The sequence below is a fragment of the Lathyrus oleraceus genome, chromosome 5 (genome assembly GCF_024323335.1).
Source record: "Lathyrus oleraceus cultivar Zhongwan6 chromosome 5, CAAS_Psat_ZW6_1.0, whole genome shotgun sequence".
NCBI classification, from domain to species: Eukaryota; Viridiplantae; Streptophyta; class Magnoliopsida; order Fabales; family Fabaceae; genus Lathyrus; species Lathyrus oleraceus.
The window spans coordinates 433,369,085-433,441,173 of NC_066583.1; the positions used below are offsets into that span (position 1 = coordinate 433,369,085).

General features: G+C 36.6%; 1 protein-coding gene across 1 annotated transcript; it reads right to left on the reverse strand.

Moving 5' to 3' along the window:
• Window positions 1–18,052: 18,052 nt before the first annotated feature.
• Window positions 18,053–25,156, reverse strand: LOC127081201 (uncharacterized). Its single transcript, XM_051021486.1, has 2 exons — window positions 24,654–25,156; window positions 18,053–18,197 (listed from the first exon to the last, which is right to left on the reverse strand). The coding sequence occupies exons 1-2, from the start codon at window positions 25,154–25,156 to the stop codon at window positions 18,053–18,055; spliced, it is 648 nt and encodes a 215-aa protein (XP_050877443.1).
• Between the last annotated feature and the right edge of the window lie 46,933 nt (window positions 25,157–72,089).

Genomic DNA, 72,089 nt, shown 5'->3' on the forward strand with positions numbered 1-72,089 from the left:
TAAAGGGAAGAAAACTGAAGCTGAATCATCGAGGCCTCGGAAACGAACCATTTGTCATCTGAATTCGCACGATATAATCTTCGATAACCCGGAGCACGAATGAAGGTACTCTTCTCATGTTAAACATAAGATAACACCGACAAGGTACCTATGCTCAGATACTTTATTTCAATTGGGTCTGCCGAAAGAATTAGATAGGATGTTCTATGTCCTCGGCATGCTTGAATTCATGCATTGTGAAGCGCCTACCTATGAGCGCATCACTTTAGAATTCTTGAGCACCATTGAGTTCAAGTTAAAAAAAAGGATGGATAGGTACAACGATGTACTTTGGGGGAATGATGAATTTCAGGTTATACAATGTCGACCACGAGTTGACAGTGGAGCAGCTGGATGGGATTCCCTGCCTACCCCTAGATGGCCCCGGAGTCGTACCCGATAGGTTTGATGCTAAGACTTTCTGGTTGGTCATCATAAGACGATCAGATTATGTTGCTAAAGAGGTGAAAGCATCTGGCATTCAGAACCCTTGTTTCAGGTATGCTCAAAAGGTGTTGGCTTTCACGCTTTTCGGTAGGGGTGATAGCACAAGTGTGGCTACCCAGATGGAGATCTTCTTTCTGTTTTCCGTGGCAAACCGAGTTGTTGTGAGCGTTGCAGCATTTGCAGCGGATTACCTGGGTCAAGTGGGGAGAGCAGCCCAATGCGATGATGCAATGGCTGATGTTGCAATTTCCTCCACCACAGTGAGCCTGTGTGAGTCCCTCACTATCTTGGATTAAACATTGTGGACAATGTTTGGTTCAAGTGTGTGTGTGTGGGGGGGGGGGGTATTATTTGTTATTTTTGTTCTTAGTATTTTCAACATTTTATTATGTTTGTTTAAAGTAATTAGTTATGTGGTATTATGTGTGTTACAGATAGAGGACATTTGTGTCGGATGAATAATGAGGCTTGGAGCGATTGGATGAAAGACACACTCCTCTACTTGATCTTCTGGAAACCCCCAAAAGTTGATGATGCTGATATGAATAATCGGACGCGACTCTCTGTTATTGGACTACTCAGGAATACTCTGTAACCGAAGCGAAGACGAAGCTACATCACACTGAGAGGTATCTTGGAAACCTGCAAGCTATACCAAACATGGTGAGAACTACAAAAAGGTCAAACACTTTTGTCATCATGAGAGCTTTTCAGGTATGTCTCTGTCTCTCTGGGTTTGCATAAGAGATGCGGGAATTTCATAACACACTTGTACACACTGAGGCATATTTTTTATTTTAACCCTGAGCCTTTCCAGCCAACCCACCATTATTACCCTTCGTTCACCCAATTCGAGCCATATTTCCTTTTGTTTGTTGTTTAACCACTGTAAATAACCGTAAGCCGAAACACTACCATACCTTTCTTAGATAACTGTTGTTTACCCCGAATTTGTGGAAAATCCTAAGTTTGGGGTTTCATCAAATTTTTGGGACACAGGTGAAAAATAGATAAGTGCAACAAAATTGATAAAAGTACGAAACTTCAAAAGAAAAAAAGAGAATTGAAAAATTATGAGAAGTATCATGAAGCACTTATCTAGAAGGATTAAGGTTGGCAAAAAGCATGCTCAAAAGAGTAATAAAAAAGAGAAAAATAAGAGCAAATGAATCCCAACAAGAACGGTGCCCAAAAGAAAAATCTCCTAATTAAAAGATTGAACACAATTATGAGGGTAGCAACACGGACTCTGAGCCTGAACCTCTAGTTTTTCCCTTTTTGTTTTGCTAAGTTTCCTCAACTTGCACCGTAGCCCCACTACAACCCAAAAAGCCCTCGAATAGTGTGTGTTGTGTATTTTTGTTATGAAGGTATCTGTGATTCAAACCTAAGAGTTGACTTTGCATGCTCTGTTTTTTTTAGTGCAAACACTTTGATCCCGAGAGATTTGGTGAGAGTGTGAAAAGCTACAGGCCAAAAGATGCGTCAACGTGAAAGTGTAGCGGAAGTCAGAAGTCGGGACAGAGTAAAATAGTGAATGAAAAGTGAACAGGGAATCGCAAAAGATCACAGTAGCATTGTGGATGCAGAATATGGGGGTGACCGTCCTGATGTCTCGAGCATCACTTGAGGACAAGCAATGAGATAAATTTGGGGCTGTGATTAGTCTCAAATTCTACTTATTTTCTGACACTCATTCGGCACAGTTTCACAAAGTCGATAACACATTAGTCTACATGTTTTGTCGTTCTGTTTAGTAAATTAGATGTTTTGCATTATTCTTTCAATTTGTTGATTATATTTGGTTTGCATCATTATACTCCAGTTTAGGTCTCTTTGTGGTAGTTTTACTGGTTTCATGTGTAATCAAGAATACCGGAGGGATCGCCAAGGGAATCGGACGTTTCGGGCCCGTCGGAAGAGGAAATTGGACAACACAATAGCCCTGACACGGCCACCTGTGTTGCCCAACACAGACCGTATCAGGAGAGGAGAGCCAGGGCACTAAAATAGGGAGCTGACATGGGTGCCCGTGTCAACTAACATGGCCCGTGTCAGCCTCCCTGGAAGGGGCGTGTCAAGCCATAGTTGCCAGACAGCCAACACGACCTGTCGTGTTGCCTGACACGACCAGTGTTGGCTTGAACACCTCATTTTCCAGTTTTTGATGTATTTTGTCATGGCTGATCCCGAAGGGAATTTTGAATTTTTGCTACATCAAATTAGTGATCAGAAACTATTTAGGGGATTTTTGAATACGGAGAAGAGGACTTTTTGACGATTACAGATTGGAGACGATAAAGATTGAAGCGGTCAAAAGCAGCGAAGAACGGAAATCCTTCAAGAGCGGATGCGATTGAAGATCAACAGAATTCCCATACTTTTGTAATGTCTCATTTTTATTTTGTATCTTATTTGAATAATATGAGAGGCTAAACCCCCCAATGTTAGGGGGTGTCCCTGAATTGATTGTCTAATGACTCTGAACTGATAATTTCCTTAATATTTGATGTTTGTTGTTAATTTCACTGTGCAATGTACGTAATGCTTTCTTTATCAGAAAAATTAAGATTCTTATGTGGTTAACATTTAGCAGGATTGCAGTTGTTAAGGTTTTTGTATAATGAAACTATAGTAGATATCACCTAGGACTAGGGATATCCTATGGTTACCGGTTTATTCTTGTAAAATTGTAATTGCTTGGTTTCATCATAATCGCCTAAGGACTTAGAGATTAAATTGAATGACCAAAGGTTTCCCTCTAAGGTATTAGGGGGAAACAATTGTAAGATCTGGTAATTGAAACATTTTGCATTATTAAGGAGATATACACTCAAGGGTCATTACATGAGATATTCATACACCACCCTTGGCATGTTATTATAAATTGTGAAAAGATTCATTCTATTTTATTTTCTCTTACAATGACTTTTTACAAAACCCCAACTATTTATTTTTTTCAATTGAGTACTAATTTACACTTATATTGTTGTGCAATCCTCGAGATTAATCTTTGGGGAACATCCCTATTATTACTACATCGGCGAAATAGTACACTTGCTATTTTCCCGATCAGTATTCATCAATCCAATCGATCATAATAATTAAAAATTCTTTCATCATCATTAACCATCACATAATATTACACCTTAAGGAAAATAATTTTTTCACGCCTTTAAATTCACATTTAATCTTTAGGTCATTACCATGAGATAATGCTACACGTTAGCTTTCCAACCGTTAAAACCGCGCCCTAAACAAATTCATAATACTCAAGTTATGATAAAAACCGTATTTGCACAACATATGCCTGGTCGTGGCGGGTGGAACGTCACAAAGATGACGACCGCCAGCTTGTTGGATGCAGTGACGGGAAGATCGTCACAAGGGTGATGGTCGTCACTGATGCAGAATGCAGAACCATTGCAGAATGTATAATTCTTCATTTTTTCACCATTGAAGGCCTTCTGAACTTTCGATTTTGATTCCATAAAAAGTCAAATGCTTAGAATTCGACACACAATAATTATATAACAATTATACAACAAACGACACAAATTATACAGACCCAACATCAAATAATCATCAATCAATAAATGAATTTTAGGTTATGTTCATAACATCCAAATACATCAATGGTAACAACCAATTTTAGAATTAATACCAACAATTTATGTATAATATTCATCATGTAACATACAATGGTGAATAAAAACACAAAAATGGTGAATAAAACCTAGATGAGAGTGATGACCCCTGTCTACCCTTCATATAATACACATATATTAGAGTAGTCTCCCTTACCTGAATTTCCATCAATCTTAAAGCTCTAGCTATGGTGATTTTCTCCTCCCTTAAACCATTTTTCTTCTCTTCTCACTTTGCCTTTTTCCCCACTTTTCCAACTTTTATGTATCAGTAAAATTGGCTCACCTCTCCCTTTACTATTTATTTTGACCTAACTTATAAGTAACTCACTTTCACACTATTACCCCTCAACTCACCTCTACTTCCACCATTTTCCTTTATTTTTCTAATATTCTACTTTTACTCCAATATCATTATTCCTCTTACTTTTCTATTTATTTAATCAATATTGTATTATTTTAATTCAATAAACCAACTAATAATAATCCAAAAACACAACATAATGCATATTATCACCAATTAAATGATTAAAAACATTTTAAATCACTTGAATAATTAAATATAAGCGACAAAAATTCAATTAAGTAAATTAATTGAATTTCGGGTGTTATCATTGCCGCCCATTGAGGAAACTAACCATTTTGGATCCCCAAGATGGGATCTTGGCCGCCCATTAAGGCGATTAATCGTGTTGTTTCCCCAATATGAGACCCTTTCCTCACATGAAGGTGATTACATATGTTGGATGCCCAATATGGAATCCTTTCCCCATTAAGGCGATTAACCATGCTAGATCCCCTAGATGAGACCCTTCCCTCCCACAGAGGCGATTAAGTACACTAGGTCTCCTAGATGGGATCCTTGATGCCCATACATGTGATTAACTATGTGTAAGACCTAATTTTGACCCTAAGATCCCTCATGGCATCATAACATTGCATTTGCATTGCCTCAAGGATCATATGCATTTTGGCTCCTTACCCTTTGGGGTGGGATCTCTTGTGAGTTGGTTTGAGATCACCAAGCATGCTTGAATTGTATATTATTGCTTTTCTCATTTGATTTACTAACCAAAAGCACAAAAGTATGTCACTAACATCTCTTGTTTGTAGCTTGAGCAGTCACAAGGTCTAAAGCTTCTAGGAGATCCTATGTGCATTGATATGGCCAATTGAAGATGAAGGCAAGCATGGCAATGGTTCCCAAAGCTCTCATCCATCAAATATGCCTCCCAAGTATCTCAATTCATCATTTTGATCAAAGCAAATCAAAGGTTTCGAGGCTTGTTTCCCAAGGAAACCCTAATTCATCTGTGCCTTGCTCATGAAGCAACCTCAACCCATGGTCAAATACATTCAAGGGAAGTTCTTTAATTCATCATTTCATGCATATTTGAACTTATTTAAGTGTCCTCAATCATCAATTCATCAAGATATGAGGTTTGGACTTGAGAAGTTGATCAGTCAATTCATCTGACTATTTTGAAATACACCGAGACCTAATGTCTTATGTGTTTGTCAAATGGAGATGACCCTAAGAGAAACAATGTTCTTAAGGACAATATGAACAACTTTCATGTTCATCAAAAATTGATTTGAATCATGGAAGGTCATCACCCATTCCAAGACATTATAGGTCATTTTGACTGAAACCCTAATTTTGGGTCAACTTCCCAAGGACATAACTCCTTCATTTTTCATGATTTTGAGGCGAGATCAAATGAATTGGAAAGCTTAAGGTGTCTACTTAAAATGTTATGTTTAGTAAAATTTCAAAATCTCAAAATAAATACATGTGATAATGCAAAACATTATAGGTCACTTTGGACCAAATGCATTGAAATGTGAAAAAGTCCAACTTCAAGTGCCCATAACTTCTTCATCAAAAATCCAAATGATGCAAATTTTGAGTCCAAATTGATTTTCTTGAAAATATCTACAACGTTTATGTTGAAGATGTTGTCATTTGGAGCTTGTATCATTGAGACAGAAGGGCTTGAACTTTGGCCAATTTTGAAAATCTCACATATGCATGTTTTGCACCCTACACTTCAAGTTCAATTTTCATTTATTTCCAAGGCCCAAATGGAGTTTTCATCAACATAACATTTTTTCCTTATGCAGTAAGCTTTCCAACCATTACTCATGAGGTGGTGCTCCTATTTTAAACATGGCATTTTCGAAGACTTGAATGTTATAGTGCATTTTTGGAAAATCATTTCAATTGCCATGCATGAGCTAATACAGTCCAATCTGCACGTCCATTCTAATTCCTTTTGGCATAAGCTTGAAATTCCAAGTGGAATTGGGCCCTCCATGCGCCTGTATAGGCCCATGCATGGAGGCCCTTTCCATCCATGCACATGATTTGTTCATGCAACTCAGCCTTGCTCAGCTATAAATACATTGCTCATGCTCTTCATTTTGGCAACCTTAAGGCGCCCCAATTTCTTCTCAACTGAAATCCTAGCCATCACTAAAGGAACTAATCCATTTTTCTCCAAATTTTTCAGATCTGAATTTTGATTTCATTGATCAATCTTCAGATCTCAAAGTTCCTAAACCTTCTCTCATTGATCCATAGTGTCTACTGTAAGCAAAAGCATCCAAAGATCGTGACTCAAAGCCTTGCAATTCAAAGGTTTACTTCAACTGTTATTTGCTTCGAACCAGCTTGTATAGTGCTCTAGTTGCTTTGTTATTGTGTGATCTGAAGTCCTCTGCATAGAGGCAACATTGCTATGCTTTCAATTTTTGAAAATCATGAAGTTCATATTAACACCACAAAATTTCCACTTCTGATTTCTCTCAACATAGAAATCTAGAATGGAATTGAGTGGTATAGGGGTGATGTACATCACCCCAGCTCTCGAATGATTCCTGGATCGTGCATTTTGGTTGCCATTTTAATTACTGCAATTTTTGATGTGGCCGGAGAAGACGGTGCGCTGGCCACCGTCTGGTCTCCAGAATCAATCAAATCCGTCCATTTGTTTTCCCAGATGCAATCCCACGCGTCCAATGTTATGACTCTTTTAATGGCTGGGTGTGTTTCAGTTGACCAAGGTGTATGGTGAACACGCGCTTCTAGGGCGTGTGATGATCCACGTCAATTAATGAATCTCCATCCAATGGCTCACGCTTTTTCCTTATTTCTATTTTCTGATTTTATTTTCATTTTATTATTTTAATTCCATTTCATTTTAAAAATTCATATCTCTCTCATTATTGGTCCAAAAATTATGGGACCAATTTCATTCTTATCCTTTTAATTTCTACTTTCTAAAAATGATTTTTAATATTTTTTATTTTGTCATTTGATATTTTTTAGTAATTTTCTCTTTTCTGGTTATTTTTAATTCATTTAAAATAGTTTTTGATATCCAAAAAATACAAAAATATTTTTCCAACCTCTTTGAATGATGATAGATCTATTAAAAATTTTCTCATCAATTTATTAATTGATTTGAGATTTATTTGAGATTTTAGTTCAATTAGGTTATTTTTATGCATTTTTAATTGATTTAAAATAGTTTCTGACTTTTAAAAATGCTGAAATGTTTTGTCAAACTTTGTTTGACCTTGTTGAACTTGGGATAATTCACTTGGACTTTTCAAAGTTTATTTGAAGTGAGTTTGAAGTTTGACCTTTCTTTATTATTTTATTTCAAGTTTTATTTTAATATTAAAAAATGCCAAAAATATTTTATTTGTTTCTTGACTTCTAATCTTCATCTTGCTTCTGTTTTCTATTGTTTGACCTTGATCTTCTCTATCTTTGGTCAATTCTTGTTGATTATCTCATTCCATTTCTATTAATGCACTTTAATTCTTCATGTTCTTATTCTTCTTCTTCTTCTTCTTCTTCTTCTTTTCTTTTTGATCAATGAGTTAAGGATTGGTGGTTAGCATTGATACATGGAGGTTTAATCTTCCTTGATTCAAATCTAATTCATCTTGATCATGGATCAAGTGAATGGCTTTGCCTTAAGGATAGGTTGCTTCCTAAATCATGCAAAGAACCTAAATCAATACAAGATCATTTCTCATCTTCTTTTTGGCATGACAATTTGTTGGAGTTTGATTCACTAATCAAGACCTCTAACTTGTGTTGTTGCCTACATTATTATTGACTGGCCTCAGATAGTTGTGACTTCTACATAAGTCCAATTACGATTGCTTAACATAGCGCTAAATTTGCCTTATGGCTCACTAACTATTAACATTAACTATTAACCATTAACATTTACTTCTTGCTCTTTACATTTATGCAATTTACTATTCTTGCACATATTATTCATTTGCCTTTCCCCCTTTGCTCATTTGAGCACATGTTTATGTTAATGCAATTTGCCTTTTGCTCACTTGAGCACATAATTCTGTATATACTATTGTGCTTGTGTTTTGTTTTGATTGTTGTGGACCAAATGAAAAGAAATGGACAAATGGACTTAGTTTCTAGGATATTCCCTATGCAAAATTGGAGTAAAAGGACCTTAATGTTGAAGATGGATTAGAAGAACCAAATCTCTAAACCCGCTATTGTCCATTCTTGATTTACTTCATAGAACTTTTGATGTGTGTGCTTTTGTGCTAGGGCATCCTATGTGAGCTCAAATTGAAGAACCATTGCCATGTTCATCCAAAGTGAAAGATACAAGAGACATTGGGAATCTTCTAAGAGCTTGTTGACTATGTTGATTGCTTGAGCTTACACTTATTTTGCTTGCATATTGCAAAGGATGCGAGCTACTAGGATCATCAATATGATCTCTAGAGATGAACTCCATTTGTGGTCTTGCTTCTTATCCCTCATCTCTTGTATGATTAGGACTTTAGCCATTCTTCTTCTTCCCTCCACTCTAACCCAAGCCAAAACTTTTTGTGCAAACATTTAACACTTCTTTTCAAACATTAGAAACCTAAGCCTTATGCTTTTGATTTTCAAACTTTCTTTTCATAATACTCATGTTGAATTGAACTTCTAAATCAACTTTGACCATATTTTGTAAATACTTTTCATTGGTAAATACCACTCATTCAAATACCTTTTTGTGGTTTCAATGGCCACTCTCTTAATCAAAACTTTTTCATAACCTTTAGCTATTAGGTTTGACTTATCCTTGAGGTAGATGTAATACTCACCTATATCCTTAGTGATGGACAATGAGCCTTCCATGCTTATTATAGGGTTAACCCCTCACTAGCATGTTGAAGTTATCCTCACATGGTGGATTTGTGGTTTTAGGTTGAGTTTTCTCCTTTGGATAACAAAAGACCTTAAGGTTTTAGGACCAATCAATTCACCAACTCATTTTTGAAATTTTTACCCCGAACTACGAGGTTTTGATCCTAATCTTCTTTTTAAGATGGTACGTAGGCAATGGGTTTATCCATCCAAACACAAAATGTAAATAAACTTGTATATTCTCTTCTCATCTCTTCAATCATGTTTGCACAAACAAATTTTCACAAAATACCAACCTTACAACAAATGTGAAAAGGGCTCCCTAGGAGTACCTAAGATGTTTTGGGTGCTTAAAACCTTCCCATTGCACAACCAACCCCCTTACCCCGATCTCTGACATTTTTACTAGTTTATGATTCGATAAAACTTTTAGGTTTTTGTTCGCTTTCAAACCATTCGTTTGGATAAATCGAAGTGCGATGGCAACTCGACTTGTATGGTTTACCTTAGATTTAGTCAATATCTCTAATGGTAACGAATACCCCGCTACAATTGTGTCTCTCTAGTTTGTTCCTAGATTGACTATTCTTGAGGTTTCCCCTGCACTTCCCTGTAGTTTAGATGAATGATTGCTCAGTAACGAGTAATTGTCCATCTTTTCCCCGGCGGAGTCTGTGGCCTTCTACCCTCATACCGGTAGTTGTAAACCCCATTTTTATCCCTCTGTAGAGTTAACCTTATTTCGTTCATCCTAACCGATGGCAGTTACTCTTCTGTGGTTTTCTACCCAGTATCCGGTAGATATAATCCCCTCCTTGACGGTTATCTTTATCCAATATTCGGTATTGATATTCCTTCACCTTTTTGAGTATGTCTTCCGGTAACTGGTGGTATATCTCCCGGATCATTGCCTTTGTCAATGTATCCCCAGTGAGTTATCTTTCATTTTCCTTTTGTCGGCAATGATCGTTTCTCCCTTTGATTGGTCATCTTTTTATACCTAATATTTGGTATCCCGATGCCCTTTTCTTTCGGTCGATTTATCCTTTATTAACTTAGTAACCGATTGTGGATAATCTTCCATACGAGTATGTTATCTATGTTCTGACGGTAATAGATAATATATCTCATGCGCTCTTTGGTCGAAGTCATTTGTTCTTCCCTAGTCGAGTAAGATTCGTATCCCTTTTGCGGAGTCGAATGCCCATCTTGTAATCGAGTCTGCTTTTTCAGCCCTCTTTTCAGATGATGAGTGTCTTGGAAATATTCCCCAATTCACGCTTGGTCGGTCACCTATTATATGCCCAGTAACCGGTATCCCTGGTGTTCCTTCCCTTCAGCTCCCTATTATGACTTTCGTCCCCTGTGGAGTCAGATTTCCCTGAGTTGAAATATACCTTTTAGGTCTTCCTCAGATGTTTTTGGATGTTTGATATCTCTCACCCTCATACTGGTCTTAGATATTCATTCTCCCTTAATATGTTTTTCTCTCACCCTTATACCGGTGTTGCGATCACATGTCTCCTTGAGCTTATTACCTAGTAACCGGTAATACCTCATCCCGTTGGTTCCTCAGATGAGTCCTGTTTGGATGTTCCCTAGTGAAGTCCCCTAGTGGATGTTCCTCATTTGAGTCCGGAGTTTCATCCGAAGTGTCCTTTGTGGATAGTTGTTGTTGTATTGGCATATTCCCCAATACATGCGCCTTTGAGTCAGCTCGAGTCTTTCCATTTGATTTATTCTCATGGAATTCTTCTCGTGTCTCTCACCAAGTCTTAAGTTGTGACCTGCTCACGCATTTTATTCCCATTTTTATCCCCATTAGAGTCCTTAGAGTCTCTGTCCCATGGAGTGTGTTACTCGTGTGGATTGTCAGTTTCTCCTTATCTCTTTTCTCTTTATGGACACATATCCCCACAGAGTATTACCTTTTGCATACATACATTTGCATCATGAGGTCTCTTAGGGACCAAAATTTGTCTCTTTGTTTTTATTTAAGCCCATTCTACCTCGTCGAGACGAAGATTTTAACCTTCACTTCTCCGGCTAGAATGATCTTAAATAGGGGCATTTGTAAGACCCTAATTTTGACCCTAAGATCCCTCATGGCATCATAACATTGCATTTGCATTGCCTCAAGGATCATACGCATCTTGGCTCCTTACCCTTTGGTTTGAGATCACCAAGCATGCTTGAATTGTATATTATTGCTTTTCTCATTTGATTTACTAACCAAAGGCACAAAAGTGTGTCACTAACATCTCTTGTTTGTAGCTTGAGCAGTCACAAGGTCTAAAGCTTCTAGGAGATACTATGTGCATTGATATGGCCAATTGAAGATGAAGGCAAGCATGGCAATGGTTCCCAAAGCTCTCATCCATCAAATATGCCTCCCAAGTATCTCAATTCATCATTTTGATCAAAGCAAATCAAAGGGTTTGAGGCTTGTTTCCCAAGGAAACCCTAATTCATTTGTGTCTTGCTCATGAAGCAACCTCAACCCATGGTCAAATACAACCAAGGGAAGTTATTTAATTCATAATTTCATTCATATTTGAAATTATTTGAGTGTCCTCAATCATCAATTCATCAAGATATGAGGTTTGGACTTGAGAAGTTGATCAGTCAATTCATCTGACTATTTTGAAATACACTGAGACCTAACTTTTTATTTGTTTGTCAAATGGAGATGACCCCAAGAGAAACAATGTTCTTAAGGACAATATGAACAACTTTCATGTTCATCAAAAATTGATTTGAAGCTTGGAAGGTCATCACCCATTCCAAGACATTATAGGTCATTTTGACTGAAACCCTAATTTTGGGTCAACTTCCCAAGGACATAACTCCTTCATTTTTCATGATTTTAGGTGAGATCAAATGCATTGGAAAGCTTAATATGTATAATTAAAATGTTATGTTGAGTAAAATTTCAAAATCTCAAAAGAAATACATGTGATAATGCAAAACATTATAGGTCACTTTGGACCAAATGCATTGAAATGTGAAAAAGTCCAACTTCAAGTGCCCATAACTTCTTCATAAAAAATCTAAATAATGCAAATTTTGAGTCTAAATTGATTTTATTGAAAAGATATACAACTTTAATGTTGAAGATTTTATCATTTGGAGCTTGCATCATTGAGAAAGAAGGGCTTGAACTTTGGCCAATTTTGAAAATCTCACATATGCATGTTTTGCACCATACACTTCAAGTTCAATTTTCATTAATTTCAAAGGCCCAAATGGAGTTTTGATCAACATAACATTTGTTTCTTATGCAATAAGCTTTCCAACCATTACTCATGAGGTGGTGCTCCTATTTTTAACATGGCATTTTCGAAGACTTGAATGTTATAGTGCATTTTTGGAAAATCATTTCAATTGCCATGCATGAGCTAATACAGTCCAATATGCACGACCATTCTCATTTCTTTTGGCATAAGCTTGAAATTCCAAGTGGAATTGGGCCCTCCATGCGCATGTATAGGCCCATGCATGGAGGCCCTTTCCATCCATGCACATGATTTGTTCATGCAACTCAGCCTTGCTCAGCTATAAATACATTACTCATGCTCTTCATTTTGGCAACCTTAAGGCGCCCCAATTGCTTCTCAATTGAAATCCTAGCCATCACTAAAGGAACTAATCCATTTTTCTCCAAATTTTTCAGATCTGAATTTTGATTTCATTGATCAATCTTCAGATCTCAAAGTTCCTAAACCTTCTCTCCTTGATCCATAGTGTCTACTGTAAGCAAAAGCATCCAAAGATCGTGATTCAAAGCCTTGCAATTCAAAGGTTTACTTCAACTGTTATTTGCTTCGAACCAACTTGTATAGTGCTTTATTTGCTTTGTTATTGTGTGATCTGAAGTCCTCTACATAGAGGCAACATTGCTATGCTTTCAATTTTTGAAAATCATGAAGTTCATATGAACACCACAAAATTTCCACTTCTGATTTCTCTCAACATAGAAATCTAGAATGGAATTGAGTGGTACAGGGGTGATGTACATCACCCTAGCTCTCGAATGATGCCCGGATCGTGCATTTTGGTTGCCATTTTAATTTTTGTAATTTTTTATGTGGCCGAAGTTTGGCCGGAGAAGACGGTGGCGCTGGCCACCGTCTGGTCTCCAAAATCAATCAGATCCGTCCATTTGCTTTCCCAGATGCAATCCCACGCGTCCAATGTTATGACTCTTTTAATGGCTGGGTGTGTTTCAGTTGACCAAGGTGTATGGTGAACGCGCGCTTCTAGGGCGTGTGATGATCCACGTCAATTAATGAATCTCCATCCAATGGCTCACGCTTTTTCCTTATTTCTATTTTCTGATTTTATTTTCATTTTATTATTTTAATTCCATTTCATTTTAAAAATTCATATCTCTCTCATTATTGGTCCAAAAATTATGGGACCAATTTCATTCTTATCCTTTTAATTTCTACTTTCTAAAAATGATTTTTAATATTTTTTATTTTGTCATTTGATATTTTTTTAGTAATTTTCTCTTTTCTGGTTATTTTTAATTCATTTAAAATAGTTTTTGATATCCAAAAAATACAAAAATATTTTTCCAACCTCTTTGAATGATGATAGATCTATTAAAAATATTCTCATCAATTTATTAATTGATTTGAGATTTATTTGAGATTGTAGTTCAATTAGGTTATTTTTATGCATTTTTAATTGATTTAAAATAGTTTCTGACTTTTAAAAATGCTAAAAAAAATTGTCAAACTTTGTTTGACCTTGTTGAACTTGGGATATTTCACTTGGACTTTTCAAAGTTTATTTGAAGTGAGTTTGAAGTTTTACCTTTCTTTATTATTTTAATTCAAGTTTTATTTTAATATTAAAAAATGCCAAAAATATTTTATTTGTTTCTTGACTTCTAATCTTCATTTTGCTTCTGTTTTCAATTGTTTGACCTTGATCTTTTCTATCTTTGGTCAATGCTTGTTGATTATCTCATTCCATTTCTATTAATGCACTTTAATTCTTCATGTTCTTATTCTTCTTCTTCTTCTTTTTCTCTTTTTGATCAATGAGTTAAGGATTGGTGGTTAGCATTGATACATGGAGGTTTAATCTTCCTTGATTCAAATCTAATTCATCTTGATCATGGATCAAGTGAATGGCTTTGCATTAAGGATAGGTTGCTTCCTAAATCATGCAAAGAACCTAAATCAATACAAGATCATTTCTCATCTTCTTTTTGGCATGGCAAGTTGTTGGAGTTTGATTCACTAATCAAGACCTCTAACTTGTGTTTTTGCCTACATTATTATTGACTGGCCTCAGATAGTTGTGACTTCTACATAAGTCCAATTACGATTGCTTAACATAGCGCTAAATTTTCCTTATGGCTCACTAACTATTAACATTAACTATTAACCATTAACATTTACTTCTTGCTCTTTACATTTATGCAATTTACTATTTTTGCACATATTATTCATTTTCCTTTCCCCCTTTGCTCATTTGAGCACATGTTTATGTTCATGCAATTTGCCTTTTGCTCACTTGAGCACATAATTCTGTATATATTATTGTGCTTGTGTTTTGTTTTGATTGTTGTGGACCAAATGCAAAGAAATGGACAAATGGACTTAGTTTCTAGGACATTCCTTATGCAAAATTGGAGTAAAAGGACCTTAATGTTGAAGATGGATTAGAAGAACCAAATCTCTAAACCCACTCTTGTCCATTCTTGATTTACTTCATAGAACTTTTGATGTGTGTGATTTTGTGCTAGGGGATCCTATGTGAGCTCAAATTGAAGAACCATTGCCATGTTCATCCAAAGTGAAAGATACAAGAGACATTCAGAATCTTCTAGGAGCTTGTTGACTATGTTGATTGCTTGAGCTTACACTTATTTTGCTTGCATATTCCAAAGGATGCGAGCTACTTGGATCATCAATATGATCTCTAGAGATGAACTCCATTTGTGGTCTTGCTTCTTATCCCTCATCTCTTGTATGATTAGGACTTTAGCCATTCTTCTTCTTCCCTCCACTCTAACCCAAGCCAAAACTTTTTGTGCAAACATTTAACACTTCTTTTCGAACATTAGAAACCTAAGCCTTATGCTTTTGATTTTCAAACCTTCTTTTTATAAAACTTATTTTGAATTGAATCCTAAGTCAACTTTGACCATATTTGGTAAATACTTTTCATTGGTAAATACCACTCATTCAAATACTTTTTGTTGTTTCAATGGCCACTCCCTTAATCAAAACTTTTTCCTAACCTTTAGCTATTAGATTTGAGTTATCCTGGAGGTAGATGTAATACTCACCTATATCCTTAGTGAGGGACAATGAGTCTTCCATGCTTATTATAGGGTTAACCCCTCACTAGCATGTTGAAGCTATCCTCATATGGTGGATTTGTGGTTTTAGGTTGAGTTTTCTCCCTTGGATAACAAAAGACCTTAAGGCTTTTGGACCAATTAATTCACCAACTCATTTTGAGATTTTTACCCCGAACTACGAGGTTTTGATCCTAATCTTTTTTAAGATGGTGCGTAGGCAATGGGTTTATCCATCCAAACACAGAATGTAAATAACTTGTATATTCTCTTCTCATCTCTTCAATCATGTTTGCACAAATAAATTTTCACAAAATACCAACCTTACAACAAGTGTTAAAAGGGCTCCCTAGGAGTACCTAGGATGTTTTGGGTGCTTAAAACCTTCCCATTGCATAACCAACCCCCTTACCCCAATCTCTGACATTTTTACTAGTTTTTGATTCGATAAAACTTTTAGGTTTTTGTTCGCTTTCTAACCATTCCTTTGGATAAATAGAAGTGAGGTGGCGACTCGACTTGTATAGATTACCTTAGATTTAGTCAATATGTCTAATGGCAACGAATACCCCGCTACACCATGTTGGATCCCCAAGATGGGATCCTTTTCGCCCATGGAGGCGATTACATGTGCTGAATCCTCAAGAAAATGAGATCCTTGTCGCTCCTTGAGGCAACCGTAGGAACAAGTCGTCTTAAAAATTAAGGCCAAGCAACAATCAATTAACAATAGAGGCAATTGATATAAAAGGCGCCCCAAGGGGACGGCATTGTCCAAAATAATTACAAAAATCTCTGGAAGGTTAAATAGAAGTACAACCAAAAGGAAGGAGGAAGGGGAGGAGGAATAACTCTTCATTTACCACTTCCCCATCCAGAACCACTCTACAAGTATCCATGGGGTTCAAATCTAGATAGGGTTAACGGAGGGCAACGCTACAAGTGATAAATGATGGTTGTCACGACGTCATTCGTAAGCTATGAGACCTACTCTTTTGTGCTTTCAAGAGTACTCTGAGCTTCCTCATGCGACTTCTTCAAGTCATCCACTTCTTCATGCTGAATAAGAGTTTAAGTGGCCACTCCTTCGATAAGCATTTTCAGATCACCCCTACTAGCCCTTGTATGCTTTAACGTCAACCCACCTTCGCGAGTGCATTTGTTCAGGTTGATGGCCCCTAACTATAGCCTCCCCCAAGGTGTTAGGTCGTCTCTCTCTCTTAATGCTCTTCCCACCATAAAACACCTTATAAGTTGGGCCTCCAGTAAAGTGGGAAATTGAGTGAGGGACATAGAAGAAAGTAGTCGGTAATCACCCGGGAAGTTCTTAGGGAAAGAGAAAAATCGATAGGAAAAATCCATTGCATTAAAGGCTTGACCATGCCACAAAAAAGGTTCAGAAGGAGCCGGAACATCCATTAACCATTCTAGTTTAAGGTCATTCTCTCAATTTCCTGATGGCCCATAAGAACTTTCTACCCTCCTGGAAACCTTATGAGGGTTATTCTCGACTATCCGTGAGGTTTCACCTTGCATCGTCCCTCGGGCGTCGGTAGTGTCATAGGAAAAAGAAAGCACCACCCGCTGCTGAACCGTCTGCATCTTCACCAGACGCCCATGTTTTCATCAAGAGGGACCACAATCACCTTGCCTACTAATAAAAGTACCTTCATAATGGGGATTCTTCCTTCGCAGAGGGACTAGCCTAGCGAAGGCTGCCACCCTTAGTTAAAAAAATCGTCGATAGAGCGAGGAACGTGTTTCAGAAAAGGTACAAGAATTTTAAACACTTTGCCCTTATGAAAAACCACCGTGCTTGAGGAACTATGTAGTGTTATATTTGTAGGGATCCTAAAATAGGGTGCTCTCGCCTAATAATATTTCTACCTAAGTGGAATCTAGGCGACTTGACCATATGCATCCATAATGTGAGAGTTAAGAAAGAGAGAGTATCCATTGACTCGTAGAAGATCGGTGGTCAAATAACTCCCCTAATAAGAAGAGAGTGGTTAAGGCCACGAAAAGGGGTAAAAACTCTAGGCTCAAAGATGCCTCAATAAACATCTCTCCCTTCAAAAGGCGGAGGGGGACTCTAACTCATACACATTATCCACAACTAAAAGAGCACCACGTTCGTTACGACCTTAACACACATGTGACTAACCTAACTGTCCGCCTACAATCAAGTATTGTTGGCCACCAACAGGGCCTTTCACCTCACGTGAGTTGGTCCCTTAAATATCCTCAAACACCAAAGCATATGGCTTATCGCCTCCGTGAGCAAGTCCTCACCACCAAAACGTGTTATACACCTACTAAGACCTCCGAGTCTCCGTGCCCTTGTAGGGGGAACACACACACATGTACTTTTTGACTAGTATAAGTTTACTTCTCATTTTAGACATGGACATCTTACTCCCCCTTTGCTTCAACAACATTCTTGAGCGATTTTCCATGTGATAGACCCGTTAACTCCTTCAAATTTGGTTTAAATCTACGTCTTTCTGAAAATGTTCTATAGTACATCCAACTACAATAGTACCAAAAATATTTCATACTGCACATTTACAAAATCGTTGTCATTTTAATTATAAAAGTTACTTTAATCTATCGAGCAATTCAAAAAATTTGATAAAAAAATAACTACAAATATTAACAAAATTAATAACTAATTGCTTAATAATATTTTTTCACACGTTATTTTAAACATAAACTTATATTAACTAGAAAACTACCAAAACCATAACTTGGAATCACTTCACTTCATACACCAAGCCTGCATTAACAATTCAGCAGCCAACATCCAACCATAACAGCATAACTAGGAACAAGCCATGAAGAATTCATCCTGCAGTTGCACAAACTGGTTGGGCCAACCACTTGCAAACCATGAGCAAAACCTATAGCACACATGTTAAACCTCCACATGGCCATTTCAAATTACACAACATTCTGCACAATAGTCTAACTAACATTTTCTATCATCAATGACCAGGAAAATCACCATGACGCATAGCAAGCCAAACAGACATCTTACAACAACAAATCATCATGACAGTACCAACAATGTTATCAGTCCAATCAAAGGAAGCAGCATGGCAGTTATGCAGCAGACCCTAACTTACATAAATACATCCAGGTCACAGCAGTTTTCAGTACAAGCATTGAACAAAACTCTAAACAACAGTCCATCAAACAACTAGTTGATCCATCTTCAAATTCACTGCACAAACACCCCTCATAATTAAGTTTTCTGCCAAGCACATTATGAATGCAATAAATCTGCAATAACCAAGTGCAACACAATTCACAAACAACTCACTATCAGTTGGCAATGCAGAGCAAAACAAAGAAATTGAATCAACAGCAAGCATCCAGCAATGATAGTATAGCATACCTAGCAACATTCAAGCAGTGCCATAACTAACCAAATGGTACATCAAGCTAATGTCACTCACCAATGCCTAACTGCCATTGAGATTGCATAATTTTGTGGAACCAGGTGAGACATTGCACATTGAAACCAAGTCAGCAAGACGATTATTAGAGCAACCATTAACAGAGTATATGTTGACAAAAGAAAAAAAAACAGCATAAAGAGAGATGATCCACTAGCTAACAGGATTTGAGGACTAACATGAGAGCCTTACAACATCATGGCCATGGTGATTCAATGATTCAAGCATCTTCAAATGGCATCAGCTTTATGATTAAGGCAAGGGAAATGGTGCACTGAGTTCATATTGGATCAACGGAATGTGTCATTCAAACCCCTCTTGACAAGCAGTATAGTAGGCTTCTATTAACCATGGATCTCACCTAGAAGAATAAGGCAATTGCACACTCAAATCAAAGTTGCCCAAAATACAATCTCAACCATCCAAAACTTACTCAAGTTTTAACCAATCATAACCTTAAGTCAGTCACAATAGAACCAGTTACACATTCATGACCAATTCCCCTAGTTAAAACTAACCTAACCAATCCCACTTATCACTAACTAATTGAGTTAGAAACTCAACTCAGTGAGTTATCACTAACTATCTCTGACCAGAATAATCAATCCCAAAGTTGCCCTAAAAGCTGACCTAACTACCTGCCCTATTTTATTACAAGCCATGAGTTCTATAAAAACCTCATCATTGCAAATCATTGGGGCTGGATCAAAAATTCCAGTTTCTCTATCACTCTGCTTTCATTAAATCCCAATCCTATCCCCTCTCACTCAAAGCTCTACTCAAGACTCCATTGAAGCTTCACCTTGGAGCTTCAAGAAAAGCGAGCTAAACTTTCCATCCCTCTCAGTCCAATCGTTTCATAGAAGGTTTTGGAAGAAGAAGTGGAAATAAAAGAAGAACGATACCACGAGAAAGAGGCAAGATCGTACCTATTAACCAAGTGATTTTCCTTTTCTTACTTCGTCATCTCCAATTTGAACGCTTCGCTGGAGCAATCCTCGGGTTCGGAGGTAGGTTCATCCTTGCCATTTTGTTGTGTTGCTGTTATCATCTTGTAGTTTACTCAGGGGCGATTCAAAGCCCTGACAATTAGACCTCCAAATCTTAGACCTCACCATGTAATTAGTGTCTATACTTCTAGGGTTTTTAACCCAGTTCGTCCTGTTCTTGATGATGAATCCGGTTTCACTTAGAAATTGGAGTTGTATTCGAAATGAGGAGGTGAGGAGACGTCTATTGGAGTACTTCATTCGTATTTCTGGTGGTCACCGCCGCCGGGAGTGACGTCCAACGCGGTGGCCCATGGTGGCTCGTGAAGGCCATTAACCTGAGACGGTGAGTGAAGGGAGTGTGCATCTGAGCCTATTTCAAATTCAATTGTGGGGGGGGGGGGGGGGGGGGGGGGGTAGAACTTGGCTTCAAACAAGGGCCTGTTTGTTGTTGTTGGGTTTAAGCCCAATTTTCCTTAACCATCAACGTCCCAAAGCTGAGATCCACACCCCCTGTACTATTACGCTTTGGACTATGGCCCTTGTCTCCATTTGAGCCCATACGGTGGGCTTCCTGCCACACCCTAAATAGGGCCTGCACCCCCATCTAACCCATTTCCCTTTTTGTTTTGTTTTTTTTATCCTTTCTTAGTTACTAATCTTGTTGACTAAGAAATTAGAAGTTTAATTAGGAGAATTAGAATCTTAGATTTAGGATTTTAATTTTTGAGTATTGGATACAATTAGCGTTAATTGAAACTTTAGCTTAATTAAGTTTAGATGAGATTAATTCACTTTTTAAGATTACCCTAGATTTTAGAATCTTTAATTAGGACTAATTAGACGTTTTAGGATTTAATCAAATGAGTTGTGACTAATTAGGTTCTTTATTAGTATTAAGTCTTGTTTGGGTTAATTGGAACTTAGTGTTAAAACTTAATTAGGATTAGTAGAGAAAATTAGAATTAGAAATATTAATCTCTAGTTGTAATTAGGTTTGATTTTTTTGAATTAGATTTAATCGATTTGGTTTAAGAATTTAGATTTGATTTGTAGTTGATTTTTGCTTGAGTAGAAATTTAATCAAATATTTTGTAAAATGACCATTTTACCCCTTAGAGGTCATTTTGGTTACTTTCACCATATAATCACATGTTCCTTTAGAAATCTTACATAGAAATTTTAATCCAAAATAAAATGCCCCCTTAGAATTCTTAACATAGAATTTTAGTCAAGATTTTTGATTAACCATGACATAATCCCTTAGTATAGTTTGATCAATTTCTAACCATTAGATTAGGTCTTAACCTAGTTTATAATCAAACCTTAACCCTTCGATTAAGTTGATTAAAAGTAATTTTGAAAAATTAAATCATTTGAACTTGTATAATCCCACAGTCTAGTTTGAATGACCAAAAGACCCTTGGTCATTTAATAAGACTTTTTCTCTAAGCTGTGGAGCTCGAAGCCTCAAGTCAAGATCTTCAATCAAGCATCCTCAGTCATACCAAGCAGTGGATACTATAAGAAATCAAAGGTGGCAAATTAAAAGAGCTTGTTAAATCAAAGTTAGAATTGTGTGGCATGAGCCTTAAGTAATAGAGAAGGAGTGAGACTGGAGAATTCCTACCCCCATTCTGAATATCTTTGGGTATGGGATGAATGACCCAATGCTCATCGTATTCACCTCTATTCCTATACTTTAGCACAATTCTAATCATATGATTGCCAAGTCTCTCTCCCTTCATAAAGCATCATACAACAAATAAAGGACTTCGTCAATAACTTATCAATTATGATTCGAGTTGTACGACACGAGCTTTAAGCAATGGAGAAGGAATGAGACTGGAGAATTCCTACCCTCATTCTGGATATCTTTGGGTATGGGACAAATGACCAAGCGCTCATCGTATCCACTTCTATTCATAGACTTTAGTGCGATTTGAATCGAACGATTGATAAGGTCTTCATTAACATAAGAAACAACAAAGATTCTTCTCTCTCCACTTGAAAGTTAAGGCGAGAGTTACATGCCACGAGCCTTAAGTAGTAAAGAAGGAATGAGACTAGAGCTTTCCTACACTCATTCTGGATATCTTTGGGTGCGAGACGTTTGACTCATTGCTTATCATATTCACCTTTACTCATAGACTTTAGTGTGATTCTTACAACTATCAAGTCTACTCATTCTCCATTCTAATCATTTCAATTCAACCATTCAATCATCTTCTTTTGCCTCAATCACCTTACTTTCAGCCCTAGTGGGATGAACTACGAAAGCTCTGATTTCCTTATTGCATTATAAGGATACGTAGGTAGGAGAATCCAGTTTCTTCACGAGCTACCCCATTTATCAATCAATAATTCTCCATTCATTCAATCAATATCATCTTTTTGATATCAACTATACTTCTCGACTCCTTGTCTATCCTTTTAGGAGGATCTAGCGACGGTTCACCTCATCAATCAAGAGTTGTTTGTGACTATGCCCAAACACTTAATTCAACCTTTCTTTTTAGCTTTACCCTATAGTGGTGGTCTTACTAGCCCACGTACTGGTGAACGCCTGCCTTGCTCTTCGATTCAGAGTCTATCTCCTTCTTGGATTCGAGATACTATTTTTATTTGATCTTGATGTGTTTGTTCCCCATCCAGTGATACATTATTCCTTGTACTATATAGTACTGCAATCATTCCTTGAATTGGTGTTTGTCTTGTGAGTCCCTATTGCTTAGACAAATATCTCTCTCCTTGTTTCATGGCAATTAATCTCTAAAATTGGGTTTGTCTTGTGAGTCCCTGTTGCTTGGACAAATACCTTTTTGATACCATTATGTTGGTACAAGTCATACTCTTCATCACTGTATGTCTTTCCCTTTATTCTCATGGTTCCGAATTACGATTGCTCTGAATTTCCCATTGCACAATGATAATACGTAGGCACGAGGATGCGAATCCTTGGCGAGCATACTTCTAATTATTCCTCCTTCCGCCTTAGGGCACCATTCATATCTTTTACATTCATATTCTACCTCATTCACTTCACGTGATATATCGGTTATCTTTGAGCCAAATACATTACTTCTTTGTGCTCCTTCTTGCGTCACCTTGTGAACCAAGAGATGTTTGAGACTATGCCCAAACACTTAATTCAGTATTTCTTTTCGGCATTACCCTATAGCGGCAGTCCTGCTAGCTCGCGTACTGGTGATATCCACCTTACTCTTGGGTTCATCTTTTCACCCTCGTTGGAGTTAAAAATACTATCCTTTGATTCATAGCATACCTTGATCACACTCCTTTTCATCTCCCGCCTCTAGTTCCTTGAACTACGAAGCTCTGAATTCCTCATTGCACTATGAGGAAATGTAGGCATGAGGGCCCTAATCCTCACCGAGCACTTTATCTATTTTCCTTCCTTCCTCCATTCTTTTGCGAGTAATTTTAGATATCACACCTATTTGAGCGAGAACAATCAAAACGGTTCCCATGGAGTGCCATGGATGTTATGGGTGTTAATACCTTCCCCTTGAATAACCGACTTCCTTACCCAACATATCTCTTTCCCTTGGGTTTTATCGATGTTTTCCCTTTCCTTCTGGAATAAATAAATTTTGATGGCGACTCCGTTGTATGTTCGAGCGTGCGATACGTTCGGGTATATTTCCGCTAGCTTCAATAGCTTTGACACTATCTACATGACTCTCCCAGAGTGGATAACAATGATTTTAGAGTCAACCATTTTACATTATCTTTTAAAAATTTCTATCTCTTAGTAGAATTAGCAAAAATAGTATGAATGCGTTGAACAACTCCAAAAAAACTTCACCTTTAGGACAAGAGTTAGCCATATCACACAATGTCAAATCAAGACTATGACAAACACAATGAGTATAAAAGACTATTGGATTTATGTATAAAAAATTCTTTTGTACACCTTGATGTTTTCCTTTCATATTTGAACCATTATCATAACCTTGTCCCCGTACATCAAATATGTCAAGATCAAGATTTTTCAATTCATGTTATAAAATATAAAAAAAACCTTGACCAGTTGTATCATTCACATTTAAAAATCCAAAAAAATATTCTTCAACTTTAACAGAATTTGAAGAAACATCCATATATCGTATTATCAAAGACATTTGCTCTTGGTGACTAACGTCAGGAGTACAATCAAGTATCACTGAGAAATACTTTGCTTGTTTGATTTTTCTAATGATTTCATTTTTTATTGCAGAAGCAAGCAAAAGTATTAACTCGTTTGGAATTTTATGCCCAAGAAAGTGAACATGAACATTATCATTTGTAATACGTCTAACATATTCTTGGACAATTGGTTCAAACTCAGCTAACATTTCAATTAAGCCAAAAAAAATCTCATTACTATTTTGGTACAATCTCTTATTCGAACCACAAAATGCCAAATTATGTTTAGCAAGAAATTTTACTATTTAAATAATTATTTTTAAAATATTTTTCCAGTGCCCCTTTTCTTTCTCAATAAATATTTGAGTTGTTTTATCATTAGTTTGAAAATTTTGCATTCTTTTACACAACTCATACCAAGTAGTCATATTGTGAACATTTTCCATGTCCACCTCATGCTCTCTAAATCTTTCACCAACATGTTTCCAAGTACAAAAATTCTCATTTGCTAATTGACATATACGAATCTCTCTTTTAAAATTTTTACAACAAAAACAAAATACTCTATCAAGCTTTTTTGAATAAACAAGCCAATCTTTATCACATTTCTCTCCATTTGGTAAAATTCTAGTATACAAATTAGCCATAAAACGTCTAAATGATTTATCTTTAGGACCCTTCACAATAAACACATCTCTTTTAGGACATTTTGTTGCTAATAAATCAATCATTCTAGACTTAAGAGAATCCCATATTGTTGGATCAAAAATATCTATATCTTCACCGTTTTCATTAGCATTATCAGCATTTGCATCATCTAAATTATCGTTTTCAGCAACATTAACATTGACATTTTCCTCCATATTTTTAGCATCTAGATTATCATTTTCGGTAGCATTAACATTATCATTTTTCTCCATATTTTCAATAATTCCAACATCAACATTCTGATTTCAACAATAATTGGTGGTTCTTTTATAATAAATTTATCAAGAGCTCCTGATTGAGATTGAGTTAACTCATCAAGTATTTTCTTTTTCTTACGCTTCTCACACGCAGAATCAAACTTTCTAATCTTAGGAGGCATAGAGGAATAATAAAAATAAATTTAGAACCTGAAATTGGAAGTGATCAATCCCGCAACATTGAAGTTGAACCGATAAATTCCACAACATTGAAATTGAACCGATAAATAAATAAAATTAAGAAATAATTAATAAATAAAATTAACATTTACACAACAAATAAAATTAACAAATTACACAAATATGTAATATTTAATTAATTATATTTAGAAAGATCAAATGAACATTTTTTAGAATAAGTTATTTCTTAATCCGAATTGATTATTTTAAATCTAACATCACCCAATGAAAATAAAATACCACATAGAAAATAAAGAGTTAGTAGCATTTTTATTTTATAATATGAGTAATGATTAAAAGAAACTATAAAAGTGAAAAAGATAGGTTAAAGTAAATTGGTTTATGATAGTAAATTTTTGATATTGTTTTCTTAATTGACATAAGATAAGCACATAGTGATAATTTTGATTAAGTTGGAAGTTAATTTAATTTCAACAATTAAGTCATATATGTATAATAATAGAGATTAAGAAAAAATTCCAAAATTGACGGTGTATTTGACGAAAAGTGAGAGAATTTCAAATAAGAGAATGTGATGTCTGGGTTGTGAATGAAAAAACTGCCCTTGGGGCATAAGTTAAGAGATGAATATAGAAATAAATTTTTGAAAAATGTTTATTGAATTTATTAGAAACTTATCATTAATAATTTTATTTATTTTTTCAAAACAATTTTTCTATTTGTGGGTTTCTTAACATGTGCCCTTCGGGCACAGGTCAGCATTACCCAAAAACAAATTATTGAGATATTGGCTAAATCCTGTTGTTGGCTATTGGAAAATCTAAAGACAAATTAATATTGAGATAATTTTTATTTTTCATTTAACAATAATTATTGGTTTTGTTTTGCATGGCCTATTATTAATTGGGCCTATTATTTTACAATTTGATTAACTTATTTTTGCTTTAATGAATCTATTATTGATTGGGTCTGATATACGACTACTTAAATATAAAAAAATTGAGACTCCTATTTTTTGGAGGCCGTGAATTATGGAGCTTCTTGTTCGGACCCAAGATCGGTCTTGTATAGGGTAAACATAGATTTTTGTTAAAATAATAAAGATATGAATGAAAGAAAAAATAACGAAGGTAAAAGTTACAAACTCAAACGCTATTTTAAATAATTTTTTAGAAAAAAACACAAATTTTTATAAAAAAACTGCAAGTTAAAAGTTAAACAACAATTATTAAATAAAGTTCTTTATAAAAATGAGCTGAAAAATTTAAAACTCTTTGTTTTTATCTTACCAAACAGATTTTTTATAATGTACTATTATATATATATATATATATATATATATATATATATATATATATATATATATATATATATATATATATATATATATATATATATATATATATATATATATATATTTTAACTATAAAATAATAAAACATAAATTACGTTTTTAACCAATATACCAAATAATTTTTAAATAATTAAAATTAAAATTCTCTTATATGAAAACTTGATTTTCATTTTTTATTTTATTTTAAGTGTTTTGCTAATGACGGGTTTTTCATATGATAATAAATTGAAGAACTTTTTATTTTGAATCTGATTGAATTTTGATAAGAAAAATGGAGCAACTTTCAATCATTGAAATATATGAACCGAAGAAAAAAATCAAAAAATTGAAGTGATGTGAATGAAGAATATGAATTGAGGAGGAAAATTAGAGATATTGATGTTTCTGGTTTGTAATAAAATGGGGGAGCAGTGCATCGTATGGAATTAAATAGGCAGAGTACCGATGTGGGATTCAGTTGTAAATCTAAAGTGTAGTTAGTTTAACCACGTGTTTTCCATTTCGTTAGCTCTGTCATTTTAACATGTCAGAATAGTCACCAATTAGCGACGTGATAAGTATTTATCAAAGTAAAAGTAGTCAGTCTTCCTACCACTCAATCAATGTTATCTATCAATATTTTTCATTCATTTTTTTTTAATTTTCAAAATATGTTAGCGATATGTTTTTGATACAGTGTTTTTTGAAAAGGGTAATGTTAAGTTAAAAACTAAATTAGGAATGTTATCTTGAAAATTCTGTATTGATTTTAATAAAAATATAAAATTATTTTTTTAATTATTTTTTTCAATATAAATTTTCTATAAGTGATTTTCTTAACTTGTACCCCTAAAACACAAGTTAGCATTACCTTTTTGAAAATTATAAAATTCTCCATACATTTTATTTGATTTTGATTTTTTATTTTATTTTAAATGTTTTAGAACATGAATAACGTTATAATGTTATTTTTAACGACATGTTTTTCCTGTGACAATATCGTATAGCTAGGATCAATTTTCTTGTAGTTGAAACAAATGAGAATCACAAATTTAAATATTCAAAGTAGAGAATTCTTTTTTCATAAAAACAAATCAATTTTTTTTAGTATGTTCAACTTGTCCACTTATAAGCTATTTGTCTAAACGACCTAATATGTCCAACTATAAGCTATTAAGGTGACTTAGACTACAACAAGAGAATATATGCATCCATGTTTTTGCTTTAGAAGTGGGGCCACATATGTCTTTGAAGAGCCATGAGAGAAATGAATGAGCACCACTTTAACCTTTCTTTCTAGCCAAAGCTACATTTGACTAAAACAAGTCTCTTACATTTTGCCTATGCATTCACCTTTATTGTCTAGACTTTTAGTATATCCAACTCATCTTTGTGCATGAGGCCACTGCACTCATGCGTGTGTACAAACTCTTAATTCCACATGTTGAATGCTTTCTGCAACGAGAAACCATGAGGTTTGCTCGAGCTTGGAATCTCACACTCCACTGAGTACGTTTGTATGGATAGAAGTCATCCAACATACTCTTTTGTAAGCATAAAGAACTGTTTTTAAAAGTAAATTGTGTGCAAAAGTATCACAATAGATTCAATGATCCCAACTAGGTTTACATTTCGGAAATTAATAATTTGTAATCAAGCTAATTATAAAAATAAGTTCTTAAAATATTTTTTAAGTAGTTTAATAGTTTGAATTTGACCTCTTAAAAATGAATAAGTGAGATGTCCCTATATTGCACTTCTACAATTTTTATGTTGAATGTTTTTATTGAAGTCATCTAACAAGACATAAAATATTAAATAATAATAGTCTCTCTCTCTCTCTCTCTCTCTCTCTCTCTCTCTCTCTCTCTCTCTCTCTCTCTCTCTCTCTCTCTCTCTCTCTCTCTCTCTCTCTCTCTCTCTCTCTCTCTCTCTCTCTCTCTCTCTCCCTCTCTCTCTCTCTCTCTCTCTCTCTCTCTCTCTCTCTCTCTCTCTCTCTCTCTCTCTCTCTCTCTCTCTCTCTCTCTCTCTCTCTCTCTCTCTCTCTCTCTCTCTCTCTCTCTCTCTCTCTCTCTCTCTCTCTCTCTCTCTCTCTCTCTCTCTCTCTATATATATATATATATATATATATATATATATATATAATACTTTTATAGTAAAAACATGGACTCTAGAATAATAAAAAATAATGTATCAAAATTTAATAAAAATAGTAAGAGTTCATTTTAATTATTTTAAGAGTTTCATATTAGATACACCATTTTATTTTATTGCATTATAAATTTGAGATTTAAGACTACTAAGAAAAAATAATAATAATCACAAATACTGGTAATGAAAAAATATTTCATTTCATTTTTTCTCGTTTTTATGTATACACCATAAATATATTATTCATATGCATGTGTTTCTAAATAAAATTTATTTATTTTTGCTGCTACAAACTCTAGTGGTTTGTATATTTTATTTGTTTTTGTTGCTACAAACTCTAGTGGTTTGTATATAAAAATATTTTATATAAAATTTCAGTTTAAATTCGAATCACTATATTACTTTATTTCTTTATATTTTCTCATAATATATTAATATAATTATTAATATAAATAAGTTGTTGATTTCAACAACTTTAAAAAAAATGTGTTGGTCACTAAACTAAAAAAATAATTTTTATTTTTAATGGTGAATGAATTTTCTAAATAAACTTTTGTGTAGTGTTTATATATACTAAAATAATAATTAAAAGGCATTATAATTATTTTAATTGATAGCGTATTTATTTTAATACTTTTTATAAATAGATATATTGTTATATTATAGTATACTTTTTAACTACAACTTTTATACAATTCAACAATTTAATTTATATATAAATCAACAGCTTTAAAAACTAATTTAACTTTTATAAAAGAAAAGAATTATATGCAAAACAAAATCTCATTCTTTCTTAATTCTCTTAAAATTTTCTTACTAATGAATAAAAAACCTACAATTTCATAGAATATAACTTTGTAATATTGAAAAGGAATATTTTATTGGTATAAATAAGTGTTTGGAGACACGGTCAACCAAAGCAGTTCACAACTAGTGTAATTTGTATTAGTCCAACAAACACTAGAATGGCAGTTTTAACTTGCATAAAACCTGCTTTGCCTCACTTTCACATGTGCAATGACTGGGTGGCAACTCGATTTCACCCCGAAAATGAAGGCGACGATGATGACGATGACGATGACGGTGGTATCGATCTAGCACCCGCTGCATGATGGATTTGTCATTATGAGTTGTTACAAAGAATGAGAAATTTGACACTTAAGCTAGTGTGATGAATGCATGCTGGACTATACATATATGTTGCTTACCATTTACAATATTTATATGATACAGTGTGTTTGTGTTTCTTACCTAATATCAGTTGAGACTTCTAACTGATATTCGTTATTATATATGTTATATAGATAAAGGAACTTTTTTATATATTCGTTTTTGAGAGTACCAGAATTCAAGGGAACTGGTAACGTTGATATAAATTTGGTCTTAAAAAATCTTTGCTTATCCCACAAGCCTGCCATACTAATCATAATTAAACCAATGATACATTTTGCACATTTTCCTACCGCTTAAGGTCATTAAATCTCAAGATACTTTCTCTCGATTTCAGACATAATCATGCTTCTAATCTTTGGGGTTTCTACAATTCTGATCAAGAAACTGATGTATTATTCCTATTAGAGCAACATATTACATTCTCTCTTGTAAGAGGGAAAAATATGTCACATAGCTGCAGTTTATGTCAAAACTTTGCATATGGAGAGAAATAAACTTTTGTTAAAATAGAATACATTACAAAAAGGTAGCCTCAACCCTTGGTGCATTATTGGAGAATTTAATTTTGTCTTGAGAGCTCATGAGTAATTTGGTCGATGTCCGCCTATTAAAACATCATGTGATGAATCTATCAGTTGAGCCAACTATAATGATCTATTTTATTTAGACACCAGTGTAGTAGCTTCTACAATCAAACCAATGGTGGGAAGGGTTACTCGTATTGCTATTAGACTTGACAGAGTCATATGTAAATAATGGATTGACCTTTGGAACATTGTAAATTTATGCACACTTTCTCTAAGCATCCCCCTTTAGTTTTCCTTGCAAGATATGGAATCTAAATGGTTCTTGTAGGAAGGTGAAGACAGTCCACCATATCATGTTTTTAATACTTAAATTTATTGTTTATTGTTTTCGAGTGTTTTTACTATTAATGCATTTTTTTCGTTTGGTATGTTTTAATAAAGAATCATAAAAATCATAAAAAAGACTAAACTTTTCGGAAATCATCCTAACAAAACAAAATTCATAGAGTTTTAGTGTGAAAGTTGCAACGAAGAAATAAGGAGAATGATGGAAAAATAAAAAAAGACTATAAAAACAGGAAAATCACAACACACCTATATATTAAAGCAGCACGATTCAACATCAAAAGACTACAACGGCACACCAACACCAAAGACACAGGGTGCGGTCTCAACTTTCTTTTTAGACAAAGATAAAAATTCATTTTAAAGTTTGTTTTCCAATTCCACACCATGATCATTTCTAATGATTTTATTTTTCAAGTCTTTTTCAATTTGTACTTATTTGTAAAATACTGAGAACACAAAATTTGATTAATTGTGTCTAAGGATATTTTTCAATATTCACCACCGTATGTTATAATCATCAATAATGACTAGTCCATATTTTTAATCATTTATTGGCTTAATTTTTACTTGCGCAAATAGATTAATATGTAATACTTCAAGTGATCTTGATAAGAAAATAATATTTTAGAATGAATTTTTTATTATCAAAGTTTCCCATTTTTACATGGCCCAAAAAGAACATATGATTGGTATTTAAGATTAGGTAGACCTCTCACTACATTAAGATTGTTAAGCTTTAAGATTAATCTCAATCTTACATGCACTAATCTTTTATGTATAAACATTGCTCTTCGTTGGTTGAAATGATGCATTTCACCTCTCGTGTTTATAAATAATACATCTTGATCTTATAAATGTTATTTTTCTTCATACCACTAAAGAGGGCATGAGCATCTTTTCTACTTTACTTTAGTTTTGCATAACTTTTGATTAAAGGCTACATCATAGTCATCATTGCTTAATTAGCTTATACTCAGTAAGTTATACTTCAACTAAAATTATGTGATTAATAAAAGGAAAAGAATAGTTATTAAATATTCTCTTGTTCTTCATATTGAGTCTTTGAAACATAAGCATTTTGCATGTAAAATGTCCCGATCATCTATTGCCCAAATATTATGAATGTGATTACAACTTTGTTGATAAATAGATATGAATGAAATAAAATAATTTTGTTTTTGGATAATCATATCTTTCTAGATCCTCTTTGGTTAGTTCGTTGTGGTTTCTTATGTTCCCATATTTTTAACATTGGACAAGTTATTTAGTTGTGACCTTCTTTCAAATTATAGGAGCACATAGTATTTACATCACAAGCTTTAATCATTTACTCACCAATGTATCCTAAATCTCTCTTGTTGTTTCTACTTACACTATATTTTATTAAAACCACATTTCCTTTATATATGTTGTTAGTGAGGAACTCTTGCAAAAACACCTTCATACTTTTCAAAGTTACACTCGTTATGAAATATTGAGATGTTTGATATTTTAAAGAATCATTCTCAGTAATAATAAGTTCTAATAACCAATCATAAATATTTTTAAGACCTTCGTATTTATCAATCATTCTTTGAATCTTAAGAGTAATTCATTTAAAGTAATAATAAGGTCATCACATAATAAGTTTAAAAAAAATACCTTATCTTCATCTTCGTCATTTGTTGTATCATCTAGTTGCACATCAGGTAGTGTTCAAGTCATCATAGCAACATTTGCATGTTATTCGTCTTTATCATGTTGGTCTGACTCATTCCATGCATCAATGAGACATTTATTTTTCCACTAGATAAACTTCTCTTGTATCTATCTTTCTCCAGCCTTGGACATTTATTTTTGAAGTGTCAAGATTCTCCGCACTCATGAAAAATGATTTTCTTGTTAACTTTCTTCTTGTCTTTTGGATCTCTTGAAAATTTTAATTCCTTATTAAAAATTTTCTACTTCATTCTACTCTATAGACATTGCACTTTTTTAGATATGAGGTAAGGTTCATCATCTTCGTATGCCTCATTAAGCTCCTCAAAATCTTCATTTTAGATATGAGCTTTATCTTTGACCTTCATGCTTTTAAACTTCAAAGCAATATATTTTGGCTTTCCTAAGGTCATATTTGTTGATTTTTATCTCATGACTATAAAACAAGCTGATGAGATCTTGAAGAGTTAATTAAGACATTTAATTCATTTGCCTTTTGAATAGAAGTTATCTTTGGTATCCATTTCTTTGATATACTTCTGAGGGTTTTCTTCACAAGACATCAATAGTGTGGTTTATATTCAAAACCTTAAGTCCAAAGACTAAAATATGAAATCTAAGAAACATGGTTTTCATGTCTTCATCATCTTCCATTTTGAATATTCCACACTTTCTTATCAAAAGCATTTTCCTTAAACTATTTGACTTGCTTATTACCTTTTTAGTTAATACACAAATAATCGTAAATAGATTTGTTGATTTATATTTGGAATGTTTTCATACTTCTTGAAGGCAATAGCGTTTATAAGAAACTTTGTCTTTGATATATATTTTAAATGCATTTGTTATCTGTAACATTCATATGTGAAGTATCTAATTCTTTATCCTCAACATTTTTAAGTGTTTTTGTAGCCTTTTCGTAACAAATTCCATAAGAAAATTATAAAAGTCTATCTTTTTAATAGTCAAAATTTTCTCTGTCAAACATTAGAGGTTTGATTGAGTAAGAATAGTTAGTCTTTTCAATATTAACATTTGTATGTTCAATCATTTCTTTTCTCAAAGATCTTTTACTTTTATATAGTTAAATATTCAAATAAGAGATCAAAGCTTAAATGTCAGTTGAAGGTGAGAAAAACACAAGAAATAAGAATTGATTTGTATTGAAATTTAATTTTTTTTTTATATATTTAGAATAAAAACCAACTCAAATACAGATGTTGAATGTAATGAGATAATGAAAGAGAGATAGACACAAGGAATTTATCGAAGTTCACTCAACAAATTGGAGTTATGTGTATTTCTCTCACGCTTGAAAGATTTTAAATATATTCAACCGACTACAAATTCACTAATTCGGTATCTTCTAGTCCAACTTAAATTTACCTTAAATTTCTCAAACACAAAGAATTTAATTCAAATAAGTCTTGGTCTACGACTAACAACTAACATCTTTCGGGAAATAAAACCAAATAACACATAATTGCTTCTGTTTACATAGAGGATGTAAACAAAATAAAATGCAAATACATGCGTTTATGATTTCAAAAAAAAAGTGCGAGTACGACAAAACCACTTAATACTTGAGTTGATTATTTCTTTTTCTATTAGAGTTTTTTCTCTAGATGTTTTTTTTTAATGTTTTTCTCTTTTCTCTTTTTTTTTTGTCAAAATTGATTCTAAAAAGCATTATTATATTCAAGTATTATTCAATATGGTAAATAATATTGAGAGAATTTGAGAATATATAGAGTTTCCTTGATTTGAATGATGTTTAAGGTTATTGTTAGAATAATATTTATTGTGGTTTATATACTATTAGAATTCCATGACTTTCTACTTATAACAAGAATTGTTGCGCACTCCTTTATATTATTTTCACACAGAAGTTGTATATTGTGTAATATTGTTGACTGTTTCTCAAATTTGAATTTCATTTCATTGTGAGAGAAATCACCAAAGTTATTATTCAAAGAATAAAATTATAAATATTCATTGATTGGTCACCAGATTAAAGAATTCACTAGAGGGTAACAAATTAATCTTCTAAAAGAGGATCAAAAGTGTTGACTTGTAGCATTGAGTTGACCAGAGAAACTTGATGATAACTTGAGTGACTCGTGTCTAAAGGATACAAAGTGAGGTCTTCATGACATGTGCCCATATGATGCCTTACTAGATGTTATATCAAGGTGTTTAATGATCAATGTGCTCTGTAAGATATATTTTAGATTCATCTTTTGTTAAGAGATTATTAAATAAAATTTTATTTAATTTTATTTGTAATCCATCTTAAAGTAAATCTCTATCAAATTGATTTGGTCTTGATCCTTAATATTTTCAGGAAATCTTTCCTAGTTCCAAAAAGTACATAAACTCACAGATAAATATGAAAACAAATCAGACGCGTGATTCTGTTACAGTGCATCAGACTTTTGAGGTAAAATATTCCATGATGTGCGGGACATCTTCCTCCACATATTTTCCTCCTGTTTTAAGCGCATATAGACCAAATGTCTCAACATAATGTCATGGCATCTTGCAATACATGTTGTCTATAAAAATGTGTCAATCACTTGTAATAACAATCTCCCCTTTGGCCAATTTTAAGGCAAATACAACATGCAAGATGTGCAACCAAAAAACTAGAACAAACTTCATGACATGATCAGAAACACATCAAAGTGAAGTGAAACACATAATGCTAAACCATTTTAGAGGATCTACATAACTAGAATATCAACATAATAACTAGCATATCAGATTACCATAAAAGGTCTTGCATTACCAGATTTAAAAATAAAATTAGTTTGTTCTCCCCATATTTGCCTCAAATTATGCAAGGGGCAAAAAACAGTCATTCAAAGAGAAGCAAAACAGACTAGAAGGGGCAGAAATCCAAAGCAAAAGCCAAAAGAAAAAAATAGAACCAACCCAGAGGGAAAGAATGAACCATTATCCTGTCCTGGGGGCTATTAAACAAACATAAGAAAAACCCACGTAGGGGTACGAAAACCACAAATCATTAATCAAAAGAAGTTTTAATCTTTAGAGTTTAAATATGACCAATATCCAAAACTACCTTCACTCTCATTAGAATCATTCTCATTATCATTTCCAACCTGATCTTCAACTATCCAAACATTGTCTTATTCAGTAGGCTAAGATGTTGAAGCATTAACACCCTTAGGGACCATAATTTTAATCAACTTATCCACTTTTTTTGTACGAGCAGTGGATGTCACGATCATTTTTAGAGAGACTTTGACACCTGCATTAATTCCAACAAAACATTGCTTCTCGCATTTAACATGCTCAAGTGCACGGTTATGCGAAGTAGTAAATGATTATCGAACCACAAGGATCAACAGGTTGAATATCGAACTATGTTATATTGATGTATATCTAGAGAGATCAAAAATTGAGGTTTTGTAAAATAACTTATTTAAAAAAGTACTTATCATAAAAATGACTTAAATGAAAATCACTTAAATTATAATAAAACAAACAAGACTTAGGATCATAATTCTTACTCTGACATATACATATGATCCAATTCAATTCTATTACGAGATTTATGACACGATTTAGAAAATAGATAAATATGGACAACACTTGTTTTCGCCAGCGTGTTGCCCTATCGATGACGAATAATTCGTCTGCTTTCGCATGGACGAACTATATGTCAAATATTTGTTACTTTTGCACAACTATAAAAATGAGATATTTCTCAATCTCATCCAGACACTTTTGGTGTATTTTACTCGATTGCTTAAAGACTTGCGCTCGAGTAACGATACATATCCTTTCAAACTATGATTGGTACCTGAGAACTCTTTACTTTCACACAAGGGTTGGAATGACATAACTCAGGTATTAAAATAAATATGAACAAAGACTCTCGTAATCAAATTGTGATGAGTCATATAAATAGTTATGAGATAAACCACATGACCCTTAGTCCCCGTTGGACTAGTCATTCATGGTGAGGGATACCACAATCAGAGAAATACTCATAATCGAAATCGTAATAAACAATTGAGATATAATAGCAATTGCGATAAAAGAGATAAATAAAATCTTACAAAAAAGAAAATACGTTGAATTAAGCTTGATCCATTTCTCCAATGAAGACTTGAGTACAGAGAATGGAAAAGTAGAATACGTGAAAAACTGGAATAAAAACTCGATCGTAAAACTCAAGACTACCTATGAGTTTTATAGAAAATTCCAATAGTGGACGAAATCTACGCGATCAAAGAAAATTACATCATAAAGAAAGAGGAAGTAAAGAAATCCCCCCCCCCCCCCCCCCCTAAAATAAACTTGAACTAAACATTATCCTCAATGTTTTAGCGCAAGAAAGAGGGAATGAACTCACAAAGACTTCACTCGGGAGCTGAAAAGTGCAACATAAGTTGCTGCAACATCAACTAAATATATTCCAAGACCACGCCTTGTCTTGTTTACTCCTCTTTCATGCTTCGAATCTCCGTTTCCACCCACCACACCTATCCTGATTATCATTTGAAAGCTCGACTTCATGTTAGGTAGGATGGGTAAGTGGTGGAACAATGTCCTACACCATGGTTAGACAAATCGGGGTCGCCCTTCTCCAAGGATAAATTACCAGGAGTGGGGACACCCTCCTTATAGAGCCAATTATTCACAACACCAACCCTTATATTCCTAGGGTTGGGAAAATCATGAATATCCTTGTTACAAATCATCATCATATAGGTGTTACCGTCAATGGAAATATTTCCTTGATGCACAAGGGAATCCATGTCAATCTTATATCTACCCTCTACAAGACGATCTTTTTCCTAATTAAATTCTAGTCATAGGTGCTCAACGATTTGGGTGATCAAACCTCCCACTGAAATGTCTTTGGCGGTTGCACGAGAAACTCTCCTCAAATAGTTGGCCACAAAGGAGGCGACATTAACCACATCATTATTAATCATACAATACAAAAAGAAAATCTCTCTTTGGATAGATACATCAGTACTATCACCTCACCCAAACAAGGTGTAGGCAAGCACCTTTTGGGCATACCGGAAGAAATGGTTTTGAATGGTGGAGGTTTTTTCCCCAACAACGGTATAAAAATGATCACTGGTAATATCAACTCAAAAGTTATTAACATTGAATTCACTTGGGACATCTCTAGGGCCATAGATAGGAAATCTGAGAATGTTTCCCAACTCTTCAACACTTAAGTTATGATTTTGATTGAATAGACAGAATATGAGAGTACCATAGTAGTACCTCGTACCATTTATCCACTTGTTTTGCAATTTGAAGTCTAAGATACTCAAAAACTCAAGGTTAATACGCTCATCAGTTGTTTCTTCCCTTTGCATGAACTCTAATAACCCTATAGAATGAAACATTCTATCTATTTTGGATTTTAAACAAATATTAGTAAAATTGTTTTCACACATGTACCTTTTTGGTGTGATCTTCTTGTGAAGAAGATTTACATCATATATCTTAGTTGGATTTTGATGAAGACAAAAGTTTATCAAATAAGAAAATTAGGAAGGCTAACACAATCAAGATTAAGTAATCATATGTTTTGAAATCAAAGGAAATAATCAAGATGGTTGATCATGATTAAGGTTAGACTTAAATTCATGTTATATCACTTTAAAATGCTCAGAAAAATATCATATACTTCATCTTATTTCTATCATATGCATACCTTTTGAAAATAATTGGAAATTACACTTTATATGTATTGAAACAATCTTTTCTTTGGTTAAAACTATGTGGTAATAAATTACCAGATATTTGTAACAGATTACCAGATATTGGTAACATGTTACAAGCTGTCAAAATTCAAAAATATAGTTATTGGTCAGTGGTAATCAATTACCACTTATTAGTAATTGTTTATCGTGTAAAAACCTACAGTTTTTTCATCAACTAGTGGCGTTGTTTTGCATGGGAAACTTTCACTGAGACCCTTCATTCACATATGCCTATTCATAGGGGTTTGAAGACATGTATTTAAGGCATTTCATATCAGATTTTAATACACCTCTTTTATACATTAAATTCATACTATTCAAACATATTTTCAAATATCCATTAAACTTTAAGTCATTAATCTTTGCGCATAAATTTCATATTATTAGAAAGATTCCTTCATATTTTTTGAGCACTTAAGTGCATATGTTTAGATTGTGATCAAATAGAAAGACGAGAGCCAAAACTTTCATATATCTTGTAACACAAGCAAATTAAAAGAGATACAAATTCAATAGTGTTAAATATATATTATTGTGATCATCAAGTTAATGGTGATTGTTGTGAAGAAGTCTTTGAATTAGTTTGATTACAAGTCCATGGTAGTTGTTGGTGTTTTTGTGAAATCAAGGAAGTGGTGTGCTTCTTTGTTGTTGTTAGAAGATTGTAGGAGAATTCTTGGTGTGAGGCTTGTACAAAGATCTAACAATAGTGAAAATCTCTCATGGGGTTAGAGGAGACTATATGTACCCTTAGTTGATAAGGGGGACTAGTATATATATTTGTGTCATTTACTTTTTTCACTTTAACATCATTTTAATCAAGTTACAACACTTAACTTGTTTTTGGAAACGTAAAAAAGAAAATGAACTTGCATAAAAACCTGAAAAATCAAGCAAGTCTAATTCACCCCTCCCCTAGATTGTGCACTCTCATACTTACAATTGGCATCAGAGCAGGTTATAGGTAACATGTTCCTAAAGATCTATAAATGGCTTTCGTAAATCCGGGTTTTTAGAGATAGTGGAAGCATAAATAGACTTACATGTTTTACCGGTAAACGTTATGATTTTTGGAAGATCAATATACAAATGTTTCTTGAGGCGCATGGTTTAGATGTTTGGAAAACGATCGAAATAAAGATCAAATGAAAAGTTTGACAGTTTCAAAAAACATCAACTTTGATATTAACTTTGACTCCATATGATATAAATGTGAAGAAGATAAGCCTTTTTATATCTTTATATCATTTCCCTTATATTATTATAATCCTTCGAATTTTACTCTTTTTATTTTTGATAATATCAAAAAGGGGGAGAAGAGATGGTTTTTTATTTTTTATTTTTCAGGAAACCAAAAACATCATAGCATAATTTGCAAAATAAACGAGGAGACAAGAAAGATAGGGGGAGATATCCAAGCTATGGGGAGAAATAAAGTGTATCAAGTGTTAATAAAAACTTCCCATCAATTATTTTATCATCATAAAAAAGGGGGAGATTGTGAAGAAGATTTATATCATCTATCTTAGTTGGATTTTGATGAAGACAAAAGTTTATAAAAGAAGAAAAAGTAGGAAGGATAACTCAATCAAGATCAAGTAATCATATGCTTTGAAATCAAAAGGAAAGAATAAAGATGGTTTATCATGATTAATGTTGGATTGCAATTCATATTATATCACTTTAAAATGTTATTGGCCCCATTCAGATGATCAGTGGCCTCATTGGGTGGCTAGCCCTTTGCCCCCTTGTGGGACTTCCCTGATTTTACCTAAGATACCCCTTACCGGGACCGCAAAAAATAACACTACATAACCATTATTGATGGGGAATTTAATGAGCCTTTCATACTAAGCTCTTGGAGCTTGTTTTAGTCCATATAGAGTTTTCTTCAGCTTGTAGCCATGATTTGGAGCACTAGGATTGATGTATCCTTTCAGAAGACATGATATTCCTAGAATAAGTTTAATAGATTCAATATGAGAAATAGGAGCATATGTCTCATCAAATTCAATACATTTTATTTATGTGTATCCTTGAGAAACTAATCGTGTTTTGTTTGTGGTCATATTACCAGTTTCATCTGACTTGTTCTTGTAAATCCAATCGGTTCCTATGGTGTTGGCTGATTCAAGTCTGGGAACTAGCTCCCATACTTTGTTTATTTAAATTTCAACAAGTTCCTCCTGCATATTGATCCAATATTTGTCAGTCAAGGTTTCTTTAACATTCATGGGTTTAAACTTTAAAGATAAAACACATGTTGGCAATCACATCTTTAGATATGGTGATAATTCCTTCATGGATATTCCTAAATACATTTTCTATATGATGATATTTTTTAATTCTAATTGAGGGACCTTCGTTTGTTGGACCATCCTTTCTTCTGAATCTTCAATATCAAAATTTGGCAAGATGTTAGAACTTTTGTTTGGCACATCAGTCCTCACATTTGGTTCATTTATGTACAAGTAGTGCTCCTCTTCGTCAATAGTCTTAGTTTGAGAAGAATCATTTATCACCACATTAATTAATTCCATGATGGTATTTATGTGATTGTATACACAATACACTCTGCTGTTGACAGAATATCCCAAGAAAATCCATTAATCACAATTAGGATCTATCTTGCGCCTTTGTTCTCGATCAATAAAGATGTAGCACTTGCTGCCAAACACATAAAAGTATTTGACATTAAGTTTTCTTCCTCTCTATAGCTCGTAGTAAGTAACTTGTGTTCCAGAATGAATGGTTACTCAATTGTGAATATGGCATGTTGTGTTCATTTCTTTAGACCAAAAGTAATAGGGTAATTATTTGCATGGAGGATGACTATGAACATCTCTTGTAAAGTTTTATTCTTGCATTCAACCACTCCATTTTGTTATGCAGTAATTGATGCAGATAACTCGTGAGTAATACCTTATGTAGAGCAGTATTCATAGAATCTGGAGTTTTCAAATTCCTTTCCATGATGACTCATAATTTTAACAATCTTTCACATCTCCCTTCCCTTTTCACGCTGAAGTTGTTGACATAATCTTTCAAATGTGGAAAATGTATCTGATTTTCTCTAAGAAAGTAAATATATGTCAATCTTGAGTAGTCATCAATACACATAAAATTATAGCTCTTTCCACCTATGCTTTTAACTTGCATGGGTCCCATGAGATCCATGTGAAGTAAATCCATAACTTTTGCTTTGCTTAAATAGCAATTTGCATTGAGGTATAACTTCTTATCTTCATGTAGTCTGGAAGACCTGGCCTGTTACTTGGCCATGCAACTGTCTGAAGTCCTCCTTAAGAGGCAATGTTTGTGATTGTTTACATTTGTCCTTGTATAGAGTCAAAGACCTCCTGAGTGAAGAGGCAATTGGTAGAACCCAAGGGATATACAATCTATCCCCTGCTACTCTGTGTGTCATCTGCTTTGCTCACACCACTGTGTTGATGCATTGCAGATACAAACCCAAGATCTTGTACAATTGTACAGTTGAGTCAGTTTCAAATGTGTAGAAGGGTTCCCACTTTCTGAACCCACACATTCTTGTCTTAAGCTCTCCCAGGCCAGGGATAAGAGCTGTGAAGTCTTATCTTCACTCACCTTTCATCTGCTTCACCTTAGCCCCTCAATGGCAAGGTTAAGAGCTAACACTACCCAGTTCCAGTGGTTTGTTTGTTGAGGTTGATATGACCCCTCGACTAAAACCTAACCTTTGTATGAGCCCATGGCTTGCATATAGTGTGTGCTACTTGTGCTTGTGTGTTTGATTTAGCTTGCTTCCTGTGCAAGTTAGGTTTGGTTTGGCTTGCTTCCCGTGCAAGTCATGTTTAGGATAGGCTTGCTTCCTGTGCAAGTTAGCTAGAAACCTTAACTTAGGGATGATTTGGCATGACAACATCTAGGCTCGAGTCGTAGTCTCCCTAGTGTTGTGTCTCCCTCTGTTATCTGGTTAGGCTAGTCCTTTAACCCCTATGATGGGGAACTACGTCGCCCTGATTCTCATACCAGATGAGGTACGTAGGCAGGTGGTCGTGCGAGACCGCTCCGGGCACCCTTTTTTTTCTTTTTCACACTTTTCTTTCTTTCTGTGTGTGTTGTTGTGTGCTTGGAAGCTGATGTAAGTCCATCGAGTGGCATTCGGGTTCCAGTGTGGGTTTGTTTTGGGTTCAGATGCTGATGTAAGTCCAGTGATTGGCAGTCGGGCTCCACGTTTGCCTCTTTGTGTGTGTTTTGGTTCGGATGCTGATGTAAGTCCAGTGATTGGCAGTCAGGCTCCACGTTTGCCTGTGTTTGTTTGTGTGCGTGTTAGCCGAACTACGGCATCTCTGATTCTCATGTCCAGATGAGATACGTAGGCACGAGATGCGATGTCTTGTCGAGTTTGACTAACGACTAACAACTAATCCTTGTTTGCTTTCGCCCTCGTTGCGATCCTTTCTCTCGCCCTCGTTGCGATCGAGACTTTCCTTTTCTCTTGCCCTAGTTGCAATCGAGACCCTTTATTCCCGTAGTTAGCTGAACTACGTTTTGCTCTGATTCTCATTCCCGATGAGATACGTAGGCATAAGACGCGATGTCTTAGCGAGCACACTTATCCTTAACCCTTAGGTAGCCGAGCTACGAAGACTCTGATTCTCATTCCAGATGAGATACGTATGCAGTGGATGCGACATCCGTGCGAGTCATTTTTCTTTGACCCCTTCTTTTAGTAAATAGTACATTAGATAAACACACACCCTTTAGACAAGAAACAAACAAGAGTGGATCCCGTAGAGTACTACGGATGCGTAGGGGTGCTAATACCTTCCCTTCGCATAATCGACTCCCGAACCCAAGATTTGGTTGCGAGACCTTGTCTTTTCCTTTCCTTTCTCCAGGTTTACTTCGAGCGTTTCCTTTCCCTCCTTTGGGATAAATAACGCACGGTGGCGACTCTCCTGTCATTTCTTCTTTCTCGCCGGTTGTCTTTTCGCACCACTGTATTTTTTCAGGTTGCGACAGTAGTGCTCCTCTTCGTAAATAGTCTTAGTTTGAGAAGAATCATTTATCACCACATTAATTAATTCCCTGATGGTATTTATGTGATTGTATACACAATACACTCTGCTGTTGACAGAATATCCCAAAAAAATCCATTAATCACAATTAGGATCTATCTTGCGCCTTTGTTCTCGATCAATAAAGATGTAGCACTTGCTGCCAAACACATAAAAGTATTTGACATTAAGTTTTCTTCCTCTCTATAGCTCGTAGTAAGTAACTTGTGTTCCAGAATGAATGGTTACTCAATTGTGAATATGGCATGTTATGTTCATTTCTTTAGACCAAAAGTAATAGGGTAATTATTTGCATGGAGGATGACTATGAACATCTCTTGTAAAGTTTTATTCTTGCATTCAACCACTCCATTTTGTTATGCAGTAATTGATGCAGATAACTCGTGAGTAATACCTTATGTAGAGCAGTATTCATAGAATCTGGAGTTTTCAAATTCCTTTCCATGATGACTCATAATTTTAACAATCTTTCACATCTCCCTTCCCTTTTCACGCTGAAGTTGTTGACATAATCTTTCAAATGTGGAAAATGTATCTGATTTTCTCTAAGAAAGTAAATATATGTCAATCTTGAGTAGTCATCAATACACATAAAATTATAGCTCTTTCCACCTATGCTTTTAACTTGCATGGGTCCCATGAGATCCATGTGAAGTAAATCCATAACTTTTGATGTGGTGAGATGTTGTAGCTTCTTGTGAGACATCATGGATTCTTTTCCAATCTGGAAGTCACCATATATTCTTCCTTCCTCAATATTAAGGTTAGGAAGGCCATTAATATCCTTTGTAGTTATAAATTATCTCATGCTTCTGAGATTCAGATGGCCAATATTTTTGTGACACATATTGGTTTCATCCACTTTAGTGATTAGACAAATTGAGAGTTGGTCATTTGATTGAGATCTCCACATGTAATGGCTTGGTTTCATCCACTTTCATGACTTCCTTCTAGATCTTGTTTGTGAATGCGTTCAGTACGATTGAAACTGACACAAAGATCTTGATCACATAATTGATTGATACTAATGAGATTAGTGTAGCGGTAAATTCATGATCATCAAGCTATGGATAAGCTAGACATCAAATAACAAGAGTGCCACCACACTTTTATTGTTTTCAAGGGAAAAGGGAAAAAGTACGAACAAAACCCAAAAGTAAGAAGCTTTCAAATCAAAACTAATAAAATGTCAGAGATTACAGGTATGAGGGTTGGTTACACGGAGGGAAGGTGTTAGCACCAAAAGTGCCCTAGGTACTCCTAGGGAGCCTTTTTTTGTGTACATATGTATTTTGTACAAAGTGATGTTTACAAACAAATAGAATGAGGGGGTGAGAAAAGAATTCATTAATTATATTTTTTGTGTTTGACAAGACCTTCGGACTTGTGCCTACGTACCAACATAAAAATGAGGAATCAAAACCTTGCAGTTCGTGATACAAATTTCAAAGTGGATGCATTGCTTTTACCAAAAATTAAGTTTGAAAGGCACAAAGGCCTAAAAATGGTTTGAATGAGTTAGTTCTTTTTAGCTTTTTGAAAGTGTAAGTCAAATATAATTAAGTTTATTTACAAATTTGATTAAGAAAAGAAGTTTGAAAATGCAATGGCATAAGGCCAAAGTTTCTAGCTTTTTGCAAAGTGGTCAAGGTTTAGAGCAAAACAAGTTCAAACAAAGAAGATTTTAAAAAGGGAGGGAGAGATTTTGAAATTTAAGAAATGGGGAGAATATGAAGAGACTAATCCTATGCACAAAATTAAAAGTTAAGAGTTGAAAAGATCTGACCAATGGGTAGCAATCCAATAGACAAGAATGTAAATAGAAACCCAAATTCCCTTGGACATTTAGAATCAAGCAACACACAAATGCACAATTATATCAATCTTGAAGAGCAAAGGCATCAAATAAAGATAGCCACATCCAAGGTTAGCCACTTCATGATCTTCTTCAAATTAGACCATGTAACAAATGATTTCCACAAGTCCCAGGTTTAAAATAACAGCTTCACAATGATCATGTTGTAGATGAACTCAAAGGGATCTTTAATGATGTATTAGATGAAGCTTCAAATTGCAATCACTTGGTTTCACAAAAGTTGGCATTGGCCAAGTCCTTTAGCATAGGAATGTTGCCTAAGTTCTAAGTCCATTTGTCCAAGATCAAGTCAACAGTCCACACAAAAGTTATTTAAGGTTTTTGTTCTTATTATGTACATTAATGGTCTAAGACCACACAAACAAACAAAATATACACAAGCAAGATATATCACACAATATGGTCCAAGTGGACAAAGTGAAAATTGCATAAACATAAACAATTAGAGTGGTATGAATAATGGCAAATGAATAAAGACTAAAATTAAATGACATTAAAGTAAATGGCTTGAAATTAAAAGTTAGTTGTTAATGAGTTAGAAGTTAGTATTGTTTTTCTTTTTCTTTTCATTTTAAGTCATTCTTTGGAGAATACTCAACCCACTTATCACAAGCATGGATCCTTGAGCCAAGACATCTTCCAAAGGAAGGAAAAAAGGCCAAGTTTCCACACAATACAATGAAAGAGGAGAGACTTACAATCTCACTAACTAGAATGCTATGCCTTTTTTGGTGTTAATGCATGTTACAGACATAGTATAATGGACTATGCTCATGAAACATACCACACACAAAAATGAATATGCAAAAGACGTGGCCTAATCTCATCCATACTTATGTTGATTTTTCAATCAACTAGCCTTAGGACTTTGAGATATCATAGGCCAAATGAGATGAATGCATAAATAAGGGGAGTGAGATGAAGAGGGAGGGGAATGGATCAAAACTCAAATTGGTCAAAGGAGAACTTTTACCAAGTTAATATCATCCATTCATTTTGGGAGATGGAATGTACATTCCATCAATCCTCTAAATCCAATGATATTAACCTGACAAAGTCAAATCAACCTTGACCAAGGCCCAACAACAAGAGTCAAACTCAAACAAATCAATCACAATTGGTCAACACAATTAATTGGCATTTATTCAAATTAAAAAGACTAAAATAGTATATTTAAATTAAATATGGTTTGTCAAATTCCTAAAAACTCATCAAAACACCAAAGAAATAGCCATGAGATTTATCATAGGTCAAACAAGGTCAAAGGACCTTGGAGAAAAAAATTCAGAATTTTTAAAGACTTAAAAGTATTTTTAAATAATTAAAAATAATCATAAAATCAATTAAATCATGAAAAATATTAATAATGATCCAAAAAATAATTTTAATTCAAAATATGAAAGAGGAAATTTTTTGAAATTTTTTGGTGAAACTCTCATATTTTTTGGATCAATATTAAAATTAATATGAAATAATGAAAATAAAAGAATTAAAATGAAAATCTAAAAATAGCAAAAAACGTGGACCACTTGATCTCCCTCATTAATTGAGGTGGCAGATAAAGTGGTGGAGAACACGCGTTCCATGGTACACGCTAGTCAACTCATCCACACGCCTGGTATTCATAATGAGCGCTTCAGATTAAAATGTTTTAAAACAAATCAATGGCTCTGAACACTTCCAGCTCATCGCCGGAGCCCAAAGTTCGGTCATCTTCTCCGGTGACCCTGGCCGGACTGGTTCGATCATCACCACATCAAAACTACAAAAGAGGACATGATCTGAAAGATAAAATGGTGTAGATCAAGAATATCACCTCAATTTGAACTAACTCCACATATATAGAAAGATATGAGGAGTTGAATTTTGAGGTGCATCAACTGAGTTGCTTCGATTTGACCTCTAAGCAACTCAATCTTCTTGCCTATATTGGTAGGACTTCATACAACCAAAGATCCAAGAGAATTGAGTAGAATTAAGTGAGAATCGAAGAGATGAAGTTTTATGAAAATTACCTTCAATGCTATGCAGTTCTTGATGTTGCTTGCTTCAAACACGATCTGATCACACTTGAGAAACTAATAGGAAGTGATTGGAGAGTTTGCAAGGTTGTGGATCCTAGAGTTCTTGAATCTCCAACAGTTGAGATTCAAACTCAAATTTCAAGTTGAAATTTCTCAGGTTTTCCTTTAGAATGAGAGGGTTTCAATGGGGGACAAAGCTGGCGCGCAAATTCTTCTTCAAATGAGCTCAGAAGCATTCTATTTATAGCCAAAGGGAATGATATTTGCACACTTCAAAATCTGTCCAAAATTGGCAATATGGATGACACGAGTGCATGGGCATGTACAGGCCCATGATGCAATGCATTAAGGTCCAAAATGATTCCAATTGAGGTTTGAATGAAGCTTGAATGGCAGGGCATTGTGAACTGAAGTTTGTGCAATTGATTCTTTACAATGATTCATCCCTGTTAAAGCCATGCGCAAACCTAGCAATCTTTATCCAACATGCATGAACTTGGGTTCTTTAGAAAGCTTGGATCAAGGGGAGCAAGTTTGATGTTGAACACTTTTTCATTTGGAGCTTGGAACATGGATAATTTTGAGGTGGAAGTTTGGAAATTTCAACATGTTAAAATTTTTTCTAAGTGTCAAGCCATATATCTCAATATTCCACCTTGCTTAACTTTTTATGTAAGCTTCAAATGTGAAAAGTGTCTTCATAAAAGTTATATCTATTTCAAAGACCTTCAAAATGGCCACCAATTTCATGTCATTTGGATTTAGAATAATAGAGTTATGCATTTTTGAAGTTTGGAAAAATCACTTGTTCAATGGTATAGGTAAAAAATGACCTATAATGTAACCTCATATCACATTCTCATAAAAGTTGAATTAGCTTTCACTCCAATCATCAAAGTTTAAGTAAACATCTTTAATTTGATTGTGCAACTTGGAAATATTTCATATCATAAAAATTGAGCAAGTTATGGCCTTAGGAAGTTGATTTTCAAATTAGGGTTTAGACAAAATGACCTATAATGTTTCAACATAGAAAATGATTTTCCAAGAAAAACTAGCTCTAGGTCTCAACATGAAAGTTGTTTGGAATATCATTTAGAGTAATTTTCATCTTGGAATCATTTTCATATGGTGAAAAGTGTAGGAGATAGGGTCTAGGGAGACCCAGTTTTGATCAGATGAATTCATCTGGCCAACCACCATCAACTTGCTAACCTTCAATTATTTGGACTTTCTTGGTTCATGGTGTTGGTGTAATCCCTAGAGGCCAATACTTTTGATACTTGTATCAAATTATTTATTAATAATAAAAGGCTTTTTTTATTATGTTTGTCTAATAAAGTCCTTAGAATAGATAGTCCGTTTAATGTATCAAGTGTGACTTAATCATGAGATCACATTAAACATAAGGACACTATTCTTAAAGTATCCATAATCGAGCTTTATTGTGAAGTGGGATAACATTAAAGCATTAAGACTATTATGTATATAGACTGATGATCACATCTCATGGATCATGGATAAGGAGTTATCAAGTCTTAAACATAGGTATGAATATTAAGAGTAATATTTATACTGGATTGACCCGCTATGAGAATACTATATTGAATGTTATGCAAAGTGTCATAAGTTATTCTCATGATGATAATGGTGTATACCACCCTTCAACCTGAAACCACTATGGACCCTAGATGTAGAGTCGAATGCCTTATTGCTGATCAAACATTGTCCGTAACTGGATGACCATAAAGACAGTTGATGGGTACTCCACGAAGTATGCTAAGGGACATGAGTGACCTAGATGGAATTTGGCCATCCTGTGTAACATGATAAATGTCTATGGGCCCAATATTGAACTGGACAAGGATGACACGGTCTATGCCTTGTGTTCAATATAGACATAAGGGCAAAAGGGTAATTGTATACATAAATATTATCACAGAAGGATTTGTCAGATCACATGACATTTTCGTGTCTTAGGTAGCAGTGATGTGTTTCTAGATACCGCTCACTGTTTATTATGTTAAATAGGTGATTTAATATAATTGCCAATGCCACGAAAACCTACAGGGTCACACACAAAAGGACGGATTGATGAGAGATAGAGTAACTAAGGAATACTGTAATGTACGGTGCACTTAAGTGAATTGCAGAACATCGTAAGGTACGGTGTACTTAAGTAGAATACGAAATATGGTAAGGTACCACACGCTTAAGTGATTTTGGCATATTATAAGATATGGGCCACATACACTTGAGTGGGCTTTTTAGCTTGCAGCCCACATAAGTGGTTCTATAAATAGAACACTTGTGTAGAAGCATTTGTGCTGTTGCAATTTCGTTTCTCTCTCTCTCTCTCTCTCTCTCTCTCACCCAGAGCCTTCATTCGTAGCAGCTAGCACTAAGATTGAAGGAATCCGTTCGTGTGGATTGAGTAGAGGCGTTGTCATCGGTCAACGTTCGTGATCGCTTCGTAGATCTGCATCAAAGGTTATAATTGCCACAAGAGGTAACGATTTTATCACTGATCATGCTCATTCGTAAGGATCACTAAAGGAGAAATTTTAAATTCCGTTGCGTTTTGGATCGCTTTTCTCCTTCAGTGGTATTAGAGCCACTTACGAAACCATGCATCTGATAGTTGTTTATTTTCTATATTTTCTGTATTAATATGATTAAAAGACAGAATGAATCAAAGAATAAACAAGTAATTAAATTTGGCATCATGTGTGTATGATTTGGATGATTGATGTTGACTATGCTTCGGAATCCGACATTAGTATGGTGAAGCAGCGATACATCGATCGTCCATAAGTTATGCAATTGAGATCGATCAAGTTATATATATGATATAAGTAATCCTGATGCAAAATATGGTATATATGATATACTGTTTCTGCTTCGTTTATTCAAACACTTAATGGTTGTTTTCCTTTGAGCGATCAATAGTCGCTTGCTTCTTGATCCGACATTAGTATGATGAAGCAATGACGTGTTGATCAATCATACTGAATTAACAATCGAGGTGTGTTTGACGGTCTGAAATTGGTGTATTAGGGTTAATGACGGCACAAGAGTTGTGTTGTCAAAGAGTTATGCGATTAGGGTTGTGATTGCGCAAGAGTTGTGCTTTAAAGTATCAAGTGCTGATCGGTCAGCAGAAACCCCGTCCCGCTGACTGGGCAGCGGACCCCCGACTAACTCTTCATAGTGTGATCGGTCGCCGAAATTTAATTTGGTTTTAATTAATTAAAAGAATTAAAATTAATAATAATAATTTTATTATTATTATTGTCTTGTGGTGATCGGTTATGGCATTAGTTTTCCTTTATTTTGTTTTGGGTTTTTAAAATACGACCTGCGTGTCGTGCCTCTCTTTTAATATCATAATGTAACTTCTTTTCTCATCTCACTCCCTTGTATTTAAAACAAGTTTCTTTTATGTAATGTAATGTTATGAAGAAAGAGAAGAATTCAATATCAAAGGAGGACAACCTTGAAGATCTTGCTTGGAAAAGCTTAGATCGTTATTAGGTTAGCTTAGGTTCTCTCATTGGCTTGGGAGAACAATTGCGCTAGGGGCCATAACTGTTTCATTATGTATCTTGATGCATGTGAATGTATGTTGATGCATGTGAAAGACGATTTATATGATAAATAAGCCGGTGAGATCAGAATAATTGCAAATTCCCTCAAATTAAATATTAAGTTTATGCTTTCCAAGTTTTAGCACTCATCAAGACTAGTATCGGATAATGTAGGTTTCGCCTACGCGAGGTGCATGTTCTATATTAGTAAGGTGCGATGGGATAATTGTAATATCCAATTGCTAAAACAATGGGTCAAACTTAACTAAACAAATTATAATAAGATTATATATGTTTAGAAGCAAGAGTTGGAAATGATCCATGTGATGGATTGGAATAAGGAGTTATTCACCCAACTAAAATATTCGAGAGTTGTATTAGATACAATTGGAAGGAGTTGCTACCTAAATAACCTGGTTTTGTGTAATCCGCCTACGCGAACTTAAAACAAAGTGAAATGTGGATCTCGACCCACTAGAAAATCTTCCAATGGGATTTTCCGAATCAAATGGTGAGAGTCATTTGTTTTGAATAAAATAGTGGGAGCATATTTAATTAAAGGCCTAATTAAATATGTTATTGATACTTATATTTTCATTATTTTCATATAGATTACCATGACAACAAACACCTCTAACAACATTTTGCGATCAATCCTTGACAAGGAAAATTTGTCTGGGACAAATTTTCTGGATTGGCACCGAAATCTGAGGATTGTCTTCAAACATGATAGAAAGATGTATGTCTTGGAGAAACCTGTTCCTGAAGAGGAACCTCCTAGTTCCGCACCTAAGGCAGAAAGAGATGCTTATAACAAGCATGTCAATGATGCCAATGAAACTGCTTGTCTCATGCTAGCTACCATGAACTCAGAGTTGCAAAAGCAACATGAGAACATGGCAGCGTTCGATATGATCGAACACCTGAAGATTCTTTATCAAGAGCAAGCAAGGCATGAAAGTCTTGAGGATAGATGAGGTGTAACTGAGTTGGAACCCGATGAGATCACAGTTTCACGTTGCCATTAGGATAGATTTTTTCCTTTTATGTGCAATCACCTCTTTCCAGGGTTTGCTTCCTGTGTGTTGCTCGGTTGTGAGCCATCTTTTATTCCAGTCAATAAAGTGCGTGTTCAGTCAAATAATTTTGTTTTTGTTTTCATTACCGTTTTGATTACGAAAACATCCATTCGTTTTGACAAGAATAGTTGCATTTTGAAACATAGAGGTCCCTTCCGATGCATGCTTATGAGGTTGAAATCTGGAAATCTTATTCGGAAGTTTGAGTGACTTAGGCGTTGAAATATCGGAACACCTGGGGCATACCTGGGGCACGCTTTTATCTAACAATCTCTGCTGCAGAGCCTGATCAGGGGCAAGAGATAGTTGAACGGTGAAAAGGCTCGTGACAGAGTTGTGACGGCAACCCAGGAGGATTAATCATCTTCAAAGTCTAAGGACTGGAAAGTTTGTATGAATCCCAGGGATTCGATCTTCGTGGGATGAATCAGAAGAGTCTAGGCGAGTCTGGGTGTTCTCAAAAGAGGAAAGCCGACACGGTGGGTGGACGATGGATGTCGCTGTTCGGCGACTCGACAGGTGTTCCGTGTCCAATAAGCTGTATTTCCCCGGTGGGTGTGAGAGGGTTACCTCCCTAACAGATTTGAGATCAGTGTCTCCTCAGCGAGCCTGAAGGTTACTGCCTTCCCAGTAGGGTTTATGTTGATGGTTTTCCCTCAGTGAGATCCCCAAGTAGATCGGGTTCGGAGAAAATCATCCCCAGTAGAGATAAGAATGGGTTGCCTCCCCTAGCGGGGTAATCTCCAAGCAGTTCGGGTTCGATGGAGTGCATCCTCAGCAAGGTTTGTCTTTCCCCAGCAGGGTGGAAGTTGACGTGATTATAAGATCCTCAGCACAGTTCCTGGAGTTCCCCGGTGTTTGTCTCTGGAGGAGACGTGTGTTTATGCATTCATCATTTAGATAAGCATAACATATTGCATCATTAGTGCATAGCATTTCCATGATCATGGGGCATTGTGTAAAACAAAAAAAACTCATGCATCAACATTGCAAACATGTCCATTAGCCCTAGGCCGTGGTGACCAGCCAAGATTGGGTTGTTGGAAAGAGTTTAACATCGCGCCATTGGATCGACTTCAGAATTGGGTTCATCAGCATGGTTGAAAAGTTGGTGTTTTCCCGACAAGTGACTCTTTAGTTGAGTGGGTATCCCCAGCAGTGTTACTCCCCGAAGTTGGCATCATTTTGCAAGCTTGGTTCAATTCCCCTAGCATAAGTGGGTGTGTCTGATCTCTCCATGTAGAGTCTACCCCTTAAGCAGAGAGTGTCTACCATTTCTTTCTGCGCTCCCCACTGAGTTATATCCTCGTGGATGACGGTTGTTTCTGTTCCCTCCCTAATGGGATGGGTTTTCCCTATTGAGTTCTTTCCTCATTAGGATGAGTCTTGATTCAGTTTGCCTTCTTGGATCGATCCTAAATTGGCTTCTTGTTCGCTGTCTCTCGTGCTTCCCTGGGGCATAAATGAATAGTCGCACACTAACCGGCACTCATTCATCTCATCCTCAGTGGAATTTTTTGGCTTCTACCAACGAACCGGTAGTTGTAAGTTCTATCTTTGTGGTTTTCTACCTACAAGTTGGTAGTTGTAAAATCCCACTTTCACCCCCTAGCAGAGGTAGCCTTTGTGGTTCATGTTGTTTGTGGCTTCTACCAACGAACCGGTAGTTGTAAGTCCTATCTTTGTGGTTTTCTACCTACTAACTGGTAGTTGTAAAATCCCACTTTCATCCTCTAGCAGAGTTAACCCTTTGTGCTTATCCTATCGATGACTGGTTACTTTTCCGTGGTTTTCTGCCTACTAACCGGTAGACGTAATCCCCTCTTTGTGGTATTGATAGTCTTGTCCCCTCTGGATACTTGCCTTGATCAAGCAGTATTGTCCCCATTGGGTCTTCCCCTTCTTTTTGGATACTTGCTCCGAGTAAGCAACTTTATCCTCTTTTGATTGGTCATCTTTTGCATACCTAGTCTGGTACCCCGTTGCCTTTCTTTTCGGTCGTTTATCCATTTAACAACCTGCAACCCGGTTATGGATAATCTTCCATGCGAGTGTATTATCTACGTTTTGACGGCTATAGATAATATATCTCATGCACTCTTTGGTCAATCTTTCGATTGTTATCCCCAGCATAGGTCTTTGGCATGCGTGCCGGCTCACGTATCACTGTTTTGTTATCTTCGCCGATGCTGATAGACATGAAGAGTTTTTTCCCGGTATCCAGACCGAAGTGGCATTCAAGCCAGTCTTTCCCGATTTTCAGATCGAAGAAGTTTCCGGTATCCAGACCGAAGTGGCGTTCAGGCCAGTTCCCGGTATCCAGACCGAAGTGGCATTCAGGCCAGTTTCCGATTTCCAGATCGAAGAAGTTCTCAACAATCAGGACGAAGAACTTATGGTATTCATACCAGTTTTCCCGGTATCCAGACCGAGGTGGCATTCAGGCCAGTTTTCCCGGTATCCAGACCGAAGTGGCATTCAGGCCAGTTTCCGATTTCCAGATCGAAGAAGTTCTCAACAATCAGGACGAAGAACTTATGGTATTCATACCAGTTTTCCCGGTATCCAGACCGAGGTGGCATTCAGGCCAGTTTTCCTGGTATCTAGACCGAAGTGGCATTCAGGCCAGTTTCCGATTTCCAGATCGAAGAAGTTCTCAACAATCAGGACGAAGAACTTATGGTATTCATACCAGTTTTCCCGGTATCCAGACCGAGGTGGCATTCAGGCCAGTTTTCCCGGTATCCAGACCGAAGTGGCATTCAGGCCAGTTTCCGATTTCCAGATCGAAGAAGTTCTCAACAATCAGGACGAAGAACTTATGGTATTCATACCAGTTTTCCCGGTATCCAGACCGAGGTGGCATTCAGGCCAGTTTTCCCGGTATCCAGACCGAAGTGGCATTCAGGCCAGTTTCCGATTTCCAGATCGAAGAAGTTCTCAACAATCAGGACGAAGAACTTATGGTATTCATACCAGTTTTCCCGGTATCCAGACCGAGGTGGCATTCAGGCCAGTTTTCCCGGTATCCAGACCGAAGTGGCATTCAGGCCAGTTTCCGATTTCCAGATCAAAGAAGTTCTCAACAATCAGGACGAAGAACTTATGGTATTCATACCAGTTTTCCCGGTATCCAGACCGAGGTGGCATTCAGGCCAGTTTTCCCGGTATCCAGACCGAAGTGGCATTCAGGCCAGTTTCCGATTTCCAGATCGAAGAAGTTCTCAACAATCAGGACGAAGAACTTATGGTATTCAGACCAGTTTTCCGGTATTCAGACCGAGGTGGTATTCAGACCAGTATTCCGGTATTCAGACCGAGGTGGTATTCAGACCAGTTTTCCGGTGTTCAGACCGAGGCGGTAGTCAGACCAAAGTGGCGTTCAGGCCAGTTCCCGATTTTTAGATCGAAGAAGTTTCCGACGATCAGGTCGATGTACTTTTGGCATTCAGGCCAATTTTCCGGTATTCAGACCGAAGCGGCGTTCAGGCCAATTTCCGATTTTTAGACCGACATCAATTTTCTCATGTCCCGGTGCTCAGTATTCAGACTGACGAGCGGCGCTCAGGCCATAGTTATCCCTGTGTTACCATTTATTTTGGTATCCATGTCGACGTTTCTGTTTCGGTGATCAGGCCGACTTTCTCCGTTTCAGACGAATCATTGTTTCAAGACTGTTTCCTTGCCGATCCTGACAGGCGTTGTTAATTATTTTCCCAACAGAGTGCAAATTTCTACGGTTCTTGGTATTCAATCCCTGTTTACCCTGAAAGTCTGACAGCCGTTGCTCTCATCCATTCGGGTTCCCAGCTGATTGAATAGGGGCAGCTGTAGCACCTCAAATTTGCATCCTACATTTCATACATTCTCATATTAGGTCAGAACATTAACATAGTCCACTGCATAACATTACATTGTCCCTTTTGCCCAAGTGCAAGCCATTCAGAAGAATTAGGTCAAACTGGTCAGGAGATCAGTCAATCAAGCAAGTCAGTGCATTTTCCTTTGAGGCAAGGCCCTAGGGTTGGCCCAACATGTTCACATGACCTAGGGGTCCTTTTGAAGTGTTTTGGTCAAAGATTGGGTGCCCAGAAGTTATCAGTCATGGCTCAGTTCACCAGAAACCCTAAAAAGTCAACCATGGTCAACTGTGGTCAACTGTGGTCAACTGTGCCTGATTTTATGGATTTTAAGGTGGGAAATGGTTTGAAGGGGTTCATTCATGTCCATATAGGCCTCATATAACATGTCAAACATCATCATGGAAGAATTTGAAGTCAAACAAGAAATTTCCAAAAATAGAAAGTTGACCTGTATTTGGAATTTGCCAAAAATGGAAAGTCTTGATCCTCAAAACTACATCATGATACAAGCTTCAAATGAATTTTTTCCCAACATGAAAGTTGAAGATATTGTTCTCCCATTTTCAAAAAGTCCAAGAACAATCAATTCCCATGTATGGTTGGCAAGTTATGATCAAATCATTCTCAAAAATATTTGAACTTCAAAAGGCCATATCTCTCAAACCACTTGGCCAAATTGGGTGGGGTTTTTTTTGCAACAAGTCACATTTGATCCCCTCTTTCCAAAAATGTCATCATCATTCATCAAAACATCACCAATCAAAATGGCATTTTTGGAGGTAGCTTGAATTGTTTTAAGTGAGTGAAAATTTGACTTTTTTAAAATAACCATTTTCCATCGATTTGGCCCATTGAAATTGTCCAGAAATTGCATTTTGGTTGTGTTGGAAGGCCCATTTTCGAGCTGTAAGCCCTGCACCTCACCACTTAAGTGACAATGACCAAATTAGCAAAGATGTCATTTTTAACAAATCATGATTAACTTTCCATTAACCTTGCTTAACCAACTTAAGACAGCATACATATAGCTCATTTTCTCTCTGAGCAGAACCCTAGCAGCCACTCAAAAACCAACAGAAAACTCATTTCTCAAAAAACACCATTTTCTTCATTTGCAAAATTCTGCTAAAAACTCAAAAAAAACACACGAGTTTGTTTTGGTTTTGTCAACATATACCAACATCTTGGAAGCACTTGGCAGCCAGGTATCACACCTGTAGCATCATTTCTACCTCTGTTGCATCAAAGGGCATGTCCATGGTGTAACACCCTTCTAAAATACCCCAAAATATTTAATTAAAATAATAAACATATATCAATTCAGAGCAATTATGCCATTCAAGGGTGTCACACATAATATTCACACCATTCAACCATATAACGGTCATGCTCTTTTATTTATTCAAAACATAAACATTTGCATAAAACACAGCGGATATAAATTTCATCAATCATGTAAAACATTACATGTAAAATGGTTCTCAACCAACAATAAAACATTTAAAACAAGTTAAGACAACCCATCCCGATGTTACATCTATCAGAGCACGACCCACTAAGGAGACTACACTAGACTCCAAGCATTCGCTTCTACTCAACTCATTTCTCGTTACCTGAAAAATAGTTGTAAGGGTGAGTTCCTCAATCAATATAATAAGCATTATAGAATATAATGTCATGTTAAGTAATTTAACACATTAATCACCCTAATCGCAACATACAATCAGTAACAGCACATCAGCTCAACATCATACTCAACACCAATATAAAGCACAAGTATAATCTCCAATCATACTCCATAACAACACAAACACACGTATAATATTGGAATACATCCATTCATATTATACGCCATACATACATTATGCAATGAGACTCCACACATGCGGTACCGACTATTCTTGAACATATAGTTCAAGCTCACCGATCCCTCCAGATACGGCTACTAAGCTCACTAGTCCCACTCAATTGAGATCTAGTGACTCACTCACTAATTCCTCACCATGGGAATTAGCTACAGCCCCGAAGGCTAGACTATGCACACTAATCATCTAGCATGCAAACATCAACAACAATTCCACAATGATTCACTCACTAATTCCTCACCATGGGAATTAGCTACAGCCCCAAAGGCTATGCTATGCACGCTAATCATCTAGCAATGCAGCATCAACAACAATTCACAACGGACATATGCTCACACTCTAAGCCATACAACAGTCCATTCACACATACATGCATAATACATACATTCACATCATTATGCATACCATCATACATCATCAACACATGTAAATCAATTAAACACAGTATTAGCACACTCTACTAATACCTATACTGCTCAAAACAGCGGGAAATAATCCCTATTACATCATACGCCAACATAGGCCAACTCTCAATTATGTATACAACATTAAAAAGCCAATTTTTCCACTCTGTAACAGTGTTAACCGGTTAACGCCCTGGGTTAACCGGTTAACGCAGGCAAAACACGCTCACTGCCCAAAACTTAACAGTGTTAACCGGTTAACGCCCTGGGTTAACCGGTTAACGCAGGCAAAACAGCACCAATTTCACAATTCGCAACAGTGTTAACCGGTTAACGCCCTGGGTTAACCGGTTAACGCAGACAAAACAGCAGTTCCTGCGCTAACACAAGGCAGAATGCAGAATTCTCCGCATTTTCCGCCGTTGGAGGACTTCCGGACCTCCGATTCCGATTCCGTAAAAAGCTATACGTTCGGAATTTCACAACTAACCCAAACACAGATTCAATTACAGTTTAAATACAATTTATCCAATTCAATTCTTCAGCATCAACAATCCCAATTAGGGTCAAATTAACGGCTTATCACTACCCATCACATATTATCCCATAATACCCATTAATCGACGATAAACCCCCCTTACCTGATTAATCCGGCAAATCTTCGAGCTCCAAGCTTTTCTCTCTTCAACCTTCAGCCCTTGCTCTGTCTCTTTGCCCTTTTCCTCTTTCACGATCGTTTCTCTGTTTTCACGTAAAACCTTATTTTCCAAAATGAACTCTTTTTCCTTATTCCAACTTATATATTTTCCAATAATAATAATAATAAAATTTCCAATTATTTAATTAAATTAATAAATAAATTATTAACTCAATTTAAATAATTATTTGATTATTATCGGGGTGTTACAACTCTCCCCCACTAAAAGAGTTTTCGTCCTCGAAAACATACCTCAAGCGAACAACTCTGGGTAAGACTCCTTCATCTTACTCTCCAGTTCCCAAGTCACATTGCCACCTGCTGGTCCTCCCCAAGCTACCTTCACCAAGGCAATCTCTTTACCCCGCAACTGCTTCAACTCTCGATCCTCAATCCTCATAGGTGATGTTTCAACAGTCAGGTTATCTCTCACCTGTACATCATCTACTTGGACTACATGCGACGGATCATGAATGTACCTCCTCAACTGAGACACATGAAAAACCTCATGCAAATTCGCAAGCGACGGCGGTAAAGCGACACGATAGGCTACCTCCCCTATCCTCTCCAAAATCTGATAAGGACCAATAAATCGAGGTGTCAACTTCTTCGACTTCAAAGCTCGACCAACACCAGTTATCGGAGTAACACGAAGAAACACATGATCTCCCTCTTGGAACTCAAGTGACTTCCTCCTCTTATCATGATAACTCTTCTGACGACTCTGAGCAATTCTCATCTTCTCCTGAATCATCTTAATCTTTTCTGTAGTCTGTTGAACAATCTCCGGTCCAACCACAGCACTCTCACCGGACTCATACCAGCATAAAGGTGTCCGACATCTCCTACCATACAAAGCTTCAAACGGTGCCATACCAATGCTCGAATGAAAACTATTGTTGTAGGTAAACTCAATCAAAGGCAAATAACAATCCCAAGCACCTCCTTTTTCCAAAACACAAGCTCTCAAAAGATCTTCTAATGACTGAATCGTCCTCTCAGTCTGACCATCAGTCTGCGGATGATATGCAGAACTCAATCTCAGCTTAGTTCCCAAAGCCCTCTACAAACCTTCCCAGAACTTCGATGTAAATCTAGGATCCCTGTCCGAAACAATACTCGACGGAATACCATGCAAACTTACAACCTTCTCAATATACAACTCAGCTAATCTCTCTAACGGATAATCCATTCTGATCGGGATGAAATGAGCCGATTTTGTCAACCTGTCAACAATCACCCAAATGGCTTCAAAATTCTTATTTGTCCTCGGCAAACCAGAAACAAAATCCATACTGATACTATCCCACTTCCACTCTGGAATAGCCAACGGTTGCATTAGCCCAGACGGCTTCTGATGCTCAATCTTTGACTTCTGACAAGTCAAACAGGAATAAACAAAACTCGCAATTTCTCTTTTCATTCCCGGCCACCAAAATAACTTTTTCAAATCATGATACATCTTCGTAGCTCCAGGATGAATACTCAAGCCACTACGATGTCCTTCCTCCAGAATACTCTTCTTAAGTTCGGTAACATCCGGAATACACACCCGATTACCAAATTTCAAAATACCATTCTCATCAACTCTGAATTCACCACCTTGACCTTGATTCACTAAAGTCAACTTATCAACCAAAAGCATATCGGATTTCTGACCCTCTCTGATCTCATCCAAAATACCACTCGTTAACTTCAACATTCCCAATTTAACACTATTGTGAGTACTCTCACACACCAAACTCAAGTCTCTAAACTGCTCAATTAAATCCAATTCTTTAACCATTAACATAGACATATGCAATGATTTCCGACTCAATGCATCAGCCACTACGTTTGCTTTACCCGGATGGTAATTCAACCCAAAATCGTAATCCTTCAGAAATTCTAACCATCTCCTCTGTCTCATATTCAGCTCTTTCTGATCAAACAAATACTTTAAACTCTTATGGTCACTGAAAACCTCAAATCTTGACCCGTACAAATAATGCCTCCATAATTTCAGAACAAAAACCACAGCTGCCAACTCTAAATCGTGAGTCGGATAGTTCCTCTCATGAACCCTCAGCTGTCTCGAAGCATAAGCTATAACCTGCTTGTTCTGCATCAACACACCACCCAAACCCAACAATGAAGCATCACAGTAAACTTCAAATGATTCCGACGAACTCGGTAATATTAGAATAGGAGCAGTAGTCAACCTTCTCTTTAACTCTTGGAAACCTTCTTCACATTTTGAGTCCCAAACAAATGCTTGCCCCTTTCTAGTCAACATCGTTAACGGTAACGCCAACTTAGAAAATCCCTCAATGAATTTCCTATAGTAACCAGCCAAACCAAGGAAACTTCGAATCTCAGCAACAGACTTCGGAGCTTCCCACTTAGACACCGCTTCTATCTTAGAAGGATCAACAGCAACACCACCTCCTGAAATCACATGACCAAGAAAACTAACCTCTTCTAACCAAAATTCACACTTGGATAGTTTAGCAAATAACTTCTTTTCTCGTAGAACTTCTAGAACCACTCTCAAATGCTCAGCATGTTCTTCTTCAGATTTCGAATACACCAAAATGTCATCAATGAACACCACAACAAACTGATCTAGGTACGGATGGAAAATCCTATTCATATACTCCATGAATACTCCAGGCGCATTAGTCACACCAAAAGGCATTACAGAATACTCATAATGTCCATACCTTGTTCTGAAAGCAGTCTTCTGAATATCCTCAGTTTTCACACGTATCTGATGATACCCAGATCTCAAATCTATCTTGCTGAACACACTCGCACCAACCAACTGATCCATCAGATCATCAATCCTCGGCAAAGAATACCGATTCTTGATCGTCACTTTATTCAGTTGCCTGTAGTCCACACACCACCTCATAGTACCTTCTTTCTTCTTAACCAATAACACTGGCGCACCCCACGGTGACACACTCGGACGAATAAATTTCTTATTCAACAGATCTTCCAACTGACTCTTCAATTCAGCCAACTCAACAGCAGACATACGGTACGGAGCCATCGATATCGGTCTAGTACCAGGTACCAAATCAATCGAGAAATCAACTTCACGTTCTGGTGGCAATTCATTCACTTCTCCTGGAAACACATCAGGAAAATCACGCACCACTGCTAGATCGCCAATCACCAGTTTATCTTTAGCCTCCAGAGTCACTAACAGCATAAACAACTCTGCCCCACCTGCTACTTCCTCATTCACCTGCCTTGCTGATAGAAACAAATCCTTACCTTCCTCAATCTCAGGAAATATCACAGTCTTATCAAAACAGTTGATAGAAACTCGGTTAAACACCAACCAGTTCATACCCAAGATAACATCAATCTGCACTAGTGGAAGACACACAAGGTCTATCCCAAAGTCTCTACCAAAAATACTCAAAGGACAACTCAAGCAAACTGAAGTAGTAGTCACTGAACCCTTCGCAGGAGTATCAATCACCATACTTCCAAGCATCTCAGATATCTCTAACTTAAGTTTCACAGCACAATCCAAAGATATAAAGGAATGAGTAGCACCGGTGTCGATAATAGCTACAAGAGGAAAGCCATTAATATAACACGTACCTCGGATCAAACGATCATCTGCAGAAGTCTCAGAACCTGATAAAGCAAAGACCTTGCCTCCTGACTGATTCTCTTTCTTCGGCTTAGGACACTGTGGACTGATATGACCCACCTCTCCACAGTTGAAACAAGTTACGGTCTTCAACCGGCACTCTGCAGCCAAATGACCACCTTTGCCACACTTGAAACACTTCATCTCAGCACTGGTACACTCATGGACACGATGTCCAGCCCGACCACATCTATAACACTTAACAGGAGCACTAGAGTCTCCCCCACTAGGCCTCTTCATCCCACTCTGCTTCTGAAAACCTTTGCCAGCTGCATACGGTTTTCCACGATCATTCTGATTCTTGCCTTTCCTATCAACCCTCTGCTGATAGCTCTCTGCTCTGGCCTTGGAATCCTGTTCAAAAATCCTGCAACAGTCAACCAAGTCAGAAAACACTCTGATCCGCTGGTATCCAATAGCCTGTTTGATCTCAGGACGCAACCCGTTCTCAAACTTCACACATTTCGAAAATTCTCCAGCAGCCTCATTATAGGGAGTATAATACTTCGACAGCTCTGTGAACTTAGCAGCATACTCAGTAACAGACCGATTGCCCTGCTTCAATTCCAAGAACTCTATCTCTTTCTTTCCTCTAACATCCTCTGGAAAATACTTTCTCAGGAATCTCTCTCTGAACACAGCCCAAGTGATCTCAGCATTTCCAGCAGATTCCAACTCAGTGCGGGTAGCAACCCACCAATCATCAGCTTCTTCTGACAGCATATGCGTACCGAACCTGACCTTCTGGTTATCGGCACACTCAGTTACTCGGAAGATTCTCTCTATCTCCTTCAACCACTTCTGAGCGCCATCTGGATCGTATGCTCCCTTGAACATTGGAGGATTGTTCTTCTGGAACTCACTCAGTTGACGAGCAGCTCCCATTCCCACAACATTCGGATTCCCTCCAAGTACTCCAGCTAGCATACCCAGAGCCTCAGCAATCGCAGCATCATCTCTACCTCTTCCAGCCATCTCTATTCTGAAAACCCAAACAAACTAAAACAATAAGTACTGATAGGGTTACACAACACCTATCCCGTACAGGGGAAACAGAATAATTACGACTCGACTCGACCGACTATGCTCTGATACCACTAATGTAACACCCTTCTAAAATACCCCAAAATATTTAATTAAAATAATAAACATATATCAATTCAGAGTAATTATGCCATTCAAGGGTGTCACACATAATATTCACACCATTCAACCATATAACGGTCATGCTCTTTTATTTATTCAAAACATAAACATTTGCATAAAACACAGCGGATATAAATTTCATCAATCATGTAAAACATTACATGTAAAATGGTTCTCAACCAACAATAAAACATTTAAAACAAGTTAAGACAACCCATCCCGATGTTACATCTATCAGAGCACGACCCACTAAGGAGACTACACTAGACTTCAAGCATTCGCTTCTACTCAACTCATTTCTCGTTACCTGAAAAATAGTTGTAAGGGTGAGTTCCTCAATCAATATAATAAGCATTATAGAATATAATGTCATGTTAAGTAATTTAACACATTAATCACCCTAATCGCAACATACAATCAGTAACAGCACATCAGCTCAACATCATACTCAACACCAATATAAAGCACAAGTATAATCTCCAATCATACTCCATAACAACACAAACACACGTATAATATTGGAATACATCCATTCATATTATACGCCATACATACATTATGCAATGAGACTCCACACATGCGGTACCGACTATTCTTGAACATATAGTTCAAGCTCACCGATCCCTCCAGATACGGCTACTAAGCTCACTAGTCCCACTCAATTGAGATCTAGTGACTCACTCACTAATTCCTCACCATGGGAATTAGCTACAGCCCCGAAGGCTAGACTATGCACACTAATCATCTAGCATGCAAACATCAACAACAATTCCACAATGATTCACTCACTAATTCCTCACCATGGGAATTAGCTACAGCCCCAAAGGGTATGCTATGCACGCTAATCATCTAGCAATGCAGCATCAACAACAATTCACAACGGACATATGCTCACACTCTAAGCCATACAACAGTCCATTCACACATACATGCATAATACATACATTCACATCATTATGCATACCATCATACATCATCAACACATGTAAATCAATTAAACACAGTATTAACACACTCTACTAATACCTATACTGCTCAAAACAGCGGGAAATAATCCCTATTACATCATACGCCAACATAGGCCAACTCTCAATTATGTATACAACATTAAAAAGCCAATTTTTCCACTCTGTAACAGTGTTAACCGGTTAACGCCCTGGGTTAACCGGTTAACGCAGGCAAAACACGCTCACTGCCCAAAACTTAACAGTGTTAACCGGTTAACGCCCTGGGTTAACCGGTTAACGCAGGCAAAACAGCACCAATTTCACAATTCGCAACAGTGTTAACCGGTTAACGCCCTGGGTTAACCGGTTAACGCAGACAAAACAGCAGTTCCTGCGCTAACACAAGGCAGAATGCAGAATTCTCCGCATTTTCCGCCGTTGGAGGACTTCCGGACCTCCGATTCCGATTCCGTAAAAAGCTATACGTTCGGAATTTCACAACTAACCCAAACACAGATTCAATTACAGTTTAAATACAATTTATCCAATTCAATTCTTCAGCATCAACAATCCCAATTAGGGTCAAATTAACGGCTTATCACTACCCATCACATATTATCCCATAATACCCATTAATCGACGATAAACCCCCCTTACCTGATTAATCCGGCAAATCTTCGAGCTCCAAGCTTTTCTCTCTTCAACCTTCAGCCCTTGCTCTGTCTCTTTGCCCTTTTCCTCTTTCACGATCGTTTCTCTGTTTTCACGTAAAACCTTATTTTCCAAAATGAACTCTTTTTCCTTATTCCAACTTATATATTTTCCAATAATAATAATAATAAAATTTCCAATTATTTAATTAAATTAATAAATAAATTATTAACTCAATTTAAATAATTATTTGATTATTATCGGGGTGTTACACATGGCAACTTTGATTTTGTGCTGATTCCAACATTGCTAAGCCAAAGCCTTCCATCCATTCATCAACGCCAACACCATAGCGCATCTGTTTCGACAAAACACAAGGAAACAACCACTGTTCCAGTTCTGTGCTCCAAATTTGGCCAGGTATCGAATCTCTTCATTTCCAAAATTATGAGATACATCTTGTAGATCTTTTTGCCATGAACTTGCTGAGCTTTGAATCGCGTGAATTGGTTAGGTATTAAGAGAGAAATATGAATTCAAGTTTGATAATCAAATATGTTTTTGCATGCTTTGTTTTTTCTCAGCTCGAATTATTGAAAATGATGGTTAGATTATGAATGTATGTTGATTGATGAGTTAATTGGTGTGCTTAAAATTGAATTCCAAGAAATTTGTTCTTGGACCTGGGATTGTCGTGAATAAAGCTTGCTGCGTTTGCCCAGATTTCTTTTTCACTTTCTTTGTTACTGTAGACGTGGGGTAGGGTTTGCATGAGGAAGGTGAGCTGTGATTGGTTACTGGGGTGGGCCATGCAAGAGTGTTATTGGCTGTGGCTTTCGTTGACCGGGCTTTGACCCACTAACTTAAATAAAACGCTGAGTTTCATACTCAGCGAGGGGCATGTTGGTCTTTTGCCCTTTATTTTTCAATTAATCCTTTAATCATTTATTTAATTCACCTTATTTTGTAATGTTTATTTCACTTGCCATGCCCAACTTACAAAATCCATAAGTCCTTCATTTTAAATCCAAAATTAATGGGATTTTTTGCATTTGATTCATCACAATCTCTAGTTTATTATCATATTTTTTCCTGATTTTTTTGATAACTGGATTTTAATTGGTATTAGGGTTTGTGACATGTGACAATATTTTGTACCTTTTACCAAATCATTTATGAAATAGTGATGCTTTACCCTTTGCCCTTGAAATTTTTTGTGCATAAACTAGATACATTCATGGTGATTCTGGTATAGAGTTTACGAATTTATCATCTCTGGTCATTGAGTTATGATTTTTTGAAGTAGGGTGTGACAATTTGTGTCACACCATTGATGTGCAACTTGATGATTTTCATAGCCATGCCTCTTGACCTCAAAATGCTTTGATTTTTTGCATGAATTCACTTGAGTATGTCTAGTTTACATGTGATTTTTTGTGGATTTGTTTATGGCATTTTCCAATTGTTTGAGATTTTTCTCCCCTGTTTGGTCTTATGTTGACTTTTTGTGACACTTGTTCCCATTTGTTTTGTGAAATGCTCATACTTTATTAGATGGACATGAAATTTGATATGTGATTAGTAGATATCTTAAGCTTTGCCATGGTTTTGATCCCATTCATTTCTCATATGCTATCACTGATTTATGTTTTTTTTCAAGTTGATGCATGTTTGGTTGACTTCTTTGAGCATGCTTAAAATTGCCTTGCCTTTCTGATTTTCATTGACCACTTTCTGCTTGTCCAAATGAGTTGAAATTTGACATGCTTACCATGCTGTGGACTATGTTTGACCATGATTTATTTGATGATTTTTGGAAATGTTTGAGATTGGTTTTGAGTTAAGTCTTGCTGTTGACTTCTATGAGCTTCCATATGCCATGCTTTGACTTCTTTTGCTTATAAAATGATGATGATGATTGATATGAATGTGAACCCAATTGAGTTTGTTTCTTGATTGTTTGAATATGATTTTGATTGGATTTCATTTGCTGTTTTGACTTTCTCATCCCCTTTTGACCCTAGGCTTGTCCTAGTGGTCATGTTGCTCATGTTTGAGTTCATTTTTTCAGGATAAGAAGCAGTTGCCTTAGAGAGATCAATACAAATTGATTGATGCTTGATTGATTATCATGACTAACTTGTTTGTTTTGTAGCTTGCTTGGTTCATATGCTTGAGCCTTGTGCATTGCACAGTTATCTGATTGTGTTGACTGTTGACTTCTGTTTCATTTTGATTTAACTTTGACTTGTATACTAATGTTGTCTGACTGGTTTCAGGTACCTTTAGTTGCTTATAGTTCTTTGTGAATTTTGCTTTGCTTTGCTTAAATAGCAATTTGCATTGAGGTATAACTTCTTATCTTCACGTAGTCTGGAAGACCTGGCCTGTTACTTGGCCAGGCAACTGTCTGAAGTCCTCCTTAAGAGGCAATGTTTGTGATTGTTTACATTTGTCCTTGTATAGAGTCAAAGACCTCCTGAGTGAAGAGGCAATTGGTAGAACCCAAGAGATATACAATCTATCCCCTGCTACTCTGTGTGTCATCTGCTTTGCTCACACCACTGTGTTGATGCATTGCAGATACAAACCCAAGATCTTGTACAATTGTACAGTTGAGTCAGTTTCAAATGTGTAGAAGGGTTCCCACTTTCTGAACCCACACATTCTTGTCTTAAGCTCTCCCAGGCCAGGGATAAGAGCTGTGAAGTCTTATCTTCACTCACCTTTCATCTGCTTCACCTTAGCCCCTCAATGGCAAGGTTAAGAGCTAACACTACCCAGTTCCAGTGGTTTGTTTGTTGAGGTTGATATGACCCCTCGACTAAAACCTAACCTTTGTATGAGCCCATGGCTTGCATATAGTGTGTACTACTTGTGCTTGTGTGTTTGATTTAGCTTGCTTCCTGTGCAAGTTAGGTTTGGTTTGGCTTGCTTCCCGTGCAAGTCATGTTTAGGATAGGCTTGCTTCCTGTGCAAGTTAGCTAGAAACCTTAACTTAGGGATGATTTGGCATGACAACATCTAGGCTCGAGTCGTAGTCTCCCTAGTGTTGTGTCTCCCTCTGTTATCTGGTTAGGCTAGTCCTTTAACCCCTATGATGGGGAACTACGTCGCCCTGATTCTCATACCAGATGAGGTACGTAGGCAGGTGGTCGTGCGAGACCGCTCCGGGCACCCTTTTTTTTTTCTTTTTCACACTTTTCTTTCTTTCTGTGTGTGTTGTTGTGTGCTTGGAAGCTGATGTAAGTCCATCGAGTGGCATTCGGGTTCCAGTGTGGGTTTGTTTTGAGTTCGGATGCTGATGTAAGTCCAGTGATTGGCAGTCGGGCTCCACGTTTGCCTCTTTGTGTGTGTTTTGGTTCGGATGCTGATGTAAGTCCAGTGATTGGCAGTCAGGCTCCACGTTTGCCTGTGTTTGTTTGTGTGCGTGTTAGCCGAACTACGGCAACTCTGATTCTCATGTCCAGATGAGATACGTAGGCACGAGATGCGATGTCTTGTCGAGTTTGACTAACGACTAACAACTAATCCTTGTTTGCTTTCGCCCTCGTTGCGATCCTTTCTCTCGCCCTCGTTGCGATCGAGACTTTCCTTTTCTCTTGCCCTAGTTGCAATCGAGACCCTTTATTCCCGTAGTTAGCTGAACTATGTTTTGCTCTGATTCTCATTCTCGATGAGATACGTAGGCATAAGACGCGATGTCTTAGCGAGCACACTTATCCTTAACCCTTATGTAGCCGAGCTACGAAGACTCTGATTCTCATTCCAGATGAGATACGTATGCAGTGGATGCGACATTCGTGCGAGTCATTTTTCTTTGACCCCTTCTTTTAGTAAATAGTACATTAGATAAACACACACCCTTTAGACAAGAAACAAACAAGAGTGGATTCTGTAGAGTACTACGGATGCGTAGGGGTGCTAATACCTTCCCTTCGCATAATCGACTCCCGAACCCAAGATTTGGTTGCGAGACCTTGTCTTTTCCTTTCCTTTCTCCAGGTTTACTTCGAGCGTTTCCTTTCCCTCCTTTGGGATAAATAACGCACGGTGGCGACTCTCCTGTCATTTCTTCTTTCTCGCCGGTTGTCTTTTCGCACCACTGTATTTTTTCAGGCTGCGACAGCTGGCGACTCTGCTGGGGACTAGTTTCCCTAAGCGAGTCCCTCCTAGCTTTTGTAGGTTTCTTGTTTGTTGGGTGTTTATTCTTTTGTACAGTTATTTATTTTCAGCATTTACCTGCTTTACCTTATTGCATTCATGTACATATGCTTGCTGTATCTGTGGGTTGTTTGTTTGTTGGGTTGGGACTGCTCTATGAGAGATAAGCCCACTACCCAGGCTTGAGTGTACACATAGGTATTAGAGTGGATAGTCATGAGGCTTGCGTGGTATGTTGCTACGTTAAGTCGTTCATGAGACCCACATTCCAGACGAGGTTTCTTTTGGATATATTCTGTCCTATGGGTGTTCCATAACGACAGATATTCCTCTAGAAATCGTCGACTCTGGTGACCATTTCCCGAGAACTCAGTTGAGGCCTCTCCTCCGAGACGTGATTATGTTAGCTCTGGTGGGCGCATTCTCGCTGCTCAATCCGAGGACCCCGAGACTGGGAACTTGCTTTAGGATATCCTGTTGAGGGGAGTCAGCAGAGGTCTTTTATCCCGTAATAATGCCAAACCTTCAGTGGTAAACGTATTATTCTCGACTGAAGGGCTGAAGTTGACAAACTTCTGTTCTTAGAACCTACCAGTGAGGGGAGGGTTTGATCTCTACAGATACGGTTTCTGCCAGTGGTGCTGTGATGGTGACTTTGGTTCAGCCAAATTTATGGACATTTATTTCTGGGACGCCGGAGTTCTGTCCGTGGTTTATCAATGGGTTCCGTTTATTTCGGATCCCCGGGTTGAATTTGAAAGTACCTGTTCAGAGGATCTGACTGTCATCCGTTCAGTGGATGTTCCTGTGATGATAGTGATGTAATCTCCAGTTCCGTTTATTTCGGAATTCCCCAAGGCGGATTTATGGTGACTTAGTCCCGATGACTGTGACTAGTTCAGAGAATGGGTCTTCAGATGACTTGGTGGCGCAGTGACTTGCATTCATGAATTTGCATCGCATTCATCTGCATTCAACTCGTGTCTATCCGTACTCAGGGTCCACTTTTTGATTAAGAATCTGGTTGAGAGATATCCAGATGTCAGAATGTTATTGATGAAAAATTATCTGTCTCTGTGAAACCAAAATCAAAGGAATATTCCTGGTACGGATAGACATTGCATGCGTGAGTCATACTAACCCATTTGCTGTTTTGTAGGTGTCAACCGGTGCGCATAGCTCTTCCATTCAGACATACAGTCAGACTCAACAAATCCAAGCTGATGGATCTTCCCAACGCCGACATCATTGAACTGAAAGAGATGATGAGGGGATTGTTCAGTATTGTGCAAGGGCTTGCCTTGGGGCAGAATGCCATGTCTAAGAGATTGGAAAGGATTGAGAGCTGGATGATCAAGGAGAAAGTTCAGGGAAAGGCTCCATCATCCGATGTAACAAATCCCTCTGGCTCGGTAGCAAAGAAACTCTCTGACAGTGGTCCGCTCAAAAAGGAGGTTGAGTCAAGTGGTGTGCCGGCAAAGAAAGAACGCAGTAAGGATCGTTATCATCCTTATGCTGTTGCTGTAACCACTCTTGTTGGTAACTCACCTGTACCCCCGCAACAACCACCACCTCAACAGAAGGCACCGAGAGCTAGGAGCCAGGTGAAGAGAAAGAAGGAGGATCGTCAGTTTGAGGAGCCACCTGTGACCTACACCCTTCTGTTCAGGAGATTGAGGGATTTGGGGTTAGTCCAGCCAAGGATTTTGATTCCCATAGCACAACAGAAGAGGCCAGCACACTATGATGAGAATGCCAGTTGTGAATTCCATTCTGAGGCACCCGGGCACAGTGTTGAGGGTTGTAAAGCTTTCAAGCATGTCGTCCAGGACATGGTGGACTCCAAGACCATCAGCTTGGCCCAGATAATGAGTGGGGATGTCAACCCGGTACCCAGGCAGGGTCCTGTAAAAGTGAAGATGGTGAAAAAGGTCAAGAAAGGAATGGAGATGACTGAGGAAGATCAGCTAAAGGTTCCCCTGGCTGTGGCTCCAAAACCTCCGGTGCAGGATGGAGTCTTCCCTGGGGTTGATAATTGCTGTGCAGCCGTTGCCACAGAGGGGTGTGTATTGATGGGAGACACGACCCAGAAGATGAAAGAAGTAGAAATGGACATTGGAAAACTTGAAATACCCAGTCAAGCAATCGAAACCGTCCAGGTGGAGAGCGCTCTTGTTGTCGAGAAAGAGAAGAAGCTGTCCATTTCTTCTTATAAACAAGCTCTAGAGGTGGTGAAGAACCAAGAGGCCCGAGGTTGGGGAAGGATCATTGACATAGTGGTGAAGGCAGACATGTTTGGGATCGGTTATCCAGATCAAGAGTCGTCTAGACCAAACAGAGGACGTCGTCCACCGTACATCTTTGTCAGTGCAGGAATGTTGGATACTGATCATGCTTGTTCAGTGAGTGAAGAGATTGACCGCGACCGCGAGCTCGAGCTGTGGATAAAGTCGTGCGTACCAGGCAACTGGAAGGCCTCCAAAAGCATCACTGTCACTCATCCGGAAGTGTAGTATTTCTGTGTTTCAATTGTCGTTTGCATGAAAGCCATACGTTTTGCCCGAAACGAACTGGTCCATTGTAAGGGCCATCTCATGTGTTTCATTTTGCAACGTTTTGCATCAGTAATAAATGGATGTTTTTGTGATTAAAAGCGGTGTTCCCTGTTTTTCATTTTTTTCTACAGTTTTTAAAAAAAAAAATGGCAATGTTTTTCGTTTTTTCTTTTGAACTTGTCTCGTTCCAA

What these genes read in the sequence shown, in the direction of transcription:
- LOC127081201 (XM_051021486.1), bottom strand. Translation starts at nt 25,156, where the DNA reads ATGGAGAAAAATGATAATGTTAATGCTACCGAAAATGATAATCTAGAT. An exon ending in GTTCACAATATGACTACTTG is followed by an intron (nt 18,198 to 24,653) that starts GTATGAGTTGTG and finishes GTAAATGTGCAG; the next exon opens with TATGAAATATTTTTGGTACT.